The sequence below is a fragment of the Lolium perenne genome, chromosome 7 (assembly GCF_019359855.2).
Source record: "Lolium perenne isolate Kyuss_39 chromosome 7, Kyuss_2.0, whole genome shotgun sequence".
In the NCBI taxonomy this organism is placed as follows: Eukaryota; Viridiplantae; Streptophyta; class Magnoliopsida; order Poales; family Poaceae; genus Lolium; species Lolium perenne.
In genome coordinates, this window is record NC_067250.2 from 237801570 (window position 1) to 237873658 (window position 72089).

Genomic DNA, 72089 nt, shown 5'->3' on the forward strand with positions numbered 1-72089 from the left:
CCACCTGACCTATACCTGGTCAGGAAGGTGATGGAGATGCCTCGCTTAGTTTCCTGCATGGCATACACGTAAACATTAAATACGAGCCTCGATCGGCTCTCAGGTTATCCTGTGAATCGGCTCAAGGAGCCGATCCACCCATGATTCGCACGAGGTGTACGAATATATGGTGGTCCTGCTTGATCAAGATAAAGCTAAAACGATCTACGACGATTTAGGGTTTTCACCGCATAATCGGATCATCCTACTCACGATTGGGCCTCGCGGTCACGCACGGTGATCGTAAGCCGATCCTAGACAAGGCCTAAAAACCAACACGAGGTTGATCCCCGGAACATCCTGTCTAGGGCTAGCAAACTACACCCTACGCATCGCTGGATCCTCCAACCCTTTGTAAGGCCTAACTATTGCAGATATTAAACTAATCCTTGAAGAACAAGGAGCAACCGTAACGGATCGGATCTACTAAATAATGATCAAGCGGGGTGCCGCCCCTACACCTAAGATAGGTGTAAGGGCGGCTAGATGTATAAGGGTTGCACTACGACAGCATATGATACGAAGAACAATGCTAACCCTAACACATCTAAGATAACTACGTTGCTCGCCATCAAAAAGGCTTCAGTACGAGCAACGCATGAACAACGAAATAAGCTTGTACTGCCTAGATCGCAAGATGCGATCTAGGCAGCATGATGCTTACCAGGAGTTGGCGATGCGCCGAGATTGATTTGTGGTGAACGTTGGTTGTTGTTTATTTCATAAACCCTAGATACATATTTATAGTCCGTAGACTTTCTAACGTGGGAATAATCCCAACCGTGCATGAGGCAAACTCTAACTAACCGACACGTAATCTACTATGTTACAGATACACGGGCAAACTAGCCCAAACTTTGCATAACAGGCCGATTCACGTCTTTCTTTCATGTATATTCTTCAAGTCCATCTTGATCACGGCCCACCTCAGACTCGGTCAAACTCTGGTGATAACACATGCCCCCCTGGTTTTGGAATTGATAATTCCAAAATCACTCTGCTTCTCCTTCGTCGGGTCATGTCGTGGCAGAGCAGAACCGTTGCAGTATCCTTCATCATGATACCTTGTCTTCTCAACTTCTCTGCAAAATTTGACAGCTTTAGCATCACTTCCTCGGAAACTGCAATGGCATTAAATCTCCACTAGGCTCCTCATTATTTAACCACGCCGATTGATTAGCCCTCTTCATCCCCTTCCTCTGTTCTAGCTATCGGCACCAAAAAACCCTCTTTCCCTGTAGCAATGTCTTCCTCTTCCTCCGTCTCCTCCGGCCTCTCCCTCCAGTCTTTCTCCTCAAGCGAGCCGGAGTGGAACTTCGACCATGTGCCAGACGGTCCACCCGAAGCATTCGTCGGGTCAGATGGTGACCTGCCTCTGACAAATGGGGAAGACGACCTCAAGTTCCTCATCGAAGGGGAGCTGATAAGCGAAAGCGAAGACGACCTCCATCCCTGGGTGAAACCCACCTCCTCCGACGGGAAGGAGGAAGAAGAAGAAGTAGAGGAAGAAGAGGAAAAGGAGGAGGATGATTCCTCCTCTCCCGCTAAGCATCCGCCGGCAAAGCGATTCCGTGCTTGGGCGGACAGCGAAGACGATGATGATGACGAGGAGGAAGAGGAGGAGGATGAATCCTCCTCCTCCATCGGATACCCGCCGACAAAGCGCTTCCGCTCTTGGGCGGGCAGCAAGGATGATGATGATGACGAGGAAGAAGAAGCTCCGGCCGAGGGCTGGGGCAGCAGCGACGAGGAACTTCCTGGGAGCAGCGCCGACGGCATCGACAACGGCGATGATGAGGACAGCGACGACTAGTAGAGTAGGACTAGTAGTAGCAGTGCACTAGGCACCAGATCCCTCTTTTAAGAGCCATCGGCTCTTTCCTGTAAAGCCGCTCCTTTGAATTAATGAGAATTGTTCTTCCAATTTATCTTTCAATTAATCCAATTTCAATCCTTCCGCTCGCCACACCAAGACCGATAGCAACGTATCGGATTTTTTTCCTTTAGACGCCCATGAAGCCGGACTCAGATATCGATTAGACCGTCAGTCAAGCACTTCTCAAATTCAGACTGTGATTTGATACCTGACCATAATATTTCGCAATCCTATAGCCGATGACTGTTCACCGGCTATTTTGAGAATCCAGTCTCCTTCCTTTTCTTGCAGCAACAGGACGGTCCAAACCCTGTAAAAGATGACGGCTCCCCTTTCCGGCTCCTCTCCGTAGTTTTAGCAGTCTTCTTCTGCAACAACTCACCGCTTTCGGAGAAGGTTATGATGCAGGGTCAGCCGATGCAACTCCAATCGGCTCCTAAAAACAGAGCATCTACCAAGTTAGTTGCCCCCCGAGCCTTAATCAAGGCGAGAATACCGGCGAGGATGCACAGGTCAAACAAAAAGGCTTTGACCTCAGGTAATCTGATAATCCGAGACAGCCACCATGAAGAGTCAGCCAAACTTGCCCCCATTGACCAGCTTTCTTCCACTGAACGCCGATGTTGTAGATGGAACACCAACAACTTAATGAGAAAGAGGCTGCCTTGCATGCCAAATTGATGTTACCGCTGACCTGGCGCAAAGGGTTGTCGGCTCATTGTACATTCCCTTCAAGGAAACAGAAGCTCTTGAAGCCGAACTGAAAACCATCTTGGCGAAAACCTGAGCCTCGAGCACATAGCCGGTAGGTCTTGTGTAATTGTACTAGAGTCGATGGCTGTGCATCGGCTTTGTTCCTTAGTTCTAAAGTCGATGTCCTTGCATCGGCTGTATATCGTGATGCTGATTTTTTTTTTACTGGCCGATTTTTCTATCGGCCCCCTATCGGCCCCCAATATTTCACTGCGCACATGTTCACCTGCACATGTTCATCTGCACATGTTCATCTGATTAGATGCCCCCCGAGCCGAATCTGTCAGGTAACTGCAGATATCGGCTCTGTAGTTTAGCCAAGGCATCGTATTTGCACATCGGCTCCGGTAGGCCCAATGTTGATTTTTCCTAACTCATCAGCTGGCGTAAAACCGCTGCCCAGTAGATCGATGTTGAACGCAAGCAGAACATGTGGTGAGGATAATTTTGGCCGATTGCTGGAATCGGCCTCCATATTGATCGAAGCGCTCAATGAAGGTTTTGTAATGTTCCTTCATAGATCTTTGGGGCCGATCCAAGGATCGGCCTCGCCACGTTTGCTCATCGGTTTGTTCTTGCTACAGGGTCAGGCCGGTGGATACGACCAGCCTAACCCTGCCCTTCGTCACGTCGATGCGCTCGCAGTCGTCCAAATTGGGTGCCTCGTCTGATCCTGGAGCACTAAACTCCGTCGGAAGGATGAGCACCATGTTTGTGCCAGCCGATGTTTCATCATCGGCTTTCCTTTGCTTGGGGCGCCACTCCATTTTCTGTGGTCGACCCTCTTCATCCAGGGTTCGCTGGATCTTCGCGGCCAGATCAGGCCGCGCCTTCCTTAGTGTGTGCAGGTATAACCTTTCGGCTTCCTCCAAGCTGCGCAGTCGCTGAACCCTACGTTTTTGGGAACGGCTGAGTCCATCAGGGCACCACCTTGGCCGGTGGTACCTGTCTTCTTCTTCTTCATTGTCTTCCAAATCCTCGAGATCTTCCACCCGAGGGGACTCAGCGTGCTTGTTCCGAGGCGGGAGAGGCCCTAAGCGTTGGAACACGGACACGTTAGCTGCCTCCTTCTTCTTCTGTTTACATTCTGGGCAATTGCCGATTGTAGGTAATCGGCTCATTCCTGAATCCCAGCAGTGTCTGAAGAAGGGACAGTCCCAGTGCCTATCTTCGTCGTCTTGCTCCCTCGATTCTTCCTTGGCACGGCGCTCGTACTCCTCCTCATCGCGATCATGCCGACGATGTCTCCTGGCGTCCCTAGCCAGACGGTCTCTATCATCATCGTCGCTGGATCGTCGGCGTTGGCTATATTGACTCACATACTTATTGAGGAGGTGATCAGAGAGAGGTCGCTGATATCTTATGTTCTTTACTTCTCCCTCTGTGACGTAGCGCTTGCCATCGTGACGGAGCCGATCGCGTGGAGCGGCCTCCTCTGTGTCCTTGCTACGAGAGCAGCTGCCCTCGTCTCCATCCTTGCCAGAGTGGTGCCCAGGTCCTACCATGTTGATGCTGAACGAGGATCCTGGCTGGCAACCTTCAGGGTTAGTGCACTCCACCATGTTAACGGCGGGGAAGGGGTGGGTGTCGACCTTCATGGCGTACTGGTTAAAAATCAGACGTCCTTGTTCTATCGCCATTTGGATCTGCTGACGCCACACCCTGCAGTCGTTGGTGGCATGGGAGACCGAGTTATGCCATTTGCAGTATGGCTTTCCGTTCAGCTCCTGTACAGTGGGGATTTTGAGGCCTTCGGGTATCTTCAACTGCTTCTCCTTGAGTAAGAGGTCGAAGATTTGCTCAGTTTTAGTCACGTCAAAATCAAACCCCCTGGGTGGACCTGGTGGCTTAACCCATTTGCAGGACACGGGGGTTGCCCCCCGAGTCCATTCAGCCACTGCTACCTCTTGGTCTCCCGCAGAGCCTTCGTCTTCATCTGCCTCAACCAGGACTACCGCACGCTTGAATTTGTCCTGGTACAAGTCCGGATGGCGCTGTTCATATTCTGACAGTTTCTGAACCATGTGCGCCAACGAAGGGTAGTCTGCTTGGGAGGCCATATCCTTGATTTGTGATGCAAGGCCCACCACTGCCAACTCAACTGCTTCTTTTTCAGTCACACGAGCCGAATAACATCGGTTCCTTAGATTTCTGAAGCGCTGGACGTACTCTGCCACGGTTTCTCCACGCTTCTGACGTATTTGTGCTAGATCGGCAAGGCCAGACTCGGAAGCCTCTGAGTGATACTGCATGTGGAACTGTTCTTCCAACTGCTTCCAAGTCCGGATCGAGTCCGGTGGCAACGAAGTGTACCACCCGAAAGCCGATCCCGTGAGGGACTGTGCGAAGAACCTCACGCGTAGTGGATCCGACGCTGAGGCCGTTCCTAGCTGTGCCAAATATCGGCTCACATGCTCGATGGAGCTGGAACCATCTGATCCACTGAATTTGGAGAAATCAGGGAGCCGATATTTGGGTGGTAGCGGGACCAACTCGTACTCGTCGGGATACGGCTTGGAATAGCCGATTGTCCTCCTTTTCGGCACCATGCCGAACTGGTCTCTCAGTATGGTACTGATTTGATCCGCGGTGCTGGCTGCGGGAGTCGAACTCTGAAGATTCGCCGGGGTGGCGTACTTAGCCAGCCATGCTTGCTTTTCCAGCTCTGAGCCAACTGCAGGAGCTGAGCTCTGGAGGTTCGTCGGGGTGGCATACTTAGCTAGCCACGTCTGCTTCTCAAGATCTGTCGCTGACGTTCCTCCTGCTTTTCCAGAAATCCCTTCTGTCGCCGCCTGGTTTGTGAGCGCCCAGTTACCGCAGTCTGGCACGTATGTGCACATGTACCCGTGAGGGATCTCCTTAGGCGCCTCATGCAAGAACTGGCAGTCACTAGGGTCACCACCGATCTTGTAGACGACGAATGCCGGTGAATTCGGCACTTCTGGTGCTGCCAACGCAAATGGCAGCGGTGGACGGGACCGGAGTGGCATCTCTCCTTGATGTGTCCCGAGAGCTGGTCCTGACGGAGAGTACTGGTGCCTCATGATCTCCTGGATCACCCGAAGAGCGACACGCTCTAAAGTGTTCACCAGGTTCTCAGAGTGGCGGTGCAGCGAGTGAGCCACCATGTAGTTGATCTCCTGACGCAGGGACCTGGTGCGTTCTTCTGACGGGGCGGACAGGTCTATTCCATCGAGCGCACCGTCAGGCGAGAACCCTTTCCACCTGATGCCATGTGAACGGGTTCTGTGAAAAGAGCCGATGAGATCGGCCTCGAGGATAGCTTTGACCTCGTCATACTTCTTCTTGAGCTCGTCGGTCAGATCCTCGTACGTGACTGGGGTGCCGTCCGCCATCTCAGATGTAGATGGCGATGTGGTTGATGTAGAAGATTGTCCCACCGGGCGTGCCAGAATGTGTTGCGGTCAGAAACCCACCGGCGAGCAGCGACGGGCAACACAGTAGAGCCGGGAACAACTTAGGGCTGCGGCTGGCCCTGGTCCCTCCGAGCGACGGCCCGCAAAGCCTCCGGCACGCACGTCCGATGCTGGTGCAAGGGCGTGCCACCTGACCTATACCTGGTCAGGAAGGTGATGGAGATGCCTCGCTTAGTTTCCTGCATGGCATACACGTAAACATTAAATACGAGCCTCGATCGGCTCTCAGGTTATCCTGTGAATCGGCTCAAGGAGCCGATCCACCCATGATTCGCACGAGGTGTACGAATATATGGTGGTCCTGCTTGATCAAGATAAAGCTAAAACGATCTACGACGATTTAGGGTTTTCACCGCATAATCGGATCATCCTACTCACGATTGGGCCTCGCGGTCACGCACGGTGATCGTAAGCCGATCCTAGACAAGGCCTAAAAACCAACACGAGGTTGATCCCCGGAACATCCTGTCTAGGGCTAGCAAACTACACCCTACGCGTCGCTGGATCCTCCAACCCTTTGTAAGGCCTAACTATTGCAGATATTAAACTAATCCTTGAAGAACAAGGAGCAACCGTAACAGATCGGATCTACTAAATAATGATCAAGCGGGGTGCCGCCCCTACACCTAAGATAGGTGTAAGGGCGGCTAGATGTATAAGGGTTGCACTACGACAGCATATGATACGAAGAACAATGCTAACCCTAACACATCTAAGATAACTACGTTGCTCGCCATCAAAAAGGCTTCAGTACGAGCAACGCATGAACAACGAAATAAGCTTGTACTGCCTAGATCGCAAGATGCGATCTAGGCAGCATGATGCTTACCAGAAGAAACCCTCGAGACGAAGGAGTTGGCGATGCGCCGAGATTGATTTGTGGTGAACGTTGGTTGTTGTTTATTTCATAAACCCTAGATACATATTTATAGTCCGTAGACTTTCTAACGTGGGAATAATCCCAACCGTGCACGAGGCAAACTCTAACTAACCGACACGTAATCTACTATGTTACAGATACACGGGCAAACTAGCCCAAACTTTGCATAACAGGCCGATTCACGTCTTTCTTTCATGTATATTCTTCAAGTCCATCTTGATCACGGCCCACCTCTGACTCGGTCAAACTCTGGTGATAACAGAGCTTCATGTCCATTTGATCATCATCTTGATCCCTGCATAAATCACAACAAATACAAGTTATGCCAAGTGGCATAGCCACTTGGCAGGTTAGAAAGAAATGGAATTGGGAGGATATGACCAACAGCTGCCGAGCTGATCAGCTCACAGCCAAGTCCCAAGCCAGGTACAAGGCATCAGGTACACACACACACAGGCAGCTCACACTGCATGTGTGCATGCTAAACAACACACAACACAGAGAGGAGTCACCAAATGAAACTACCACTGCTGTCGACCAGAGAGAGCAAGGGAGAACCATATATAACCTTTTTTGAGCCAAACCCTAGCTGTTCACCGGCAGCATCTCCACAAGGGTAAGCACACCAAGAACAGCAAGAATAGGTGAACAGCCAGAGCTGTCTCACCTATTCCATAATCACCAGAAATAAACCTAGCATCAAGCTTGGAAGGAGGAGCAGGGCAAGCCAAGAAATCAACAAGCTAAACCTCTACACCAACACATTTCTAGGAGCTGGAGTGAGGTATACCAATAAATCATGAGCAAGCAAGGTTTTGCTCATATAAATCCATCATATGCACAAGTCACAGAAGCAAAAGAGGGTAGAACCCTGTTTGTGTCATCATCTGGCTGTCTAGCCATTTGGTGCAAGCAAACATAGCTAAAGCCAGGGGGAAACCAACCCAAGGGAACACTGGTTATACCAAACTAGTGGTTTAACCAAAGAAATCCAGCATAGATAGGAACCTAAGTAGCCAGCCCAACTCACCTAGCACAAAATGGTTCACTAACCATCAGACAGATAGACAAATGGTGTCTATTCTTGTTTGTCAACAGCAAAGGTCACTGGAAAACCAACAAGGATTTATCCAGTGAGGTATTCACCAAGCCACAGCAAGCCAACAAAGGGGTGGGAGCTTCCTGAACAACAAAGAGTTGCTGTTGAGGCCACCTCAACCACAAAACTGGCCAACCAAGCCACCCATCATCACCCAGAGGGTTCAGAGTGAGCTAGGGTCCCCAACAAGTGTTGGCATCCCTCTAGCTCAAGTCAATTGAATTAAAGAATCATAACTGCAGAAACAGTTCATCTCATTTATCAAAAAATCTTGCCAAGCTACACAGATAAATGATGTACACAATTAATTAATACACCAGAGCCTTGAAGTTGATCCAATGGATCACTGCAAGCAACAGCAACTGCTTGAGCCAACATCAGCACACACCAGTACTTGTTTGTGACCCACCCACATCTCAAATTGAGCACTAGTAAGGCACAAGATGGAGCACAACAGCTTTTACAAGCAACTGATGATCACAAGATCATCAGAAGCTTGCTAGAGCCTATTAAGGCATGCTAGAATCAATTCTGACATCAATTCATAAATCATATAAATGAAGTAGCCACAGTTAATCAATAGATGCTTCACAGATAATCACATAAATAATTTATGATTGTATCCAGAAGCACATCAAAGGCATGATGAGTCACTGGATCAAGATACACAAGAAAAGCACTTACACTCATCACTGAATAACACTGATAAGCCAAAAAACAATGCTCAATTGAGCATACTCATGAAATCAAGCACAAGCTATAGCATAGCATAGCACTGGCACTTGCAAATTTGCAAGAATTGCACACTGTAATCAAGCCAGAGAAGCATACATGAATACACTTGAGTTCTTGCAAGCATAGTAACCAGAATAGAGGCACAGAGCTAGATTTAAGCAAGAAAGGCATGGCATAGCTGCACACAGCAGTAACACAAACATTGGCCAAGGCCAGTAGAGCACAGCAGCATGAACAACATAGCAGCAGCACGAGCAGCACAGCAGCACGCGAGCTTGCACAGCTAGCTAGGCATGGCAGCAGGGCATGGGCACGGCAGGCCTCTCCCCAAGGAGGAGCAGCCATGGCCTGAGCTAGAGGAGGGGAAGAAGAACAGGTAACAGAGGAGAGAGGCGGAGGCGCACTTACAGGCGTGGCGAGCGAAGAACACGGCCATGGCGGCCACGGCGGCACACGCCAGGGCACGGCGGCGTCAGGCCAAGCCAGGCCAGACCACGGCATCGCCGCAGCGCCCAGCGCCACCACGGCAACGCCCACGGCGGCGTCACGGCGCCAGAATCGCCGGTGAGCGACGAAATCGCCGCAGCACATCACGGCAGGCGAGCAGAGGCGACGGGGACGAGTCGAGGAGGCGGCGAAAATCAGATCGACGTGGACCAGAAGGTGCACCATCGAACAGCGGTTCGATTGGCACCCATCTTGTCACCGGCGAGGACCGGAGCTCACCGGAATCGAGTGGCGACGGCGAGGGCGACGCAGGTCGCCAGAGAGAGAGAAAGGGGATTAGGGTTTCGTCGAAGCGGCGCGAGGAGGAGAGAGTGAGCGACCGCTCGGGTCGGTTGGACCCGAGCTGGTCTAACCCAACCCGCTGGGCCTCACTGACATGTGGGCCCAGGGTCAATTGTGTCATTTCACAATTCTTTAAAATACAGAAACTTTGAAATTGCACAAGAAATGTTTAATAGCTCTAAAAAAATAATTAAAAATATGAAAACCACTTAGTATAAAAAACTCTATCATAATAAAATATGAAATAGAATTTTTGAAGATAAACAAGAATAAGTTCAAATTTGAGGATTAAAATAATCATTTAAATCACATATATTATTTTCAATAATGAAAATAAGTCCATAAATTCTTTTGGACTTTAAAAACACCTTGACAACATTTCAAGGTTGTATTTTGCCCTAAATAGAGTATCCCCAAATTATTCTTAGTATTAAACCTCTCACATGAAATAATAACGACATCGGAAGGGGGGAACAAACCCTAAAACTGGAATCATGCATCAATGCTTCTTTAACCATTGCCCTTATCGGACAATGATGCTATTTTTCAGAAACAGAGGACAAGGGTCAGTCCACACCATCCAACTGCAACACTTTGCAGTGTTCAGGCAAGTTCATCGCTTGCTCATACCATTTGAGTATTTTTATCAAATTACTTGCAAAGTACTATGATTATCACTATTGCATAAAAACCAAAACCACTATTTTCATAACTATGAATATGACTATGTGGTGGGCAATGGAACCATGGATTGTGTTGAAATGGTGGAGGTTCCATTGCAAGGGTTTATATCCATCTAGGATTAAACAACAAATGTCGCCAGTGATTCTTGTGCCGTAATACCCGTGTTAACCATAAGATCTGGAGTGGGACGGAATAGTCAATCGTATTTCCACCTCTTGTACATCAACGGATGCGCTTACCGTAGAGGTTGTATCTTGCGGAGCAATTGGTGGGCGGGGAGCCCCTTCTAATTCCCCACGGTATAGCTGTTGCTTGCCGTAGCGGTTGCTGCTTGCGGAACAATTGGTGGGTGGGGATCCCCTTCTAATTCCCCACGGTAATGTGGTCTATGATGGGTTGCAGCTACCGGCGAAGGAGTTTGGTTAACGAGTCCCAGACTGTCATTGTGGTCGGGGTCCGTCCTTAAGTGGTGTAAGTGAACCGATGAGGACCCAGGGTCGGGGCATGCAACAAAGGGTGGGTGTGCGAGGTAGCGGAGGAATATGATTGGCTATGACCTTATATCAGGCCTCACACCGAAGGAAGTGTGGACGGGAAAGCTGCCTGGTTGGCACCAAGGTTAAGATCTCTTATGGGTAAAGCAACACACCTCTGCAGAGTGTAAAGAACCGTGACCTGTCACTCCCTGTTCCGGGATATGGAACTACGAATGCGGCCGGAAAGGAGCTCCATGAAGTTCTAGTAAACCGGTGAAGGCTGACGGACATAGCTCTTTGAAATAAAAGCAACTTCTTGAAGAAATGTTTATCAAAACCTGCATTGGTATTAGACTTTCTGGTCTAATATCGTAGCTAGTGCATTAAACACCTCTTATCTATAATGAACTTGTTGAGTACGCTCGTACTCATCCCACTCTTAAATCCCCTGCTTAGATTGTCTGAACCGTCTGGAGGAGGACAACGACAACCCTGAAGGAGCCGAGATCATCGGCTATGAAGAACCAGACCTCTCTGGAGGTGTTGAAGGCGTAGACTAACTTATAGTCTACGGAAACGGGGAGAATTCCGGAGGAGATCAAGTCTAGACTAACCGAGTAGTAGTAGTAGTATCCGAGTAGTACAAACTTTTAGTACTTAACTTCTCGAGGGAATAAATGTACCACTTAGCAAGACTCTTGTATTATAAGTTAAGTTGGGTTCGCCTCGAACGCAGGAGTATCCCTCTTAGGACCCAAGAGGAGCTCCGAGATGATATGTACATTATGCTTGTAATAATAAATGAATGAGTTATGGACCTGCTATGTTCTGTTTTACTACTCTGAGGGATGTAATATTTGCGGAATGGTACTTCGTGAATGTTATATCAACGACTGGCATACTACAACATGCAGTGGTATGCAGGGTCACCACAGGCCATGACCGGGACCCTTCTATGTCTTACAGAACATGGCCCCAGCTAGCACCAGTCCAGGGGCCGGTTGGAACCGGGCCATCCGGTGGGATGGCCGGTCACGCCGGGTGAGAAACCGGGCCAGCAGGAAACATGTTATACAAAAACTGTGATAGCTTTTGTGTCCGGACCCCGATTGACATGAAACCAATTTTGTTGGAAAGATAATAACGAATAGAACCGTCAAGAAACGGTGAAGACGTCCAAACTCGAAAACGCAATAGAAGATGCACACGGATTGCGTTTTCGATGAACTTGGGCTTGTTGTAAAGCTAGAAACAAGCTCAAGAACCTCTCACAGAGAAACACTAAGAAGCAATAGGGATATGCAAAGTTTGGAAATGATTTATCTCCCTAAGACGATGTGATCAAGTTACCCAACCAAAAGCCCGTCTTGATAGTGCGGGTATCTATTCTATAATCCGGTCTCCCATCAACCACCTTGATACAGGTAAAAGGAAAACCTATCAAGAACATACCTTTGCCTTGCGCATCCTACTTGATCTTGATGATAACTCTTCAAGATCCACTCAAGCCGGAATGCCTCACTTGATCATTGTTGCTTCATGAAGACTCACAAATGCTCCCCCATACACTATGATGGGAAAGCTCCATTGATGCACATCTTCACATGTCCATTATCACCAAATGGACGGCAAACTTCAAGCATATGTGAATCTCGAGATGCTCAACTTGAATTTGCCCAACTCAACCTTGATGACGGTCACCACTTGCCGTCATCCTCTCATGGGCTATATGAGATCTCACTTTTGATGCATGCCCATGGAAAGATACTTAACCCACATAGACAACACAAGAGCACATATATGATGGGTTAGTTCATGAAGCATAATTGACAAGGCTTGCCATACCACGTGACTTCACGTGACACATTCTTCATGCTTCATGTGTTGACCAAACTTGAATCTATTCTTCACTCTTTGTATTGGTCAACCTTGTATCTTCTCATGCTCTATCATACTATCTTGAGGTGTATAAAGAATTCTTCATTTTTTGCATGCTCTAAATCTTAGTCAACCATAGCTCAACTTATGAGACTATCATGACACCGACTTAGAGCCATAACTTGAATTCTTCACTTGGAATCAAGCTCTCAAGATCTTGATCATTCATTTCTTATCACATAAGCTAGAGCATGACTAATATTGAGTTTCACATAAAACTCTATCTTCATTTCTTCTTCTTGATCATATCACATATATATATCTTCAAATCAATGATCTTGATGCCAATACACAAGGTATATCTTTATCTTCATGGCATCCATACTTGAATTCAACACATGGAATACAAGTAGTACCTATGGAATATTCCTTCATATAAACTCAATGAAAACATTAGTCCATAGGGGTTGTCATTAATTACCAAAAACATACATAGGGGCAATATACCCTTACAGTATCGTGATGTATCGAGCAAAAAAAGTGTCGGGTCTATCGTTTTCCCGATGTAGTTATTCCTAACGTCTTTTTTTGTAATGTTAGCGCGAGCGCTGCGGTTACGAGCAAGGCTCGATGTTTAAAGCCACCGCGGTCCATGTGTTGTGTTGTAGTGTTTGACTTGTTGACATTAATTTGAAGCTTGGACTTGAGTTGACTCGCTTAGACAGCTTTAACCCTACCACGTAGGACCGAGTGGGGTCCCGAGTGGGCATTTCCCCATTACTACAACATCCAATATACAAATACCATAAGAATTTATGATAAGGTATGCTGAAATGATCTACCGGAAACTTATCAAAGCCAAGAATATACCATGATTAATAAAATAAAATAGACACATGAACAAAAACTCACTAGTGTTGTAATGTGACATAAAAAATAAGCTATGCATGTGTCATAACACATTATACCCATTACTTTATTTTTTTAATGAAGATCAATATCAATATTTTTGTTACACTGTTTTTAAGAAATAATATGTTTCACCTAGATAACATTTCATACAAAATCAGCATACATATCGTGCCAAAATATCATTCATAAAGGCCGATGTAGTGGTCTATTCCAACTGATATGTGTGAAAACGTATGTTAAATCGTCATCAGTACCTGATCAGTAATGATTTATCGACTGATCCCAACTAGCATTTGCCTATGCGCTGCTGGAATTTTGGGCATTTGGTCTTTGGCCCATGGCCCATTATCAAATTCTGAAACTCACATGACCCATTTCAAAAATCAGTGGCAGGACTAGTGGGGGCTGAAGTTTAGTCCCACATTGCTAGTTGGAATAGAGTTAGAGTGGTATATAAGGTGAGTTGTTCTAGTCCTAGTAAGTGAGTGAGAAGAGAGAGAGCCCTCGCGCACTCCTCCTCCTCCGCCGCCTGCCTCGCCACGCCTCGCCTTGTCACGACACATCACGACACGCCGCGGGCTGCGGGAATATCGCCGAGCCGAGCTTATCTTTTTGTTGTTTGAGAAATTAATTGTGTAATCACAACCCTAGCCGCATCGACCAGACGCATACGCGACTTCCTGTTTCCAGTTCATTGCGACACCGGCCTCATCCCGTCCGTCGGCGTGCACCGACTGCCGGGACAGTAGGCCTCCAGAACCCTGCCTCTCGTGAACCTATACGGGTGAGGGGCAATCAGGTTTTTGGGGAGCGCTCCGGCGCAACTACTGGCATCACGACGTCGTCATCGGATGACGAGTTCCTCCACACCGACAACTTGTTCCCGGACCTCAGCGACTTCTTCGACAACCTCAACATGGGCGACAACGACGCTGCTGCGAAGTATGTGATCTTGTCGTTTCTCTTTTAGTTTCTATTACAGTTTCTTCTTGTAGTTTTTGTGGTAGATGCGATCAGTCTGTCTAGTTTAGATGTGATCTGTTCATCTACCTTACTAGTCTGCACGATTGGTTTATTCGTCATTTTCATAGTCATGATTTATCAATTACTAGTTTGCACGATTGGTTTATTCGTCATTTTCATAGTCATGATTTATCAATTACCTATACGGGTGCGTGGAAGTTAGCTATCCACGTTCCGGAACCATGACTTTGCTTCGAGATCTTATGGGTTTCAACTCTAGCCTACCCCAACTTGTTTGGGACTGAAAGGCTTGGTTTTTGTTGGTTGTTGTTGTTGATTTATCAATTACTTGTACGGATTATTTCAGATGGATATTTGCTTATATATTAAACAATCCAAAAATCTGATTATAGGCAAATCAATTCAAGCAGCGTTGCTGTCGCTACTCGACCTCCCATCTTTGATGGTATGCATTACAAGAGGTGGCGCACAAAAGCAGTTCTATGGTTTACGAACCTAGGTTGTTTTAGCGCCACAGATGCTAGACCTGAGGGGCCTCTTTCTGCAGAGGAGCAGAAAAAGTTTGAGAAGGTCGACGTCATGTTTAAGGCGGCCTTATTCAGCATTCTTGGGGACAACATTGTTGACCCGTACATGACTTTCGACCATGGTAAAGATGCGTGGGATGCGCTCGAGGCCAAATTTGGGGTCTCGGACGCTGGCACTGAATTGATGGCATGGAGCAATACTATGACTACAGGATGACTAATGAACGCTCCGTGGTTGAGCAGGCTTATGAGATTCAGTCCCTTGCCAAAGAACTCGAGCAGTTTAAGTGTACCTTACCGAACAAATTTGTGGCCGGTGGCATTATTGCCAAGCTTCCTCCCTCGTGGAGGAACTTTGCTACTTCTCTGAAACATAAGAGACAAGAGTTTTCCATTTCGGATCTCATTGGCTCGCTTCATGTGGAAGAGAAGGCGAGGGCAAAGGACACATGCGCTCGTAGTTTTGAGGGAGGTTCTAGTGCCAATGTGGTACAGAAGAAGAACTTCCAATCTCACAAATCTAAGAATAAGACTAATGGAAAAGACAAGTTTGACGTGAAGAACAAAGCCTCCTACTCAACCAACTTCAAGAGGAAGACTCCTTATAATAAGAAAGGGAACTGCCATGTTTGTGGTGCTCCTGGACATTGGGCTCCTGATTTCCCAGAACGCCATGATCGGCGTGAGAACAGCGGGAAGTCCGCAAATGTTGTTATTGGCGTTGATACTAAGATGAAGGATGTTGGGTACAGTATTTCTCCTACTGTCCTTTCAGTATGTAATTCTCCTGATTGGTGGATAGACACCGGAGCCAATACACATGTATGTTCTGATGTCTCTATGTTTTCTTCTTATCAGGTCGCAAGGACTTCCTCCGTGCTGATGGGAAATGGCTCACGTGCTTCTGTTCGTGGTGTTGGTACGGTGGATCTAAAGTTTACTTTGGGAAATACCATCCAGTTGAAGAATGTGCAACACGTTCCCTCCATTAATAAGAATCTCGTTAGCGGATCGCTTTTATGTCGATATGGTTTTAAGTTGGTTTTTGAGTCCAATAAAGTTGTAATTTCCAAGTGTGGACAATTTGTTGGAAAGGGTTATGTGTGCGGAGGCTTGTTCCGCTTATCTTTGTCAGACTTATGTACTCAAATTATTAATCATGTTTGCAATTATAGTGAGTCCGATATTTGGCATTCACGACTTTGTCATATTAGATTTAGGTGCATGACGCGGCTAGCGAATATGAATATAATTCCGAAATTTGCTATTGTCAAGAAATCCAGGTGCCAAGTATGTGTGCAAGCTAAGCAACCACGTAAGTCTCACAAGACTGCGGAGGCAAGAGACTTGACACCGCTGGAGCTTATACATTCGGATCTTTGTGAAATGAATGGTGAATTGACAAAAGGAGGGAAAAGATACTTCATGACTTTAATTGATGACTCTACTCGATATTGTTATGTGTACCTCCTGAAATCTAAAGATGAAGCTCTTAATCACTTCAAAATCTTTAAAGCTGAAGCAAAAAACCAACTTGATTGAAAGATCAAGCGGCTAAGGTCCGATCGTGGCGGAGAGTATTTTTCCAACGAGTTTGATTCTTTTTGTGCGGAACATGGTATTATCCATGAGAGGACGCCTCCCTACTCACGCCAGTCAAATGGGGTGGCCGAAAGAAAGAACCATACTCTAACTGATTTGGTTAACGCCATGTTAGATACATCGGGTCTATCCAAGGCATGGTGGGGGGAGGCGATATTGATTGCATGTCATGTCCTAAACCGTGTCCCTAGAAAGAACAAAACCATTACCCCTTTTGAGGAATGGGAAAGGAAAAGGTTGAAACTCTCTTACCTACGAACTTGGGGCTGTATGGCGAAAATAAATGTGCCGATACCCAAGAAGCGCAAGCTTGGACCAAAAACCGTGGATTGTGTTCTTCTGGGATATGCATTTCATAGCATTGGCTATATATTTTTGATAGTAAAATATGAGGTATCCGACATGCATGTTGGTACAATTATGGAGTCGAATGATGCGACTTTCTTTGAGGACATCTTTCCTATGAAAGAAACGTCTAGCTCATCAATTCAGGAGATGCCCAATTCATCTACTCAGGAATTATTTCCTGAACCTACCATGACTATAGAACACTTTGATAATCCTGTGGAGGATGACAATGAAGCTCCCAAAAGGAGCAAGAGACAGAGGACTGCAAAGTCATTTGGACATGATTTCATTGTGTACCTCGTGGATGACACTCCCACTTCTATTTCAGAAGCCTATGCATCTCTGGATGCCGACTACTGGAAGGAAGCTGTCCGTAGCGAGATGGATTCCATCTTAGCCAATGGAACTTGGGAAATTACTGATCGTCCTTATGGGTGCAAGCCTGTAGGATGTAAGTGGGTGTTCAAGAAAAAGCTTAGGCCTGATGGTACTATTGAAAAGTAAAAGGCACGTCTTGTGGCCAGGGTTATACCCGGAAAGAAGGTGAAGATTTCTTTGATACATACTCACCTGTTGCCAGATTGACCACCATTCGAGTGCTACTATCCTTGGCTACCTCACATGGTCTTCTCGTTCATCAAATGGATGTTAAGACTGCTTTACTAAATGGAGAGCTTGAAGAGGAAATTTATATGGAGCGGCCTGATGGATTTGTAGTAGATGGTCAAGAAGGAAAGGTGTGTAAATTACTGAAGTCTTTGTATGGGCTTAAGCAAGCGCCTAAGCAGTGGCATGAGAAGTTTGAAAGAACTTTAACCGCTGAAGGCTTTGTTGTAAACGAAGCTGACAAGTGTGTATACCATCGCCATGGTGGGGGCGAGGGAGTTATTCTTTGTCTCTATGTCGATGAAATATTGATATTTGGGACCAACCTTACTGTGATTAAGGAAGTCAAGGAGTTCCTATCTCGTTGCTTTGAGATGAAGGACGTGGGAGTAGCTGATGTGATCTTAAACATCAAGCTGCTGAAGGATGACGATGGTGGGATTACATTGCTTCAGTCCCACTATGTGGAGAAGATCCTGAGTCGCTTCGGATATAGAGCCTGCGAATCTTCTCCAACGCCTTATGATCCTAGTGTGATAATTCATAAGAATAAAAGAATTGCTAGAGATCAATTGCGATATTCGCAAATCATTGGCTCAATTATGTATTTAGCCAGCGCCACGAGGCCTGACATCTCCTTTTCTGTAAGTAAACTCAGCCGTTTTGTGTCTAGACCTGAAGATGTTCATTGGCATGCTCTTGAGAGAGTTTTGCGCTATTTCAAAGTCACTGCGAGTTATGACATTCACTATACTGGGTATCCAAGGGTACTTGAGGGTTATAGTGATGCAAATTGGATATCTGATGCTGATGAGACTAAGACCACAAGTGGTTATTTGTTTACACTTGGAGGTGGCGCTGTTTCCTAGAAGTCTTGCAAGCAGACCATCATTACGAGGTCAACTATGGAAGCAGAACTCACAACATTAGACACGATCCTTTGTTGAAGGCAGTGGCTTCGTGAGCTCTTGATGGACTTACCTGTGGTTGAGAAACCAATACCCGCTATTCCTATGAACTGTGATAATCAAATTGTGATTGTCAAAGTAAACAGTTCTAAGGATAATATGAAGTCATCAAGGCATGTGAAGAGGAGACTGAAAATTGTTAGAAAAATGAGAAACTCCGGAGTTATAGCGTTGGATTATGTCCATACGTCTAGAAACCTGGCAGACCCCTTCACAAAAGGGACTATCACGAAATGTGATAGAAAATGCATCGAGGGTATGAAACCCACACTATGAGCTGCCCACGGTGGTAACCCACTCTATGTGATCGGAGATCCCGTGAATTAGAGCTGGGAGACAAGCTGTTGGTCAGCTGGGAGGAGAGTATATATCCCTATAGCAATTTTACCACTCCATAAGATGCAATACTCCCCTAATCTGCATGGCAGGTTGATAATTATCTTAATGTGTTCTAAGTGGTTTATTTTAGCAGAGATGTTGTCCTGCAGAACATCTTTTGAAGAACACACCTATATGAGTCTGATTGTTAAACACCGCGATCTATGAGAGTTGGGTGCTCTCTAGTAAACTCATGAAAGGCCCTGGAGTATGACGTATAAGTTCCAAACCGCGAGGAAGCCTCACGGCAGCCTAGTATCGGTCTAGGCTTTGTATGAAGCTAGTGCGCAGAAAACTTGTAGTTCAAGGCATAGTCCACTATCCAAGTTGCAATCTAGTGTAATACGAAGCTTTAAGTGGAAGTTCAACTTAACAGTCTCCACGACATACCGGTATATAAAACAATGTTCTGGAAACTTATTGATGAGATGTGCCAATGAGAGTTTGTGGGGGATTGCTGGAATTTTGGGCATTTGGCCTTTGGCCCATGACCCATTATCAAATTCTGAAACTCACATGGTCCATTTCAAAAATCAGTGGCAACACTAGTGGGGGCTGAAGTTTAGTCCCACATTGCTAGTTGGAAGAGAGTTGGAGTGGCATATAAGGTGGGCTGTTCTAGTCCTAGTAAGTGAGTGAGAAGAGAGAGAGCCCTCACGCACTCCTCCTCCTCCTCCGCCGCCTGCCTCGCCTCGTCACGACACGTCATGACGCGCCGCGGGTTGCGGGAATCTCGCCGAGCCGAGCTTATCTTTTTGCTATTTGGGAAATTAATTGTGTAATCAATTTTGAGTCATTAACGGACGCTTTACTCAGCCGTTTTGCCTTCTGGTTTTTCTGGATCGTGGCTGTGCCGACTCGGACGTGGGCTGCGCCCCACGACCTTCCCGAACCGCACTACATAAGATCCTACGCAACCCTAGCCGCATCGACCAAACGCATACGCGATTAACTGTTTCCAGTTCATTGCGCCGCCACCTTCGTCTTCCTCATCCCGTCCGTAGGCCTCTGGAACCCTGCCTCTCGTGAACCTGTAAGGGTGATGGGCAATCTGATTTTTGGGGAGCGCTCCGGGGCGACTACTGGCATCACGACGTCGTCATCGTACGACGAGTTCCTCCACACCGATAACTTCTTCCCGGACCTCAGCGACTTCTTCGACAACCTCAACATGGGCGACAACGACGCTGCTGCGAAGTATGTGATCTTGTCGTTTCTCTTTCAGTTTCTATTACAGTTTCTTCTTGTAGTTTTTGTGGTAGATGCGATCAGTCTGTCTAGTTTAGATGTGATCTGTTCATCTACCTTACTAATGTGCACGATTGGTTTATTCGTCATTTTCATAGTCATGATTTATCAATTACTTGCATGGATTATTTTATATGGATATTTGCTTATATATTCAACATGCGCATCGCCAAATGCCATCCCCATCATAAGGCCTAAAACGTGTAAGGGATGCAGGGAGCCAAAGACAATCAGAACCCACACAAAAATTTAACATAGCGTGTATGTTGCAGATCAGGGAAACATATTATTTTAGCACACAGTCCACTCTGTTCCCCCTTTATTCACTCAACCGCAACATATCATACACACTCAACGACATTCTACTCTCATTTCTGTCAAGCAACTATGTTACTCACCACAACAATCATGCCATTACTTTAATATGTAATTTACCACAGGACAGGCTTGGAACGTGAATGTGAATATATACAGCACGCTGGTGTTAATCGAGGACGATGGATAGCATATGAGCGGCGGATGGCGGTGCTTATCGATGACAGCGGACAGCATATGAGCGGTTGCCCATGGTCTAGGAAGCGGTAATTGCACTGCCCCGCATTATCTTCATCTTCACTGGTTTTGCGGTTGGCTTTTCTGGTTTCTTCTGTCATGGGGTGAAATAGCAAAAGGATCTATTAGTATTCCGCTGCACCAATCTGAATTTACTAGAGTCAATGTATTGATACAATTACATTTGCACATCTTGTTACATTTTAGTTTGTAATTAGTAATATCTGCCATTGTCAGTGGGAGACTAGACCCTCCCTGCTTGCGAGATATGAAAACACACAGAAAAACTCTCTCAACATTCGAAATGAAGACAATGCAGAGTGACTCAAAACAACTTACCTTTTCAGCAAAAGTGCAATGTGCCTCCAGCTCCCTCCTTACAAATGTTGGCAGAACAAAAGCAGCCCTATGAATCTGTTAAACAAAAAAGCGGTTAATGACTGACTACTGCACAGTGAAATCATGGTACTGGAAATCTCGCATCAGTGTGGCAACAAGAACACCTTTGAAGGAAAAATAACAACAACTGGACGCTGTCAAAGGCATAAGGCCAAACCTGCGAATTGTAAAATCTCATTTCTTTTCCAGCTGCCGTAGCTCCTTCGATTTTCTCGATTGGATTCACGGGAGTCAAGAAGTTCACCGGTGGACCTTCCTTCGCACATAGCAAAAATCCAATGACACCACTACAGATCCAAATATTTAGATGGTTAGCTTAGATACATATGAATAGGGCACGTAGATACCCTAAACAATGGGGAGATACAGCTGACTAAAAAATTACTTATGCTTTGAACAACCAGATGTTCACAAAGGGAAAAAATGAGCATTGAATATAATTTCTGACTGTAATCATTCATTTTGCACCCCTGGCATCAGAGTGCCACAGACACTGCGCAGAGACTACCGGCTGAAGGGTTAGTAACTTAGTATGCTAATTGGCCAACCTACAACCTATTTCTTCATTCAGTTGGCACTGGAAGACTAGCAGCTCAAAATAAGAATTTCGAACAACCGATATTTTTTTTCAGCACCTCCAGATTCCTTATGCAACCTCTAAAATATTAGCTCAAATTTTAAGACGCATTGTCTAAATATTTGAGATTTCAACATAAACTGAAAAATTGATAATAAACTCATCTAGGCATATGTAGAATATAACATTAGATAAATGGAAGTTAAAGAAAAAGGCTAGTACAGATGATGGAGAGAAGTAGAGAACCTAGGATATGTTGGAACGCTAGCCCAGGCATAGTGCACGCCACCCTTGAATGTCTCACGACAGATAGAGAGCATATCCTGGATTAGGTGTGTGTGCAACCACATACTCTCAGCTAGATTAGAAAGAACACCTCCAGGCTTTAAAGCTCTAGCAATTGTCTGGAAAAAAGGCTTCTCCACAAGTTCCTGAGCTGGCCCTGTAATATGTAATGTGAAAGAGAAGTTCAAGTACTTACTACTTAAACAAAGGAGCCATGTAAATCATACCTATAGGAAATAAATTTCCGTATCCTTAATCAAAGTAACAAAGGCTGCAGGTATGACGTAGTAATAGCAAGAACTCACCAATTGGATCTGATGAATCAACAATAATGGCATCATATTTCCCTTCTGGAGCATTCCTCAAGAAATCAACAGCTGCAAAATAAATACAAGTTTACTATGAAATTTACATATCAAGACCAGCAGTCAGCTTAACAACATACAGAATACCACCAGCTTAACAACTTCTTAACTCTTAACATACCATCCCCAACATGAAGTCGAACACGAGGATCTTCGTATCCAACATATAAATGTGGGAAAAAATCTTTACAAACCTGCATTAGTTTGAAGGCATACATCAGAACAGGACTATTTAGATGGTTATACTTTCAAGTAAATCAAGAGATAGTTCATACATCAATAACTAGCTGATCAATCTCACAAATGTCTATAGTCTCCACTGAGTCGTGCTTGGCTATTTCTCGTAGTACACCGCCATCACCACCCCCCACAACCAAAACCTGCATCGGAGTAAAGTGACTCATCCACCATAGTACCAGGAGAAAAATGCTCCAACTCAGTTTGAATGCTAAATTCAATAAGAAGTTGACAGCATATTTTCATATTATTCGACTGAAAAAAAAATACATACATTTTTAGGAGATGGAATTGAGCACAGTGCAAGGTGGGTAACCATTTCCTGGTATGCGCATTCATCCTTGTCAGTCAGCTGAACAATACCATCAAGGACAAGGACATTCCCATATGTTGAAGACTGCATACAAAATTTAACGTGTTACACATTACCAGGTTCAACAAATTCAGACCACGTGCAAACAATTAGAAGATGAAGAATAACCTCAAAAACTAAAACTTCTTGGTAAGGTGATCTCCCCTGGTACAAAATCTTTTCTACTTTCAACGAATGAGCCTCTCCTGTATAGAAGAAGTAACTTTGTTACAAACTGACCAGCTCAAGCAAGTAGATTGCTTCAGTATTATGCTAGTGTAGAGATCAAAGAATTTTCACATGATACAGCCCTGACAAGCTCAAGCAAATAGATTACTTCAGTATTATGCTTGGGTAGAGATCCAAGAATCTTCATAGACAATGCCTATACTAGAAACAAAAGTTAACTGGCGTAACCAGAAAAGCTGCAAAGCAAGTCAAACAGTAAAGCCTAAAATGCTGTTTCATAACTTCAAAGATGTAGTGTACTAATATTCTTATAGGGACACATGTTTTGATGTTTTAGTTACTGCTCGGATAACGGGAAACCCAAAATACAATTAAGGATTACTACAAAAGAGAAACAGATATCGAGCGTTCGGTTATCATATCATCCTAGGATGGTTTAGTCCATAATGGAATCATCGCATTATTCTGGTGAAGGTTACATTTGTCATTTTCTAACAGTCTTGAGCTTATGAGGGATAAGGTGTCAATGGACCAACGAATTCCATTCCAAGAAACCGAACAAGTAGGTTACATTAACAGTTAGGAACTTAGGATCAGTGGTAATTTCATCATCGGGTTCCTCAAAGCAACATGCTTACAGTTTCCGCCAGCTAAAAGGTTACGACAGATGTGAAAGTTTAGCAGTAGCCTACAAAAACTCATATTAGTGTTATACTTGTCACTTTCATAGTAAAAGAAACAGAAATCAAGGAAGTACCTGGCCACATTGGATTGTTGAAGTACCGCACTTTGCTTGTTTGACCTGAACATGCAGCAACTTGGTTTCAGATATCAAAACAACAGATGATTTTGTATGCCCTTGTAGTTCCCAGAAATGCAAAAATACAGGACCAATCTGAACGTACGTACCAGATCGTGAGTGGGATTCTGTGAACCACCCGGACACCACAGTTGCGTGACACTTGGCCTCAGATTCCGGCACACCAGCTTTCGCCTTGATGCAGCAAGGAGGCAATGAGCCATCATCCCCACTTCCCTTTGTCTGTGCTACTGCTGCAGAAACATTTCTTGCGCCTCCACCCTCCATGAGCCCTGTTCCGCTTTAAAGTTCCCAGTGTCTGGATCAACAGAACAATAGAAGACACACAACAACAAAAATTAGTATTCCACCTATGCAAAACCTCTGATGCGGCAATTTTAGATACAGTCCGCAGTGGACCATTGTGACTCCTGATGTCACGGCATACCCAGTAAGAAATTGTTAGGAAGTAGTGTGTCCAGCCAGCTGTCAAATTATCGTATACATGTACATGGAAGTCTACAAAAATCATGAATTGCCACTTTACTACTAACAAAGTAGGACGCATGCCTACTTGGAGCAATTTGCATCCAGCGGTGCTAGAGGGTAGGAGTCATGGCTCCATGGAGCTGAAGCTCCTCACTCAAAAAATGAGACAAGTTAAACGGAAGGCAGGCTTATTTAGTAAGCTCAACTTGTACGAGGCTTACCATTTTTTCCATTTCGTCAAACTATCTTTACAAGATTAGTAATGGGAAAGGAACAAAACAATAGCCAAATTGAAGGTAAGAAAAACAAAGAGAAGATTATTTCACAAATAAACAAGATAATTCGTGTCCCCTTTTAATTCATGAAGATAACACCAATTTTAAGTGGATAAAAACAAAAGGGAACACAAACAACCACCTAAAAAACACCAATTGCTGAAAGCATTCACAAATTATCCCCCAAAACAGAAGATTTTGTTTTTCAAATGAGATCCTCTATTTCATTGATGCAAGAGAAAAAGGGAAGTGAGTTGCTAACGGAAATCACTCCCTCAGAATCAGCAGCTGCTAAGAAACAATTCACAGATTAATCATCAACCGCTACAGAATTTAAGCAACGGACGCTGCCAACTAATACAATCGAAAATGCTGGAAACGCTTTGCACACATCAAAAGAGACTAAATCGCAGCGGACAATTAGCTAAAATGGAATGCTACAAGCAGATCGACCAACTAACACGGACTAATCCAAGTGGAAAACAACTGACACAAAGGAACAAGCACCTTGCGCGCACTGGGAAGAAGACGAAGGTGTTGTAGGTAGTAAACAAGGGAATAATATATCCTTTCCCTTAAAGAAGGATAGATATCTCGAGGAGTCGGCTGTAACCTCGTAGGGGTCACACTCGAACACGAGCAACCACGCGAGCTCACTGAGGCTTTTCACCGCGTCCCCTGCTCTGCCACTCGAACGCCGAGAAGAGAAAGAAGAGACAGGCAACAGGAAACATCGGCCCCTTGACGGATGAAGAAACGGTAAAAAGGACGGACCCTTGACAGCACCGACACCAACGCTATAATTTTGGAAAATCTGCAGGACCAACTTAAAACTGGCCTTCGGGTGTTGGAGTTGTGAACAAATTGCAAGATCGCCCCCCAGAAAAGTACTACCGAAAGGGGGCTCCTGCCTCCTACTACACACATCTTGGACGGGAAACAAACAAAGTGCATGCCCAGAACAGAACAAGCAGCAAATAATTCAGGTCTCTGGAAAACTAGAAGACTTAGGAAAAATAGCATCGAGGTCTCTACAAGGTTGTAGAAACACTAAGTGCTCGTTCTAGCTTTGCTCTTAGCTCTCACCTGGTTGCACACGCGAACGGCGAGGAGAAGAGGATGAGCTGCCTGCCTTCCTGCTGCTGGTGGTGGTGGGAAAGAATGGGATGTGGTGGGCGAGAAGAAGAAGAGGGCCCGGCATAAATAGGCGATGGCTATGTGCAGGTTGTTGATGTTGCGCTGGCTGGTCGTTCATGGGGAGGGAGCCCCTCAGAAATGAAGAACTCGTGCTGATTTTGACGGCAATAAAAGGACGGAATGCGATGCCGTTCTTCAGATAACCAAACAGGGACCTGAAACGTGTTAGGCGATCGGCTCCATTGGATTAGATGTAGCTTTCATGTGATGTGGCTCCGCATCCAATTCTTCTTTAATCTTGCAAAGAAAACGAGAACTTTGGTTTGGGCAACAGAAAAGATGCGTGGTTTCCCCCCGGTACCATCTCACTGAACCCGTGAGCAAACCGATAGCCAGAGTCCACCAAGTATAGAACTACGCAAGTACTTTTCATGATCTATCGGCTATTACCTAACGCGGCAAACAAATATGTGTACGCAAGATTCCTCAAAAAAAAAAAGTGTAGGCAAGAAGAAAGTCTAGCTCACTTGATTCGGGACTGGATGGTTACCTAGACTCGAAAAATATCAATTACCTAGACTCAGATTTAGCTCTTAATTGTAGAAAAAATCACTTAGAGGTCTGTTTTAGTTTTTTCATACAAAAATTCTTGTAGAAATTGTTATTGTCTATTAAAATTGTTAGGTATACATTAAGATCACAAGTTAAAAGTTTATGTGGTTTACACCATTACTTTGCCGGGTCGGTAGCTCGTAAATTCGGTTGATATGAGTTGTGAGGAGATAATATCTCGTGCACCGTGCCAGGTACATTTCACTTATTTATTTTGATAATAAGAAAATTCGATCAAGACACACAACTTGCATATAACATGTCATAAGATTTCAAATCCTAGTTCGTAACACATATGGATAAATAAAATATACAATTTTATCACCAATAGTAACTACTGCAAGTTGGAATTTGATTGACCCGTAATCAACATTGACTATAAATTCATCCTAAAAATGGGCTTGAGTTTTTGTGACTTACACATTCATATTGGGAGGAGTTGAACTTGGTGACACATCGAATATCACATGCGAAAATCATACGTGACTGGCGATCTAATGTTCTGCAAATCGTATACTAATACACGTCCTTCCAGAAAGAGTACGGCATTTCTTCGGCTAGTACATGTCCTTCCAGAAAGAGTATGATATTTCTTCGATTAGCTTGAAGGCTGAAGATCAATATTTCTTCCATGGATATTTAGTTGATCGTTCCACCTTAGCTTGGGTGGCGGTGGCATAATGTTGGGTTTAGAGCATCTCCAGTCGCGTCCCCCAAACGATGTCCGGGTAAAGCGCCGGATTAGTCGTTTGGGGGACGTCCGGACAAAATTTTCGTTTGGAGAAGGTCCCTTTTCTAGCCACGTCCCCCAAACGCGACCTCCAAACAAAAAGTAAGTGTAAAAGTCGTGTCCGGCGTCCCCGGTAGAGACTCTATACACAGGGGATGGGCTAGGGACGCCGGACAACATTTGGAGCACGTCCGGACCGAAGCGGCCTTTGGGGCACGCGACTGGGACGTTTTTTTGGCCGGCGTCCCCCAAATCTCTTTGGGGGACGCGACTGGAGATGCTCTTAGTCACACATCAGGTGTGGGAGAAGGCTTGGACCGATTTACAAGGCTTAGGGTTCTCCCTAACATGTTGTGCGTGTGTGTGGGGGTGGTGGGGGGGGGGGGGGGGGGGGGGGGGGGGGGAAGGGGGCGTCATTGGGGGAGCAATATGGCCCAAAGTCCGTGTTGGTCTCATGTTGTGCCACTTTGTGGGCCGAGAGTCTCGTGTAGCGGGCACAACAATTGTAACAATTGGTATGCGTAGGTGCCCAGAAGAAAATCGTATATGAATGTCACAACGGTGGGCTGAAAATGTTGTGTTAAGCCGGCCCATGGTGAGCGATGTGTGAGGGCGAGATTTGTTCAATTTAGTCCTACATTGGTTGTGGGGGGAGGCCGTGAGCGACTTATTAGGCTGATTGCGCAAAGTCTGATGTAAGTTTGTGTTAGTCTCCGGTTGGACTGGTTGGTGGGCCGAGATGCTCGTGTAGCCGGCACAACTATAGCACACAACATAGTGGATTATTAATACTCTTTGTCACCACTAGAGAGGCCGAAATTTGCGACCCATGATGGGGATACACAATTATGTTTGAGATGATGCTTTCTTAGATCCCTTTGCGTATCTCTTGACTATGGAAATAATCACTCTCCTTATTATCCACCTTTTCCAGAACCACCATCAAGTATAACTATTTTTTTCAGAGTTAGGCACCTAGTTTGATTGGGTGCATGAGCAACGTGGTGGGACCAAATTATTATTTGAGTGTGTTACGATATCCTCCTCGTGTGGGCTGTAAGAAGCTGACATTTTTAGATACTTTAGGTAACAAGAATATGAGTAAGAACCCACCACATATTAGGATCATGACAAATGGCATTTGTACTTTTCACACGAGGGAATAGGGATGTTAATCCACCCACCAGGTCACCACTAGGTGTAGTGACAAAATTCACAAGAAAATGAAAAAAAGAAGAGAACAAAAGTGGAGCAAATTGAAGAAAAAATGGTTGAAATGAACCAGCTTGCGTTCCCTCACAAGGCTGTGAAGTCCAAATCCACTATTGTGTCTCCTCCAAACTGTGATTTCACCATTTGTAGTGAGATTGTTCCATCCCTAGCTTATGTGCCCCATGTCTTGTTGTTGTCATCTAAGATTTGTAATATCTTTATGTATGAGAGCCTCTATTGCTCACGAGAGAATAACTTGTTGTATCCCCGTCTTCCGGACGGCTCCATCTCTCCCAACAGACCTGCTCCCGCACCCCACCCTCCTAACCCTAACCTCTCACGCACCCCACCCTCTGCCGCCGCCGCCGGTAGCGCCACCGGGGCAAAGTCCCTAGGGGCGTGGCGGTGGCGGGGGCCCTTCCTCGTCGACGTGTGGAGATCGGCGGCCGGATCCCCACCTCCTTGATACACGGCGGAGCAGACGCGCATAGGATGGGCGACAGTGGCGGCGGCCCTCCTCCCGTCGGCTGTCCCCTGGCGGACCGGTCGGCGCGGGTGGGTTGGGCGGCGCTGCGGTCTCCCTCCTCTCGTCGGCTTCCCGCAGCACTCCGGCAGGGGTTGGTGGTGGGCGGCGGCCAGACCCTCGGTCTGCGCCATGCCATCCACCTCCGCCTCTCGTTGGTGAGTGGAGGCGATCTCGGGCATCTTCCGCGACACAAGGGCGCCCGGGGCAACAGCGTTGGGTTTGACGGAGGAGGTGGCCTCTTCTTCGTCGGAGAGGGTTGGCCTGCGGTTGGTGGTGGTGGATTTTTGATCTATCATCGCCATCCGGCGGTGAGATGGAGGTGCATGGAAGCCGGCGATGGTGTCACCGGTGGAGGGTTGGGTTGGCCAGCCCGGGATGGTCGCCGACGTGGGGGTCCGGCCTGAATAAAGGCGGCGGTCCTAGGGCCTCTCTTGCGTGAAGAGGAGGACCTACCGGAGGCCTGGACTCGTGATCTGGCCGGAGGGTTGAGTTCCGGAATGCTCCGCCAGCGAATGTAACAATGCTTTGCCTGGAGTTTGCTGGATCGGAGGTATTCGGTCATGCGCACCCATGCATTTATTCCGACCGTTTGGTTCTGGAGGGAGCGGCGCAAAGCTCTTTTTCTGTGTTGACATCAAGTGACTATGGATCCATGATGAAAGTCGGAAGAAGAGAATTTCATGAAGGTCGGAGGGGAGGACTATCTAAGGGAGGTTCAAGTCTCCGCGCTGTTGAGGGGCTTGCTTGGTGTCCGGGCTTCATAGCAGCGGTATGAAAGTAGGGGCGACAACACATGTGAAGCGCAGAGTCCTACCTTTCAGGGTGAAAACCCAAGGTCTAGCCTTAACTGGTTGTGCCTGGCAGTGACCTTGGTGGAGGCATTGTTTTGAGAGTGGGGACTATCTTCAGGGTGAAAACCTAAGATCTTTGATCGAGCGACGACGGTGTTGGAACACTGTTCCCTTCTTGGGTCGTTTTTTGGAGAGTCTGCAATTCAGGTGTTGTCATGGTGGTGGATGTATTGCTGTTGTTAGGCCCGTGATACTGTAGCGGGATTTTTTGTTTCTTAGTTTTGTTTTCCTTTTTTTGGTTGTGTGCATTCGTAGTGCCATTAGGATGGTGCGTTGTTGTAGAGGCTGGGTGTAACTGGTATCTCTCGATATTAATATATTCCCTTTATCGAAAAAATCCCACTTTTGATACAGTGGAAGATGATTTGATTGGCTTTTGCCTGGGATTTTCCCTCAAGCTGAGAGTTTTTCAATGTCAAAGGATTGATTTCCCTTTGTTTTGATTTACTACCAAAGTTATGAGAATCTCTCCTTAACAGAGACACTATCTCTATCTCAGCCTAGGTGTGAACTTCTCTCTCAATGAGAGGCATTGTCTCAGCCTGCAAGGTTGAGAAGCGTGGTGTTTCTTAATATATGTTTGATACATATGTTTTCTTCTGTGATGAGCATTGAGACATAAGTTAGTACATAAGTGGTGCTAAAGTCATACATTATTTCGAGAAAAGAGAGTGTACTGGGTTTTTCAACAAAATAAAATGGTTATACCAATATATATCATCTGCCATTCTTATTTTGCAACAAACAATTCACTTGTTAGTTGTTACTCACATGGAACTAATGTTGGAATTTTGGCCCATATTGGATCAACACAATAAATATTCCAGAAATTCCTAATAAATCCTAGAGGCCCACATGGCCCATTCATGCATGGCAAGGGTGGGACAAAAGTTTAGTCCCACATTGCTAGTTGAAGAAGAGTTGGAGCAGCTTATAAGGGGAGCTCTTCATACCTTTTGTAAGAGAGAAATAATAGGAGGAAATAGGAGCTGGCCACACGCGCGCTCCTCCTCCGACGACGCCGCCGCTCGCTCGCTCGCTCGCCTCGTCACGACGCGCGCGCCGCGGTTTGCGGGAATGCCTCGAGCCGAGAGCCTCTCTTCGGCTGCTGCCTGTTCGGTTCACCTCCCTGGCCCTTCGTTTCATCTCCTCGCGTGGCCTGTTCAACTCCTCTCTCTGTGCCTATAAAAGAGGTCGCTCCTCTCCAAAGATACACTACGAGACACAGCACCATATGCGCCTACCACTCGGTTCCAGAGCTTTGCGCCGCCGCTCAAGACTTCTCCATCCCGTCTATCGGCGTGCACCGCTGGACGGGACAGCAGGCCTCCGGAACCCCGTCTCTTGTGATCCTGTACGGGAGAGAGGCGATAAGGTTTTTGGGGAGCGTTCTACCGCGACTGCTGGCTTCAACATCGACACGGAGGCCGACGACTACTTCCCCAACGACGACTTCTTCCTCGACATCAGCAACCTCTTCAGCGACATGGCTCTCAACAGCGACAACGACAATGCTGGTTCCTCTTCTGGACCGTATGTGTTCTTGCTTTCCTTTTATGAGATCATTATCCTCTTTCTTCTCCTAGCAACAAGTTCAGGTTCATTGTCAGCAAACATATTGCTCTTCTCAATCAGTTTAGACATGTTTCTCCTTTACTCTATGGTGATTTTCATGACTAGTTTAATATCAAACTTTTTAGTCATGTTTTATCCAATGTTTTATTTGATTAAATCATGGGGAAAATTGCTAATATATTCAACAATCCAAAAACCTTATAGGCACTATTCCCCGGTTAGCTTTGCTTCATCTCTTAAGCCTCCTCCTTTCGAGGGCGTGAATTACAAGAGGTGGCGTGCGAGAGCTATTCTCTGGCTTACAACCATGAGATGCTTTGACGCCACTAAGGGCAAGCCTGAAGGAGAGCTTACTCCCCTCGAGGAGAAAGCTTTTGAGGATGCCGACACCCTTCTGAGGGGTGCTATCATCAGCGTTCTTGGCGAGAACATTGTTGACTCGTATTTGTCCATCTCTACGGGCAAGGATATGTGGGACGCAATCGAGGCCAAGTTTGGGGTCTCGGATGCGGGCAGTGAACTGTATGTCATGGAACAATTTTATGACTTCAAGATGACTAATGAGCGCTCCATCGTTGAGCAAGCTCATGAGATACAGTCCATTGCTAAGGAACTTGAGCAGTTCACTTGTGTGTTGCCGGACAAATTTATTGCAGGAGGTATCATTGCCAAGCTTCCTCCTTCATGGAGGAATTTTGCTACTTCTCTGAAGCACAAAAGACAAGAGTTCTCCACTACGGATCTCATTGGGTCTCTTGACGTGGAAGAAAAGGCAAGGGCAAAAGACACACGTGCTCGAGGTGTTGAGGGAGGTTCTAGTGCCAACTTGGTACAGAAGAAGAACTTCCAATCCTACAAGTCCAAGAACAAGAACAAGTATGATGGCAAAGGAAAATTTGATGGGAAGAACAAGGCCTCACAGTCTACCAATTTCAAAAGGAAGACCGATAAGAAGAAAGGAGTATGCCACGTCTGTGGTGATCCTGATCATTGGGCTCCCAATTGCCCAAACCGCTTTGACAAGCGTCGACGAGGAAAGGGCGGCAAGACGGCCAATGTTGTCATTGGAGACACTGAGATGAAGGATGCTGGGTATGGTATATTTCCTACTGTCCTTTCAATATGTCATTCTCCTGAATGGTGGATTGACATAGGTGCCAATGTACACGTCTGTGCTGATATCTCCATGTTTTCTTCTTATCAGGTCGCAGGGACTTCCTCTGTGTTGATGGGCAACGGCTCGCATGCTACTGTTCGTGGTGTTGGTACGGTCGATCTGAAGTTCACTTCGGGGAAGATCGTGCGCCTGAAGAACGTGCATCATGTCCCTTCTATCAATAAAAATCTTGTTAGCGGATCGCTTCTGTGTCGTGATGGCTACAAGATTGAGTTTGAGTCCAATAAATTTGTTGTGTCAAAATTTGGAACCTTTGTTGGTAAAGGCTATGAGTGCGGAGGTTTGTTCCGCCTATCCCTGTCAGACGTTTGTAATAAAGTTGTTAATCATATTTGCACCAACATTGAGACAAATGTTTGGCATTCACGTCTTTGTCATGTTAATTTTGGTTGTATGACGCGGCTAGCTAAACTGAATTTAATCCCAAGTTTCACTAATGTAAAGGGTTCTAAGTGTCAAGTGTGTGTTCAAGCTAAGCAACCTCGCAAGTCTCATACGACTGCGGAGGTAAGAAATTTGGCACCTCTAGAACTCATACATTCAGATATTTGCGAGATGAATGGTGTGTTGACAAAAGGTGGAAAGAAATACTTCATGACGTTCATTGATGACTCAACTAGATATTGTTATGTGTATCTTCTGAAATCGAAGGATGAAGCGTTAAGTTTCTTCAAAATCTATAAAGCTGAAACAGAAAATCAACTTGAACGAAAGATCAAGCGACTTAGGTCTGATCATGGTGGAGAGTATTTCTCCAATGAGTTTGACTCATTTTGTGCGGATCATGGTATAATCCATGAGAGGACGCCTCCCTACTCACCTCAGTCAAATGGGGTGGCCGAAAGAAAGAACCGCACTCTAACTGATTTGGTTAACGCCATGTTAGACACATCGGGTCTCTCCAAGGCATGGTGGGGGGAGGCGATATTGACTGCATGTCATGTTCTAAACCGAGTTCCCACAAAGAATAAGGAGATAACTCCATTCGAGGAATGGGAGAAGAAAAGATTGAAACTCACTTACCTACGGACTTGGGGATGTTTGGCCAAAGTCAATGTGCCAATTCCCAAGAAGCGCAAGCTTGGACCAAAAACTGTTGATTGTGTTTTTCTGGGCTATGCTTTTCATAGCATTGGCTATAGATTCTTGATAGTAAAGTCTGAGGTATCCGACATGCATGTTGGTACAATCATGGAGTCGAATGATGCGACTTTCTTTGAGGATATATTTCCCATGAAGGATATGCCTAGCTCATCGAATCAGGGGATGCCTAGTACATCTATCCAGGAATTCGCTACAATTCCTGAATCCACCATTCCGATAGAACCCCTTGAGAATCTGGAGGAGGATAACAATGAAGCTCCTAAAAGGAGTAAGAGACAGAGGACTGCGAAGTCCTTTGGTAATGATTTCATTGTGTATCTCGTGGATGACACTCCCACTTCTATTTCAGAAGCCTATGCATCTCCAGATGCTGGCTACTGGAAGGAAGCTGTCCGAAGTGAGATGGATTCCATTTTGGCTAATGGAACTTGGGAGATTACTGATCGTCCTTATGGGTGCAAACCCGTAGGATGTAAATGGGTGTTTAAGAAGAAGCTTAGGCCTGATGGTACAATTGAAAAGTACAAGGCACGGCTTGTGGCCAAGGGTTATACCCAAAAGGAAGGTGAAGACTTCTTTGATACGTACTCACCTGTAGCTAGATTGACTACCATTAGAGTACTACTATCACTGGCTCCCTCATACGGTCTTCTCATTCATTAAATGGATGTTAAGACAGCTTTCCTAAATGGAGAGTTGGATGAGGAAATTTACATGGACCAGCCAGATGGATTTGTAGTAAATGGTCAAGAAGAAAAGGTGTGCAAATTATTGAAGTCTTTATATGGTCTCAAGCAAGCACCTAAGCAGTGGCATGAGAAGTTCGAAAGAACTTTAACTGCTGAAGGCTTTGTTGTAAATGAAGCTGATAAATGTGTGTACTATCGCCATGGTGGGGGCGAAGGAGTCATTCTTTGCTTATACGTCGATGACATACTGATTTTCGGAACCAACCTGAATATCATCAAGAAGACCAAGGATTTCTTATCTCGCTGTTTTGAGATGAAGGATCTTGGGGTAGCTGATGTAATCTTAAACATCAAGCTGTTGATATGGTGGGATTACACTGCTTCAATCTCACTATGTGGAAAAGATCTTGAGTCGTTTTGGGTATAGCGATTGCAAGTCTTGTCCAACGCCTTATGATCCTAGTGTGCTGCTTAGAAAGAATAAAACGACAGCTAGAGATCAACTGAGATATTCTCAGATTATTGGCTCGCTGATGTATTTGGCTAGCGCTACGAGGCCTGACATCGCCTTTGCTGTGAGCAAACTTAGCCGATTTGTCTCAAATCCTGGTGATGATCACTGGCATGCTCTTGAAAGAGTGATGCACTATCTAAAAGGCACTGCGAGTTATGGCATTCACTATACCGGGTATCCGAGGGTACTAGAGGGTTATAGTGATTCAAACTGGATTTCTGATGCTGATGAGATTAAGGCCACTAGTGGATATGTATTTACACTTGGTGGTGGCGCTGTTTCTTGGAAGTCTTGCAAGCAGACCATCTTAACGAGGTCAACAATGGAAGCAGAACTCACAGCACTAGACACAGCCACTGTTGAAGCAGAGTGGCTTCGTGAACTCTTGATGAACTTACCTGTGGTTGATAAACCAATACCCGCTATCCCAATGAACTGTGATAATCAAACTGTGATCATCAAGGTTAACAGTTCTAAGGATAATATGAAGTCATCAAGGCATGTGAAGAGGAGATTAAAATCTGTCAGAAAAATGAGAAACTCCGGAGTTATTGCATTGGATTATATCCATACATCTAGAAATTTGGCAGACCCCTTCACGAAGGGTCTATCACGTAACGTGATAGATAATGCATCAAAGGAGATGGGTATGAGACCCACCGTTTAAGTTGTCCACAGTGGTAACCCATTCTATGTGATCGGAGATCCCGTGAATTAGAACTGGGAGACAAGCTGTATGTCAACTGAGAGGAAAGTATCCTCACTCCTTGTATGATACCACTCCGTAAAAGATGCAATACTTTCCTAATCTGCACGGTAGGCTGATTTATCTTAATGTGTTCTAAGTTGCTTATTTAAGCACAGATGTTGTCCTGCAGAACATCCGTTGAAGAACACACCTATATGAGTTTGGTTGTTAAAACGTCGCAACCTATGAGAGTTGGGTGCTTTCTAATAAACTCATGAAAGGCCATGGAGTATGACGCATAAGCTCCACCCGCGGGGAAGCCCTGCGACGGCCTAGTACCGGTCAAGGCTCGTTGTGAAGCTAGATTAGCAGAAAACTTGCAGTTCAAGGCTTAGTCCACTGTTCAAGTAGCAGTCTAGTGTAGCATAGAGTTCTGGCGAAAGTTCAACTTAACAGTCTTCGCTATAGTACCGGTATATAAAACAATGTTTTGGAACCAAAGGCAAATTCTATGTGCCTCTGGGATCTGGTGGGGGATTGTTGGAATTTCGGTTCCAGAGCTTTGCGCCGCCGCTCAAGACTTCTCCATCCCGTCTATCGGCGTGCACCGCTGGACGGGACAGCAGGCCTCCGGAACCCCGTCTCTTGTGATCCTGTACGGGAGAGAGGCGATAAGGTTTTTGGGGAGCGTTCTACCGCGACTGCTGGCTTCAACATCGACACGGAGGCCGACGACTACTTCCCCAACGACGACTTCTTCCCCGACATCAGCAACCTCTTCAGCGACATGGCTCTCAACAGCGACAACGGCAACGCTGGTTCCTCTTCTGGACTGTATGTGTTCTTGCTTTCCTTTTATGAGATCATTATCTTCTTTCTTCTCCTAGCAACAAGTTCAGGTTCATTGTCAGCAAACATATTGCTCTTCTCAATCAGTTTAGACATGTTTCTCCTTTACTCTATGGTGATTTTCATGACTAGTTTAATATCAAACTTTTTAGTCATGTTTTATCCAATGTTTTATTTGATTAAATCATGGGGAAAATTGCTAATATATTCAACAACTAAAACTCCATATTTTTGGACACGATGTTGCGTCGGTTCTTTGAAATCACATGGTCATTAGTTTGCCTCACCCTCACGGATGCGTGCAACATTGCGTTTTTAGGCGGTGTGGCCGTGTGGGATAAGGATCTCTTCATCATATAATGTACACTACTTCCGCTCGAGAAACAATGCATAATTTAGCTAGATTCAACCCTTCCAGTATTTCACAAAAAATATACAAGGGATACCAATCTATACAATATCAAATCACTACATTATGAAAATACATTTCTTCATAGCGGATCTATCAGTAGTGATTTTGTATCATACGCATGTTCAAATTTTATCTATAAAATTGACCAACTTAGGAAACATTGACTCATATTGAAATCCATGTGGCTTATCTTTTCTTTTTTTTGAACCGATGGAGTGTTGGTATTTTCTAGTAATTGACATGTGAAATTAGTTGGAACTGAGCTATACACGAAATCACGAATACGGTTCTAGTGGGTCTACGTGCCATTTTCAGTCACGTTCAAACAGTAGGTGCATTTATGCATACCCGCAGTTATCTATATCTCTTTCGAGACGACTTACGCGACTATGCTATATGTGGTCTCGGACTCTCGGTGCATAAAAAACCTGTGTATTGCACTATAATGTCCACGCATACTTGATGCTACGGGAGCCTCATATTTGGCACAGCTCATTTTCCGGCAGCACAAGCGTGAACCGTCATGATCATGCCGACGGATGATGAGAAGGGATCCTCAGCCATCACGATCGTGGTCGACCATCGGTAGGGACACTTCCATGTGACACTGCCGTGTTGCGGGTTTTATTTTTCCTTACTAGGAGAGTGCCACGTAGGGGAGTTCGTTGCACAGATGGTGGTGTACTTGGATTGGAAATGGACATGATCAATGGATAGGATGAGGATGTGGTACTGGATTGGCAGATGTTGATGTGAAGGAGCAGGAAACCAAGTTTTAAGCAGAAATTGTGTTGTGAGATTTTTTTTTTAAACGGAAGCAAAAACTTTGTTCATCTATTAATTAAGAAAAGAGTGTTTAATTTTTAAGAGAAAAACCAAACCTAACAGAGACCCGGACAACAGGATCACACTCACTCTAGCCAACATTAGAGAGCAAACACCCGACGCTAAAAGACACTCCAGCACGGACATAACAAGCAACTCAAACCCACTCGGCAACCCCAGAAGAGGATATTCATCAAGCAGCCGCATACGCCATCCTTAAGGTATCACTCTTGTTGGCTTTCCTCTTCAATGATACGGAACACGCCTTCTTACTTTTGTTCCTGATTGGTCTCTCCTTTAAGAGGCACCTAATAGTCTTGCCAGATGCAGGATCATCGGCCTCCAAGCTGGTGAGCAAGTAACAAAACTTTCTTTTTTTGGCAAAGAGAGCTACTGGAATAGGTGCCGATGCACCTAATACGTCGGCATCTAATGCCACAACCTCGACACCAACAGGAAGCGAGTGGAGAACCTCAACACCCAAACCTCCACAACCGAAGGTCTCAAGCAACTTGCTAGGCTCAACTGATGTTGGTGTGGACCGCAAAGCCACAAACGAGGTACCAATCGAGCCCACCTTCAGTGAAGCTGGCTTCCCATATAGCTCAATCACCTTGGTTATGATCTGCATCACCGGAATCGTGACCCCAAAAGTGACCTCGCTTTTAGATGCCACCAACACAATAGGCTGCAACGACGAGCAACGACTAACACCAGGAGAGAAGCAACCATAGAGGCCTGCTTATTTATCATCCACAAAGCCGACATACGACTCAGGTGGAGGAGTGACATTAGGCGCAACAGCCTGCCAAAAGTAGCCTCCACCCTCATCAGAAAACTCTCAACACGCTCAAGACAACCTTGAAGCTCAGAACAAAGTAGTTGTGCCTACTTAGCTAGAACATGCTGCAGTTGCACATTTGCTGGTTGGCAAGGTGGGTGCGACTGGTGCTACGAATGGGGAGGTGGTTGCTGCCAAGTAAGAGAACAGATAATGGCAGGCACCTGCTCAACGCGGTGATCCTGGACTGGAGGAGGACGGGGAGCAGTTCTTCCATACCAGACTTCACTTTATGGCCAAATTGGCGACAATTGTTGCACCATAGTGGCCCATGGAAGATCGCTACCCAATGCCCAGCGGGAGGGGGGGGGGGGGGGTTCTTCAATGCCTGGAAAGCGGAAGTCGTGCGACACATACCACGCCTAGACTGGACGAGCTCCAAGGTGCCTCTTCCCACCCATCTCCACCCGTTGTGTCGACAACAGTTGGAAGAGATGTTGGTGGCAAGGGCGTCAAGGTCGTCGTGATCGCGGATGAGCATGACAGGCAGCTGCCCATCCCATCTGGGAGCGTTGAAGAGGACACACCAATTGCGGTCGGAGTGGCATGGCCTGACGGACTAAAGGCTTGGTCAAGCACAACTTGAACCCGTCGCACCAAGATGGAGACCTCATGGATGAGCTAGTCGGCGAGGGGAGCCGCAACAACGGGTGGCAGTGCCGGACTGGCCGCAATGGCAGCCTCAGAGTGGAGCAGGCGCTTCACCATCAGCTCACCACGAATGGCACGGTTCGACTTGCGGATGGCGAGGGAAGATGCAGCGAGCGTGGCGGCAGGGAAGCGGCAGCCGGCACAGCCGCCATCACGAGAATGTGAACGTTGGCCAGAGGATCCGAGAGCGGCAGCACCACGGCGACAACAGAGCAAGGCACTACATGCCACGAAGGGGTTGGGGAGATGCCGGTGAGAGGGTGTCGAGTCTGGCCGCGTCAGTCGGAGAGGACGCTGGTGGGAGGAGATCAAGTGGGCGGCAACGCCGGTTCTCCCTTGGAAGCCATGGACGCAACTCGCGAGAGCCCTTACCGTCTTCCGTCCTCAAGTATTAGCAGGCACATATGATATTACTCAATTGTGTATTTGTGTCCGTGAGATTGATGGCTTTGGAAACAATCATGCATCTTCCTTGTAAGCACAAATAATTTTAACTTCAGAATACTAAACCAATAGCTAGCAAGAAAGAAAGATAATGAAATAATATATCTACATGTATTTCCCTCTTTTCTACTTAAATCTCAAAGTATTGTTGCTGTTGACCAATGCTAAGTTTGCCAAAACCAAATAGATTTACTTAATGCTCCCAAAGTGATATCAATACTAATAACAAGATCAATCATATAACAGAAATTGCAAACTAAAATAAGGTGTGCAAAAAGTAAATGATAAAACTTCTCATTAATATTCCATAACGATAACTCACACCAAGGGATACATAGATAACCAACTAAAAGAGAGATACTTCCACACTGCAAACCATCTTATATGATAACTTCCCTACTCATGATATGACACTACTTGATAGTAAAAAGGTAAAAGATAGTGATGATGTGATACCGCGGCACTCCCCCCAAGCTTGGAACAAACCAAGGGGGTGCCAATACCAATGATGAATTACTCCTTCAGCGGTGGTGATGATGAATTCTTGATGAGCTTCTTAACAAGCTCCTTTAGCTCATCAATCTCGTAAGTGAGGTTGCGGATCATCTCCGAGTTGTGCTCGACGCGGTTAAGAAGTATATCAGACGGTGAGTCCCAACTCTTAGAGTTGTTTCCCCACTCCTCAGCTTCAGGTTTCACCCTTCCTGCAGTGTTAGAACGATCCATATCCCAACTGCTAGGCAATACTGCCTTGGGAATCCTTTCAATTTGACTATTATGAATTAGAATGTGGAAGGGGTTGTCGATGCCTAGAGGAGATGTCCTTGGAGCTAGGAAGCGACGTGGAACTTTTCCTCCGGTGCTAATTCGTGCGCTCTTCTTGGGATTGAAAGGATTTGCCACCACCCCGATGACATAGGCATCCCCAATGGGCCTGCGGAAGAAGGTACCCGGGGTTTACTGAAGGCCCATGACTCAAAGGATAAGAAGAATCGGAAACCCAAGTTATTATTAAGGAAAGCTAGAGTTGTATTAGGAAATACTACTTGTAATCTTGCGGGACGGGTTGGAAACCCTCCCGGACTCTGTAACTTGTGTATTGTGAAATCCCTCGACTCCACCTCCTATATAAGGGGGAGTCGAGGGACAAAGAAAGCATCGATTCATTGTCTCACAAAACCCTAGTTTTCACATCGTCGAGTACTTTTCGGCTGAAACCTTTAAGATCTACTTGCCCTCTACTTCCGACTAAAACCCTAGTCTACAACTTGTAGGCATTGATAAGTTAATCCCTTGTCAATTGGCGCCATCTGTGGGAATTAGAGGTGTCAAGGATCTGATCTCGATGGCACGTTCAAGATTGTCGACTTCATCAACTGCAAGCAACGCAATGAACAGAGGTAAATAGATCGAAACTGGTCTAGTTGATTTTGTTCCTCACCTGCCCTCCCGTTTGGATGCATATGCGTATCTGGAGGATCCCATGGAGATGACGTTCGGAAAGTTCCACTTCCGCGTCGAGAAAGAAGGAGCGTATCGTCTCGAAATTCCGATCTCGTCGGGATTATCGGCGGTCGATCCCGATTTTTCGAGTTCAACATCGTCAATCGAGTCAGGCGACGAGGAGATTTCGTCGCCACGCTTCATCAGCACTATGGCAAGTGAAAAACTCGCCAAGATCTTCAGCGATATGTCTTTCGAGTCATCTGCGGACTCCGATATAAGCGATGACTTGAGCAACACCGACAGCTTCAACTTCATCGACAGATCCACTATTGTTGGAGAGGTCTTCACCAATCTCTATGATGGTGTCACCAAACCCAACAAGGTTCAGTATCCAAAATATCATCAGATTTATGCCATTGGAGAACCAAGACGCGATCAGGAGGAGACATCAGAGGCTTTCGACGATTTGGGAAATCCATATGTCAATCCCGCTGACCTTATGCGAGGTTTAGGCACTAAATATGTCGGACCTACACCATGTTTAAGGGTTCAACTTTCACAAGAAGCATGGGATAGAGCCGCAAGAGCTATGGATGGTACAGAACCAATGACTACAACTGCTACGTCGGAAGAATTGCAAGCGTACCAATATAGACTCGCTCGCGTCGGAAGAGAATTGGAAAAACAGACAACTGCTCTGAATAGAAGAAGGGAGGTAGCTTCCGCGTCAAGCAGGCGAAGGGCGGAGTTAAGCCGACATTCAGGAACTTCGGGAGATAGTCACAGAGAAGCTCGAAATAGAGCAAGATCTCGGTTGCAAAACATACCTGAGGCTGATAGAGTGAATCTGGTTCAAAACCTCGATATGTCCTTTATGTCGATAGATACGAGGGGGAATATTATCCCTAAAACACCGGAAGCTAGGTATATGGCGACGCAAGCCTTTATCCTCGCATCCAAGCCACCTCACGAAGATCCAAGAGAAGCATTGTACAATATGGCCATGGCAGGAGTTGGGGCCATGGGAACGGCGTTTGCAACTTCGCCTCCTGAAGGATCAACAAGGAAAAATAGTCCACGACCTACTGCAACAGCACCAGGTCCCGAGAGAACAAGTGGAGCAAGAGACACAGCAGCACATGCGCGAGTGGACAGAGCACGACAAAATAGAAGGGAACATCGGCATTCCCCTGAGATAGATGACGAGGATATGTGTGGGCTGCCGTGCTTTACAAGAAGGGTCCGGAAAACTCGAGTTCCTTCAGGGTTTAAATTACCCGATAATTTCAAAAAATTCGACGGCCTGCAAGATCCAGAGGATTGGCTAGTCAATTATCTCGAGACGGTGAAGCTAATAGGAGGAACCAGAGCAACATCCATGCAGAGCATCCAAGTACATCTAAGTGGAGCCGCGCGATCTTGGATAAAGAAGATCCCTCCAGGTTCCATCGACAGCTGGGACAGTTTCGAGGATGTGTTCGTGAAGAATTTCCGATCCACCTGCAAAAAACCCGCATCACTAGAAGAGTTGAGAGCGTGTCGACAAAAGCATGATGAATCAATGAGAAAGTACATCCAAAGGTGGAACATCATTAAAAACTCGGCAGAGAACATATCTGACGAGAGAGCGATAGATGCATTCGTAGCAGGAATCCGACGAGGAGATTTTGTCGAAGACTTGGGGAGAACCAACCCAAAGACAGTATCAGCATTAATGGAGATAGCAAATAGGTGGGCAGATGGAGAAGATGCTTGATACGCGTACAACACGTGACCGTTGGGAACCCCAAGAGGAAGGTGTGATGCGTACAGCGGCAAGTTTTCCCTCAGTATGAAACCAAGGTTTATCGAACCAGTAGGAGCCAAGAAGCACGTTGAAGGTTGATGGCGGCGAGATGTAGTGCGGCGCAACACCAGGGATTCCGGCGCCAACGTGGAACCTGCACAACACAACCAAAGTACTTTGCCCCAACGAAACAGTGAGGTTGTCAATCTCACCGGCTTGCTGTAACAAAGGATTAGATGTATAGTGTGGATGATGATTGTTTGCAGAGAACAGTAGAACAATTGCAGTAGATTGTATTTCAGATGTAAAGAATAGGACCGGGGTCCACAGTTCACTAGAGGTGTCTCTCCCATAAGATAAATAGCATGTTGGGTGAACAAATTACAGTTGGGCAATTGACAAATAGAGAGGGCATGACCATGAACATACATGATATGATGAGTATTGTGAGATTTAATTGGGCATTACGACAAAGTACATAGACCGCTATCCAGCATGCATCTATGCCTAAAAAGTCCACCTTCAGGTTATCATCTGAACCCCTTCCAGTATTAAGTTGCTAACAACAGACAATTGCATTAAGTATGGTGCGTAATGTAATCAATAACTACATCCTCGGACTACAATATGGCCTGAATCCCCCGAGATGGGATTGGCGGCGGCGGCGTCTCTGGAAGGTTTTCCGTATCGTGGCTCTCGGTACTGGGGGTTTCGCGACGAAGGCTATTTGTAGGCGGAAGGGCAGGTCAAGGGGCGTCACGAGGGGCCCACACCATAGGGTGGCATGGCCAGGGCTTGGGCCGCGCCGCCCTATCGTCTGGCCGCCTCGTGGCCCACTTCGTTAGCTCTCCGGTCTTTTGGAAGCTTCGTGTGAAAATAGGCCCCTGGGCGTTGATTTCGTCCAATTCCGAGAATATTTCCTTACTAGGATTTCTGAAACCAAAAACAGCAGAAAACAACAACTGGCTCTTCGGCATCTCGTTAATAGGTTAGTGCCGAAAAATGCATAAATATGACATAAAGTATGCATAAAACATGTAGATATCATCAATAATGTGGCATGGAACATAAGAAATTGTCGATACGTCGGAGACGTATCAGCATCCCCAAGCTTAGTTTCTGCTCGTCCCGAGCAGGTAAACGATAACAAAAATAATTTCTGGAGTGACATGCCATCATAACCTTGATCATACTATTGTAAGCATATGTAATGAATGCAGCGATCCAAACAATATAAATGACATGAGTAAACAACTGAATCATATAGCAAAGACTTTTCATGAATAGTACTTCAAGACAAGCATCAATAAGTCTTGCATAAGAGTTAACTCATAAAGCAATAATTCATAGTAGAGGCATTGAAGCAACACAAAGGAAGATTAAGTTTCAGCGGTTGCTTTCAACTTATAACATGTATATCTCATGGATATTGTCAACATAGAGTAATATAACAAGTGCAATATGCAAGTATGTAGGAATCAATGCACAGTTCACACAAGTGTTTGCTTCTTGAGGTGGAGAGAGATAGGTGAACTGACTCAACAATAAAAGTAAAAGAAAGGTCCTTCAACGAGGAAAGCATCGATTGCTATATTTTTGCTAGATCTTTGATTTTGAAAACAAGAAACAATTTTGTCAACGGTAGTAATAAAGCATATGTGTCATGTAAATTATATCTTAAAAGTTGCAAGCCTGATGCATAGTATACTAATAGTGCCCGCACCTTGTCCTAATTAGCTTGGATTACCTGGATTATCATCGCAATGCACATGTTTTAACCAAGTGTCACAAAGGGGTACCTCTATGCCGCCTGTACAAAGGTCTAAGGAGAAAGCTCGCATCGGATTTCTCGCTATTGATTATTCTCAACTTAGACATCCATACCGGGACAACATAGACAACAGATAATGGACTCCTCTTTTATGCATAAGCATGTAGCAACAATTAATTTTCTCATATGAGACTGAGGATATTTGTCCAAAACTGAAACTTCCACCATGGATCATGGCTTTAGTTAGCGGCCCAATGTTCTTCTCTAACAATATGCAATGCTCTAACCATTTTAGCGGTAAATCTCCCTTACTTCAGACAAGACGAACATGCATAGCAACTCACATGATATTCAACAAAGAGTAGTTGATGGCGTCCCCAGGAACATGGTTATCGCACAACAAGCAACTTAATGAGAGAGAAAGTGCATGAGTACATATTCAATACCACAATAGTTTTTAGGCTATTTGTCCCATGAGCTATATATTGCAAAGGTAAAGGATAGAAATTTAAAGGTAGCACTCAAGCAATTTACTTTGGAATGGCGGAGAAATACCATGTAGTAGGTAGGTTTGGTGGACACAAATGGCATAGTGGTTGGCTCAAGGATTTGGATGCATGAGAAGTATTCCCTCTCGATACAAGGTTTAGGCTAGCAAGGCTATTTGAAACAAACACAAGGATGAAGCGGTGCAACAAAACTCACATAAAAGACATATTGTAAACATTATAAGACTCTACACCGTCTTCCTTGTTGTTCAAACTCAATACTAGAAATTATCTAGACCTTAGAGAGACCAATTATGCAAACCAAATTTTAGCAAGCTCTATGTATTTCTTCATTAATGGGTGCAAAGTATATGATGCAAGAGCTTAAACATGAGCACAACAATTGCCAAGTATCACATTATCCAAGACATTATAGCAATTACTACATGTATCATTTTCCAACTCCGACCATATAACAATTTAACGAAGAAGAAACTTCGCCATGAATACTATGAGTAAAGTCTAAGGACATATTTGTCCATATGCAACAGCGGAGCGTGTCTCTCTCCCACACAATGAATGCTAGGATCCATTTTATCCAAACAAAACAAAAACAAAAACAAACCGACGCTCCAAGCAAAGCACATAAGATGTGATGGAATAAAAATATAGTTTCAGGGGAGGAACCTGATAATGTTGTCGATGAAGAAGGGGATGCCTTGGGCATCCCCAAGCTTAGACGCTTGAGTCTTCTTGATATATGCAGGGGTGAACCACCGGGGCATCCCCAAGCTTAGAGCTTTCACTCTCCTTGATCATGTTGTATCATCTCCCTCTCTTGATCCTTGAAAACTTCCTCCACACCAAACTCAAAACAACTCATTAGAGGGTTAGTGCACAATCAAAATATACATGTTCAGAGGTGACATAATCATTCTTAACACTTCTGGACATTGCACAAAGCTACTGAAAGTTAATGGAATCGAAATATCCATCGAACATATCAAAACAGGCAATGCGAAATAAAAGGCAGAATCTGTCAAAACAGAACAGTTCGTAAAGACGAATTTTATTGAGGCACCAGACTTGCTCAAATGAAAATTCTCAAATTGAATGAAAGTTGCGTACATATCTGTGGATCACTTACGTAAATTGGCATAATTTTCTGAGTTACCTACAGAGAATTTTGCCCAGATTCGTGACAGCAAAAAAATCTGTTTCTGCGCAGTAATCCAAATCTAGTATGAACCTTACTATCAACGACTTTACTTGGCACAACAAAGCACAAAACTAAGATAAGGAGAGGTTGCTACAGTAGTAAACAACTTCCAAGACTCAAATATAAAATAAAATTACTGTATTAAAAACATGGGTTGTCTCCCATAAGCGCTTTTCTTTAACGCCTTTCAGCTAGGCGCAGAAAGTGTATATCAAGTATTATCAAGAGATGAAGCATCGACATCATTTTCAAAATTTATCCCATTAGGTGTCTTAGATGCTCCCTTATCTATAGTGGTTTTAAGAGCTTTATCAATTTTAGGCCTATAATAGCTTTTTGGTTTAGGCCCCTTAGAGACATACATGAACTTTTGCTCCTTACCCACATAAGCTTTCTCTCTAAATTTTATAGATGAAAATGTTGAACCCAATGTTCACATAGCCTCTTCAAGTTCACTAATCCTTTGGGTTTGATTATCATGAATAGCACAAGATTCCAAAATGGCAATTTTCTCATTAATTCCACCTAGAGATTTATCAAGTATATCAGTGCTATCAAGTAATGCTCCCAAAGTAGTATCAATACTTGGAAGGTTTTGTTCTATGGTTTCCAACTTTTTCATGACATCTTCAAGAGAGGTTTCAATTTTAACTTCATTAATAGGTGGTATTCCAAATAAACTCTCAATAATGCAACTAGCTTCTAAGGCAGGAGTACTTAGGAAGTTACCTCCCGCGAGACAATCAAGAACATACCTATTCCAGCTAGAGATACCAACATAAAAATTCCTGATTAAAATAGTGGTGGAGTGTTTCTTAGTGCACCTATTATGGGCATTACTAATTCTATACCAAGCATCTCTTAAACATTCTCCCCCTTGTTGCTTAAACGAACGAACTTCAACTTCAGGATTACTCATTTTAGCAATAGTAAATAAAGCAAACTAGATAAAGTAAATGCAAGTAACTAATTTTTTTGTGTTTTTAATATAGCAAACAAGATAGCAAGTAAAGTAAAACTAGCAACTAATTTTTTTGTATTTTTGATTTAGTGCAGCAAACAAAGTAGTAAATAAAGTAAAGTAAGACAAAAACAAAGTAAAAAGATTGCGATGTGGAGACTCCCCTTGCAGCGTGTCTTGATCTCCCCGGCAACGGCGCCAGAAAACAGTTGCTGGCGCAAAGTTGACGTGGGAGTTAGAGATCCCTCTGATGTAACTTTTCTTCAGGTCCCCGGCAACGGTGCCAGAAAACAGTCTTGATACGCGTACAGCACGCGACCGTTGGGAACCCCAAGAGGAAGGTGTGATGCGTACAGCGGCAAGTTTTCCCTCAGTATGAAACCAAGGTTTATCGAACCAGTAGGAGCCAAGAAGCACGTTGAAGGTTGATGGCGGCGAGATGTAGTGCGGCGCAACACCAGGGATTCCGGCGCCAACGTGGAACCTGCACAACACAACCAAAGTACTTTGCCCCAACGAAACAGTGAGGTTGTCAATCTCACCGGCTTGCTGTAACAAAGGATTAGATGTATAGTGTGGATGATGATTGTTTGCAGAGAACAGTAGAACAATTGCAGTAGATTGTATTTCAGATGTAAAGAATAGGACCGGGGTCCACAGTTCACTAGAGGTGTCTCTCCCATAAGATAAATAGCATGTTGGGTGAACAAATTACAGTTGGGCAATTGACAAATAAAGAGGGCATGTCCATGCACATACATGATATGATGAGTATTGTGAGATTTAATTGGGCATTACGACAAAGTACATAGACCGCTATCCAGCATGCATCTATGCCTAAAAAGTCCACCTTCAGGTTATCATCCGAACCCCTTCCAGTATTAAGTTGCTAACAACAGACAATTGTATTAAGTATGGTGCGTAATGTAATCAATAACTACATCCTCGGACTACAATATGGCATGAATCCCCCGAGATGGGATTGGCGGCGGCGGCGTCTCTGGAAGGTTTTCCGTATCGTGGCTCTCGGTACTGGGGGTTTCGCGACGAAGGCTATTTGTAGGCGGAAGGGCAGGTCAAGGGGCGTCACGAGGGGCCCACACCATAGGGTGGCGCGGCCAGGGCTTGGGCCGCGCCGCCCTATCGTCTGGCCGCCTCGTGGCCCACTTCGTTAGCTCTCCGGTCTTCTGGAAGCTTCGTGTGAAAATAGGCCCCTGGGCGTTGATTTCGTCCAATTCCGAGAATATTTCCTTACTAGGATTTCTGAAACCAAAAACAGCAGAAACAAAGAATCGGCTCTTCGGCATCTCGTTAATAGGTTAGTGCCGGAAAATGCATAAATATGACATAAAGTATGCATAAAACATGTAGATATCATCAATAATGTGGCATGGAACATAAGAAATTATCGATACGTCGGAGACGTATCAATGCTGTTCACAATAAGCGGCACAGGTCGCCTGAAGAGGACCGCAGTCGAAATTTCCAAAATAGACGACGATTTTCTTGGCAATTCTCGAGTTATGACGCTCCTGGCCGAATATCGGTTGGTTTCCGAGGAAATAATGGAGGAGGCAATAGAGATGAATATCAAAGGAGCTGCGAGCAGCGAGGCGATAATAGAGATGACTCCCGAAATAACAGGCAAAATAGTGGGCCAAGGTTCCAGAGACCTTTCGTGTCTCCCGAGGATATGATGAACGGGCCATGTCAGATGCATTTTTATCTCGATAGCAATGGGAAGAGACAGTCAGGACATCTGCAGAAGGACTGTCGAAATTTTCAAGCAATATTGAGGTTTGCAGGGCAAGCCAATGCTCAAGCAACAAATAGAAATCCCCAAGGGCCAAGGAGTGAGATTCACCTGCCACCTCGCCCGCAATTACGGACGAAAATTGGCACCAGCTCAGAATAGCGGCAGCACCACACCCACCTCCATATGTTGATCCCAATTCCAACGGTGCGGTCTCGATGATTCAGAAGGCTAGGCCGTCCAATAGAGCTCAGAAAGTAATCTCGCGACAGGTGTTTATGGTAGAGAAGATGCCTCCACCAACGATTGAGTACCTCAATTGGTCGGGACAGGACATTGGCTTCATAATAGCGGACCACCCGCATCAAGTTCCTCGACCAGGGCAGTCAGCACTTATCTTACCCGCAGTAATTGCAGGATTCGACGTATCTCGAGTATTCATAGATGGCGGCAGCAGTCTTAACCTTATGTACGCAGATACACTAAAGAAGATGAACATATCCCTAGCAAATCTAAAACCAACTGATACACGTTTCCACGGTATCACACCAGAGAAGCCAAGTTATCTGTCGGGGAAGATCAATCTCGACGTTCAGTTTGGGACCCGAGAAAATTACAGAATAGAAAGGCTGGAGTTTGAAGTCGTGGATTTCCCGTCGCAGTATCACGCTTTGTTGGGACGACCAGCGTACGCTAGGTTTATGGCGGTACCACACTACACGTACCTGTTGTGGAGGTTACCTGGACCTAAGGGACAGATTACAGTCAAAGGAAGTTTTGCGTTAGCCGATAAATGCGACACAGATTTTCATCGACTGTCAGAAACTTTCGGGATGCAAGCAGAATACATGGCGTCAAGGCTCACGACTGATTATGATGTGCTGCCAGATGTAGGAAGGCCTAACAAGGAACCAACCTTTAACACTACGAAAGATTCCAAGGAGGTGCAGATTCACCCGACAGATCCAAAGAAAACGACGTCCATTGCTACAGACAGGGACCTCGCATAGGAAAGCGCGCTCGTCGAGTTCCTCCGTGAGCACTGGAAAATCTTCACACGGTGTCCAGCTGACATGCCAGGAGTACCCAGGGAACTTGCCGAGCACCACCTAAACTTGGATCCAATAGCGAGACCAATTAAACAACCTTTGCGGCGTTTTTCGGAACCAAACTGCAAAGCTATGCTGTCAGAGATTGATCGACTTAGAGAAGCTGGTTTTATTAAAGAGCTGCATACAGAGGCCACTTGGGTAGCTAACCCAGTGCTGGTCCCGAAGAAAAACACGAAAGTCCTTCGCATGTGTGTCGACTTTACGTGTCTCAATAAACACTGTCCAAATGATCACTTTCCCCTCCCAAGGATCGATCAAATCATCGACTCCACGGCAGGATGTGAACGTCTTTCCTTCCTGGACACATATTCTGGTTATAACCAGATCAGGCTAAAAGAAGAAGATGAGGTCAAGACAGCGTTCATTACACCTTACGGCGTGTTTTGCTACAAAACAATGCCTTTTGGTTTGAAAAACGCGGGAGCAACATATCAGCGGATGATGCAGAAGTGTCTGGCAACACAAATTGGAAAAAACGTACAGGTGTACATTGACGATGTCTTCATAACATCAAAAAAGGGGACAACGTTGATCGAGGACTTAAAGGGAACTTTCGACAACCTTGACAAGTTCTGCCTCAAGCTGAACCAGACAAAATGTTCCTTCGGCGTCCCTGCGGGAAAACTTCTTGGGTTCCTAGTCTCAGCAAGAGGAATTGAGGCTAACCAGGAAAAATTCAAGCTATCGTAACAATGAGGAAGCCAACGAAGTTGAAAGAAATACAGCAGTTAACTGGCGAGTCGCAGATTTAAGCAGATTCGTCGCCAGGCTGGGAGAAAAAGCATTACCGTTCTACGCTTTGATCAAGCAAGGAGAGAAGTTCCAGTGGAATGAAGAGGCATATAGAGCTTTCGAGGATCTCAACACAATTTCGACACCACGAATCTTGGTGGCGCCTAACGAGAAGGAACCCCTCTTGTTATACATTGCAGCCACACCTCAGGTGGTCAGCACAGTGCTTGTAGTCGAAAGAGAGGAAGAAGGAAAACTCCATGGAGTACAGAGGCCGGTATATTTCATCAGTGAAGTTTTATCGCCTTCAAAACAGCGGTATCCGCAGTACCAGAAGCTAGCATATGGAGTGTTTACGACCGCAAGAAAATTGCGGCACTATTTTTCGGCACATCCGATGATAGTGGTTAACGAGGCGCCTTTATCCAACATATTAAACAATCCAGAGGCCACGGGTCGTGTCTCCCTTTGGGGAATAGAACTTTCTCCTCGGGACATCACGTACGAAAAAAGAAAAGCGATAAAGTCGCAAATTCTGCCAGATTTCATCGCAGAGTGGATGGAGTTACAAAATACAGGACCTCCGGATTTATCGAGAACCTGGACTATGAACTTCAACGGGTCCAAGAGATTAGAGGGAGCAGGCGTGATACTAATATCACCTGAGGGCGATAAATTAAAGTATGTCTTGCGGATGACGTTTCCAAACGCGTCTAACAATGAGGCAGAATATGAAGCTCTTATACACGGGATGAAGATGGCGAAGGATTGTGGTGCAACTCCACTAAAGATATTTGGCGACTCACAATTGGTGGCTCAGCAAGTCATGAACCAATGTGATGCAGTCAATGATAGTATGGTAGCATACAAAGAAGCGTACAACGAGTTAGAGAAGCTGTTTGATGGATGCGAAGTAAATCACATCAGCAGGCTGAGCAATGATGAAGCCGATGTTCTTGCAAACATTGGGTCACAGTGTCTCGCAATTCCACCAGGCGTGTTCTGGGAAGAGATAGCCGAGAGGTCTACAAAGCCGAAGAAAGTACAGAAGAAGCAGAAGGATGAGAAACCCTCGGGGGCTCCAAAAGAAGCGCCAGAAGAAGAAGAGGAACATGACCTAGTAATGATGGTGCAGATTCCATGGATGCAAGCATACATATCATACATCCTAAGGAAAGAAATACCCGACGACCCAGTTGAAGCAAGGCGAGTTATTAGACGATCTAAAGCTTTTACTGTGGTCAAAGGAGAGTTGTACAAGCAGAGTATCTCGGGAGTATTACAAAGGTGCGTCACACCCGAAGAAGGGAGGATAATTTTGAAGGATGTACACGAAGGAATATGTGGTCAGCATGCAAGCAGTCGAGCTATCGCGGCCAAGGTTTTCAGAGCAGGATTTTATTGGTTGACAGCAATCGAAGATGCGAAGGAGATAGTTCGAACCTGTGACACGTGCCAGAGATTTGCCGCAAAAACTCATTCTCCGGCAGCGGAGTTGATGCCAATACCGTTGTCTTGGCCTTTTGCTCAATGGGGTCTCGATATGGTGGGAAAGTTACATAAAGCCTCGCCAGGAGGATACGAGTATATGCTCGTCACCGTCGACAAATTTACCAAGTGGATAGAAGCTAAGCCAATAAATTCACCAGACGGAGCGTCGGCAATCAAGTTCGTCAAAAGCATCGTCTTTCGGTTTGGAGTACCTCATAGCATCGTCACGGACAATGGCAGTAATTTCACATCTAAGGAATTCAAGGCATAATGTGCAGAGGTGGGCATCAAACTACACTTCACGTCAGTTGCGCACCCGCAGACCAATGGTCAAGTCGAGAAAGCCAATGGTATTATCTGCAACGGTATCAAAAAGCGCTTGTTGGGTCCATTGGAAAAAGCTCGACGTACTTGGCCAGAGGAGTTGCCGAGTGTGTTATGGAGTATTCGAACAACACCAAATACAGCGACACAGGAAACTCCGTTCTTTCTAGTCCATGGAGCTGAGGCAGTATTGCCGATAGAAATAGAGCATGATTCTCCAAGAGTTACGGAATACAATGAAGAAACTTCCAAAAAAGCATTAGAAGACGATGTCGATGCACTTGAGGAAGCTCGAGATGAAGTACTGTCACGGGTCACCAAGTACCAACAAGACCTGAAAAACTACCACAGTCGACGTTTGAGACAAGATCCTTTCAAGTCGGCGACTTAGTTCTACGGCTCAATCAAAAAAGCCATGAAAAGCTCGAGTCGCCATGGCTTGGCCCTTACATCATCACAGAAGTAATCGAAGGAGGAGCATACAGGATAAAGGACAAGAAGTGAGGAGTTCCCGAGCAAAATCCGTGGAACGTGGCGCAGCTGAGGCGTTTTTACGCTTGAATTCGAAATATAGTCCTCCTTGTAAAAATACAATGTACTGAAACGCCCGCGAGTTTTCAGACGCACTCTTTTCCTTTCAGGGCACCGAGTGGGGCTGAAAGGTTTTTAATGAGGCGGGCTCGCGGTGCTGCAATATAGTAAAAGATATTGGTGACATACATCTTTTTCATCGACAGGCTCGGGGGCTCATAACCCATGGCGACAAAAATATATACTCTCGCAAAATAGTAAATTCATCGGGGCATAAACATAGCTCAAGCTCCGGCCAAAGGCTCGGGGGCTTTACAATATAGATTACATCATACAATATAGACAACCTCATCATCAAGAAAAATTCGACACAAAAAAATGAATTCCCGCAATATAGTACAACTCAGTTGCTACCTAGTATATCATCTATGGTTACACCTTCGGTGTTTGCAGCACCAGTCTTATATTCAGCACAGCTACCTTTTACAAAGAATTCCGAGTCCATCCGAAGAAGTTCATCCATCATTTCTTTGGCTACAGGAGTTACAATATCATTGATTTTGTCGATGTTCCTATTCCGCTTCGTTTGCTTGGCCAGACACTTGGTGACAATTTTCGTCAGATCTAATTTCGGGTAGCAGATTTGTATCATAATCATGGCGAATCTTGCCCCAGCAGATAGCTGAGCCCGCACAAAATTATGGATACGAGGGGCATTCCGGAATTTCTCCATCAGAGCAGGAAGAGTGTCCGGTATTTTGTTACGAGGAAACATGGTGCTATAAACTAGATACAAGGTTCTTGTACAGAAATCGAGGAACTCACGAACTTGACAAGAGCGGTCCTGGAATCTGACAATTTGTCGGGTGTGTTCCGGAGTAGCCCAGAAAAGAGAGCCATGATCAAGTGACAGATTAACAAGGAAATTTGTCCTTGTGTCCACCCGTTGGTCTTCGGCAGCAGCGTCTAGAAAAAGACCTACTTGGTGACAGCACAAGAATTACAAAGGAGAAAACAAGGAAAAAACAGAAGAAGTTTTGGTTTAAGAAGTATACCTGCTAGTTCCAAACTTGCTTCAGTCATCAAATCGAGCATAAAATTCTCCCGGGAGGTATCCTGCGCAGCTTCAGCAATGGCGGTTTCTTTGGCAGCTATGGCCTCCTGAGTCTGCTGTAGCGCAACTTTCTCCTTTTCGGATGATTTTCGAGACTGATCCATTATTATAAGAATCTGCTTCTTCATATACTGAAGCTGTTGACGAAGTTCTTCCAAGTCTTGTGCTGAACCCTTACTCAAAGAATCTTCAACAAACTCATCATCAACAGGCGTTTTCTTCGCGTAGGAGGAAGCAGGAAAAGCATCGGAAGGACGAGGAGTTGAAGTATAGTTATTAAATATCAACTGGAAATAAAAAAATTCGACATCAATCATCAAGCAAAATAGATTTCCATTGATTTTCAAGGTATTTACATAGCTCTTACAAAAGGAGAGTTCCCTACTAAACTAGTAGAATAGTTGTCGCCAAAGCTACCTTGGCAACAGCATCAAAAGAGAAGAGAAAACAAAAAGAGAAGGCAAGGTGGTCTACTTGACCTCCGGCTTTGATGAACTAGGAGCTGGAGTTGGCTTGCATCCGAGGTAGGCGAGGATCTTCTTTGAGTGTGGATTGGCAGCCTTAATCAACGACTGCCACCTCTTCGTTTCCATCTCCTTCGTGTCACCAACTCTTGCCCAGTCGACATCTTGTTGGCTGTCAGCAAACAAGGCGATGGTGCCTTCAACACCAACTTTCAAACCTTCTTGGCGAAGTTTGAGCCCAAGATCTTCTTGAGAGTTGAAGCACTTGGCGAGAGCAGTAAAAATCTCGGGCTCTTCTTTCTTCGGGAATAAGTAGGGAAAAAGACGCGACAGACCAGTTCTGGCTTCGGCAAGGCCTTCGCGTGCCTCATCTCCATGGATGTCAAGGAGGGAAAGGGCATCAAGAAGGCGATCACCTTCAGGATTTTCCAGATCATAATCTTGCTGCGTTTTCCCTACATGAGTAAGAAGAAGCTTGTCAAGAAAAAGCGAGCAAGGATAAATTTGACAACCCAAAGAAATAGCAAGGATTTGAATACTTACTAACAAAATGTCGACTCTGCGACTGCAAGCGACTGAGGATTTCTTTTTCACGAGCAGCTTGTTCAGCTATGTTATCGCTCAAAGAAGTTTCCGCGTCATGAAGTCTTTTTCGAAGATCTTCGACAGTGGCAGCATCTGCTTCAGCTTTCTTGCGAGTCTTTTCGCTTTGCTCCAGTTTAAGAGCAAGAGAATAGCGCGCTTGTTGGCTTCCGCAAGATTTTCTGGCAAAATAGTCGACACTAATAAATGTCATGACAAAAAATGATGGGGAGGCCATTTAACAGAGGAAGCAGCAAAATAGTACCTTCGACTTTTTTAGCATGGTCACGGTACCCGACGAATTGGGTACCGAGATGGATAAACTCCTTCATCAAAGGCTGCAAAGAAAAAAAAGAAAGGAACATCAATAAAGGAAGTAAAAAGTTCGACAGCAAAAAGCAAAAGAGAAGTGAAAAACAAAGAAGAGTCGACATCATTGAAATATTCGGCACATAAAAGAGGAGGTGAACAACTTACATCATCCAAAGAAGGAGTCGTGGAGCTACCAAGTAACAAGGTAGGCTCCTGGGCAGGCTCGACCCTAGCCCTTTTTGGCGAAGGGGCACGGGGGCTTGCAGCTGGAGTTGGATGCTCGATGTTTTGCTGAGGAGGCGAGGTTTCATCTCCATCAGGCTGAGCTTCAGAGACAACTAAAGTACGCGACGTACTCGTTCGAGCAGTTGCGTCAATAGGTGGATCTTCATCCTCGTCACGACTACGATAAATATGCGACAATATATATAAGAAACAACATAGACAAAAATATCGAAAGCAAACAACAAAGAGCAGTAGGAACTTACGAGCTGACAAGGGCATCCTCGTAAGGGTTGAAAGTTGTCCTTTTCTCAGAAGGACCAACTTCTTCGGCAGGAGATGTGCCGGCTTTGGAGGCGCCGGAATCGGCGACTTCGTCCCTTCTCCTCTTGTTCCTTGGAGAAAAAGCGGAAGGAAGGGAGTGTGTTGAGGCGGTAGCCTCAGACTCGACTTCTTTTTCAGAGGAAGCCGCGGATTTCTGAGAACCCGCGACTTCACTCTCAGGGCGAGAAGTACCCTGGTTGTCGTCGGTGACAACAGTCCGTTCTTCGACTTCTCCACCTTCAGGAAGAGGAGGAAGAGAAGCTAGAACAGGGTGGTTCTGCAAAAATAAGAAGTGTCGACAAAAAGTTATGCAAAGGACGCTAGCAAGAAAGTAGTCGACAAATACTAAAAAAAATCGAGAAGACAAGATAGTAGTCGAGGGAAAATTACCTCGGGAAGAGCGTTGGTGCCACTATATGGCTCAACGTGGCAAGAGTATGGAATAGTATCCTTCTTGCTGAGCGACAAAATTCTTCGGATCAGTTTCTCCAAGTCCTTTACAGGAAGGTCTTTGGAGAGCCTGTCGACGTCCTCTTCACCAACATACATCCAAAGGGGATTTTTGCGAGCCTGTAAAGGCTGCACTCTAATCCTAAGGAAGTAGGCTGTGATCTGGATACCCGACAATTCCTTGCCACGGGTATTCTGAAGCTCATGGATGCGAGTCATCAGCGCCTCTGTCGCCGACTTCTCTTCTTCGGTAGCTTCAGCGTCCCAGGATCAGCGGCGAAGAATCTTGGCCCCTCCATCGAAAGGAGCAATGTTGTACTCCACCGAGTCGGAGCTTTCTTCGTGCACGTAGAGCCACCTTTTGCGCCACCCCTGGACGGAGTCGGGGAATTTGACGTCGAAATAATCGACATCAGAGCGAACGCAAATGACAACGCCGCCCATGTTGTAGGCGACGTTGTGGGAGCCATTGCAGCGGAGGCAGAAGATGCGCTTCCACAGAACCCAATTAGGATGGACTCCGAGGAAGCATTGACAGAAGGTGATGAAAATCGAAACGTGGAGGATGGAGTTGGGCGTCAGCTGATGCAGCTGTAGCCCGTAGACAAAGAGGAGACCGCGGAGGAACTCATGGATAGGGGGAGAAAGGCCGCGAATAAGGTGGTCAACGAAACTGATCCGATATTCGATTGGAGGCGATGGATAGCTTTCCTCCTTGGGGAAGCGCATCGCGTTCTCCTTCTTCGTGAACCCGAGCTTCCTCAGCAGGTTCATGTCTTGATTGGAGATTTTGGATCTCTCCCACTCCAGATCTTCAGCTGCCATCTTCGACTACGGAGTGCTGTGCCTAGTGAGCCGCGCGCGCGGTGGCATCAACAATGGCGTAGGAGAAAAGCGCGAGCGTGGTTGAGCTCAAGAACTGTGGGGCGCAATGGAGGATTTTGCCAGAGGAAAGCAGAGGAGCGGCGCGAGCGAATGTGCGAACGGAGGAAGACGATGACCTTAAATAGAGGTGCAGTGAATCGACGCACCGTTGGATGGAGTAATTGTGAGATAGATGATGTACACGTGGATAAGGGGTAACAACGTAATTTCACGGTGAAGGGAAAGAACAGGCGCTACAGTGCGTGCGCCAGGAAAAGTGGAGGACGTGTGTCCCCCACTTGCACGACGTGTCAACCTGATGGAGATTTTGGGCCCGCAAGACAGAGAGAGAGCAGCACACGTGTCTTCCCGATACAGTGATCGTGGCTATCGTCAGCAATGATGTCACCTTGGCAAGAGAAAATCTCGGCTGTGAAGATTCGTATAAATGGCGGCAGCAGAAGATTATTGATTATTCCGAGAGCCTTTGGTCAAATACAAGTTTTTGATCAAATGCTCGGGGGCTACTTTGGAAAAATGAAAAACTCGAGTATGACAAAATAGAAGTGGCGAGAGCCTATGATCAAATACAAGCATTTGCTCATAGCCTCGGGGGCTACTCCCATCGGGAGCGCTGGTCGCGCACCCGATAGATATGAAAACCTCGAGAAAGAAGGAAAATATAGCAACATAAGGCGTTGAGCCTACAACCAAGCACAAGTCCTTGGCTGTAGCCTCGGGGGCTACTCCCATCGGGAACACTGTTCGCGTGCCCGATGAAATTAAAAAAAAGAGAGAGAAGAAGAAAAAGTGAGCATATTTCGAGTTATGTAAATAACTCTACATATACTCCCATCGGGAGGGCAATATAAGTCATCCGTTGACTCAATAAAATGTGCTATTCCAACAGCCGAAAAAGCACTCGACAAAATATTCTCAGAGCGCCAAAGTTGCTAACAATCTCTGAATGCCGCAAAACTTTGCGAAGGTAAGACCCCAGATCCATTCTGAGTGGCGTGGCGCCGTCTCTGACGTCGATTTGCTACTTTTTTCCGTATCAACAGATACGAAGAAAAATCCTAACGGACGCGTTAGGTACCCGATAAAATATGACTGGGACTCGACAGAATGGTAAGACCTTAAGCGACACCTGTCGAAGTTTACACCAGTATCCCGAGATCATGTCCAGGGACGTGATCTTGAAGTAGGTTTTTGCGGATTGCCACTAGAGCAGTTAACTAGTACCTGATCTGTCAGATGAACTAGCCCCAACTACCATTATCCCTGTACAATATATAATTGCATATCCAAAGATATGTGATAAATTCGACAGAGATATTGAATGATTATAAAGTTGGAGATTTTCCCTAATTCTTCGATTCAAGCAAAATCTCGGGGGCTACTGACATAGGCATCCCCAATGGGCCTGCCGAAGATGGTACCCGGGGTTTACTGAAGGCCCACGACTCGAAGGATAAGAAGAATCGGAAACCCAAGTTATTATTAAGGAAAGCTAGAGTTGTATTAGGAAATACTACTTGTAATCTTGCGGGACGGGTTGGAAACCCTCCCGGACTCTGTAACTTGTGTATTGTGAAATCCCTCGACTCCACCTCCTATATAAGGGGGAGTCGAGGGACAAAGAAAGCATCGATTCATTGTCTCACGAAACCCTAGTTTTCACATCGTCGAGTACTTTTCGGCTGAAACCTTCGAGATCTACTTGCCCTCTACTTCCGACTAAAACCCTAGTCTACAACTTGTAGGCATTGATAAGTTAATCCCTTGTCACCCGATGTTTGCGACGGTGGCACGCGGGTATGCACACGGGTCTTCCTCCACTTCTCCTTCATCTTCGCTCTCGACTTCTTCTTTGAACTCGGGGTCTTGAATATCTTCCTCAAAAGGCCCCTTGTCCTTGTTGTTGGAGACCATGGTGCTTCTAGATCAAAACAGATCCTGGCAGAAAATAGCTCGAAACAAAACACGACGAGAAAACGATATACGGATCTCGGGGGATTATATAGCAAAAAAATTCACGACAAAAGGAAAGTACCAGGTTGAACCGAAGTGGGAGAGGGACTCCGAGGAGCTGTCCCCGTATGGCGGCGTGGCCAGGATGGGGCCCGCGCCGTCCTATGGGGGCACGCCCTCGTGCGTCTCCTCCACTCCGATTCGATCTCGTAATTTTTCATATTTTCTAAAAATAGCAAAAACATTGTTCGGAAAGTTAAACGCAGACTTTTTATTACCAGTACTGTTACCTATTCGAAGTCGAACTCTGCAGAACTATCAATTTGATTTTTGATGAAAGCTTCCAGAGTCACCACTCGAATAACATCAACATCTTCATTATAAGAATCTCCAGAAATATAATGCTTGAGTCTTTGCCCATTCACCACTTGTGTGGCATCACCTTTCAGAGAACCAATTTTTATTGCCCCTGAACGATACACCTCCACAATGACATATGGTCCTTCCCATTTTGAGAGTAATTTCCCTGCAAAAAATCTGAGACGAGACCGATACAATAGGACTTTATCTCCATCATTAAATTCTCTTTTGATAATTCTTATATCATGCCATTTCTTGACTTTCTCCTTAAAAAGTTTAGCATTTTCGTAATCTTCACTTCTCCACTCATCTAACGAACTCAATTGTAGCAATCTTTTATTACCGGCAAGTTTAGGATCTTTATTAAGTTCTCTTACAGCCCAATAAGCTTTGTGCTCTAGTTCTAAAGGTAAATGACAAGCTTTTCCATAAACCATTTTATAAGGAGACATACCCATAGGATTTTTATAAGCAGTTCTATAAGCCCATAGTGCTTCCTTCAACTTACTAGCCCAATTTTTCCTAGATTTATTAACAGTCTTTTGCAAGATAGATTCAATTTCTCTATTTTATAATTCTACTTGTCCACTAGTTTGTGGATGATAAGCGGAAGCAATCCTATGATTAATACCATATTTAGCAAGAGTTTTTCTAAAACCACCATGAATAAAATGAGAACCTCCATCAGTCATAAGATATCTAGGTACTCCAAATCTAGGAAAAATAACATCTAAAAGCATTTTTAAAGAGGTCTCACCATCATCACTTTTTGTGGGTATGGCTTCCACCCATTTAGTAACATAATCAACAGGAACAAGTATATGAGTGTTACCTTCTGAAGAAGGGAAAGGACCCATGAAGTCAAATCCCCAACAATCAAATGGTTCAATAACAAGAGTATAATTCATAGGCATTTCATTGCGTCTAGAGATATTACCAACCTTTGACATTCATCACAAGATAAAATAAACTTTCTTGCATCTTTAAAGAGAGTTGGCCAATAAAAACCTGATTGTAGAACCTTTTGCGCGGTTCTATCTCCGGCATGATGTCCTCCATAAACACTACCATGGCACTTACTCAATATCTCTTGTTGTTCATATTCGGGAACACATCTTCGTATAATACCATCCACTCCTTCTTTATATAAGTGTGGGTCATCCCAAAAATAATGCCTCAAGTCATAAAAGAATTTCCTCCTTTGTTGAGCTGAAAAGGTTGGAGGCAAGTACTTCGAAACAATAAAGTTAGCATAATCAGCATACCAAGGACTATCTCGCGAGCTCACCTATATTACAGCCAATTGTTCATTTGGAAAACTATCATTAACAGGAACAAGATCATAAGCAATATTTTCCAATCTAGACAAATTATCAGCAACAGGATTATCAACACATTTCCTATCTATTATATGTAAATCAAATTCTTGCAAAAGAAGTACCCATCGAATAAGCCTTGGCTTAGCATCTTTCTTTTCCATAAGGTACCTAATTGCAGCATGATCAGTATGAATTGTGACTTTTGAATCAACAATATAAGGTCTAAACTTGTCGCAAGCAAAAACCACAGCTAATAATTCTTTTTCAGTTGTAGCATAATTTCTTTGAGCAGCATCAAGAGTTTTACTAGCATAATGAATAATATTCAATTTTTTATCTACTCGCTGTCCAAGAACAGCACCTACATCAAAATCACTAGCATCACACATAATTTCAATAGGTAAATTCCAATCAGGAGGTTCAACTACAGGAGCAGTTGTTAAGGCTTTCTTTAGAGTTCAAAAGCTTCCTTACAATCATCATCAAAAACAAAAGGTACATCTTTTTGAAGAAGATTAGTAAGAGGCTTTGAAATTTTAGATAAATCTTTAATAAATCTCCTATAAAACCCAGCATGACCAAGAACACTACGAATACCTTTAACATCCCTAGGATAGGGCATCTTCTCAATTGCTTCAACTTTAGCTCTATCAACTTCAATACCTCTCTCAGAAATTTTATGTCCCAATACAATTCCTTCATTAACCATAAAGTGGAATTTCTCCCAATTAAGAACAAGGTTAGTTTCTTCACATCTCTGCAAAACTTTATCAAGGTTACACAAGCAATTATCAAAAGAATTCCCATAGACAGAAAAATCATCCATGAATACCTCTACAATCTTTTCACAAAAGCCATGAAAAATAGCAGACATGCATCTTTGAAAAGTAGCAGGAGCATTACATAAACCAAAAGGCATACGCCTATAAGCATAAGTTCCATAGGGACAAGTGAAAGTGGTTTTCTCTTGATCTTTAGTTTTAACAGCAATTTGTGAAAACCCAGAATAACCATCAAGAAAGCAAAAATGAGTATTTTTAGACAACCTTTCTAACATTTGATCAATAAAAGGTAAATGGTAATGATCTTTCTTAGTAAATTTATTAACTTTTCAATAATCAATGCACATTCTATACCCTACAACTACTCTTTGAGGGATGAGCTCATCATTATCATTAGGTACAACAGTTATTCCTCCTTTCTTAGGAACACAATGCATAGGACTAACCCATCTACTATCAGCAATAGGATATATAATACTAGCTTCAAGAAGTTTTAATACCTCATTCCTTACCACATCCTTCATCTTAGGAATTAGTCGACGCTGATGTTCAACAACAGGCTTTGCATCATCTTCCATGTTGATAGCATGTTGGCAAATAGAGGGAGAAATCCCCTTCAAGTCATCAAGAGTGTAGCCAATAGCTCCTCGGTGTTTCTTCAATATTTCCAATAACCTTTCTTCCAATCTGAAAGCTTAGCACCAATAATAACAGGATATATTTTATTATCATCAATATAAGCATACTTAAGATTATCAGGCAACGGTTTTAACCTTTGGTGGTGGTGTTGTACCTAGATCTTCAACCGGTAAGTCATGTTTAAGAATAGGTTGATGAAGGAAAATTTCATTAAGCTCATTCCTTTCTTCCCTAAATACTTCACTCTCACTATCCTCCAAATGTTGCTGCAAAGGATCATTAGGAGCAAGAGCAATAGATGCACACTGTTCCACTCTAAAATCATTATTAGGAAATTCAGTTTTATAAGGAACTTTGGCAAATTTAGAGAAATTAAATTCATAAGATTCACCAGCAAATTTAGTTACAATTTTCTCCTTCTTGCAATCTATAACAGCTCCACAAGTATTTAGAAAAGGTCTACCAAAAATGATAGGACAAGACTTACTAGCAGCAGAACCAAGTACCAAAAAGTCAGCAGGATATTTAATCTTACCACATAGAACTTGCACATCTCGAATAATACCAATAGGAGAGATAGTTTCTCTATTAGCTAGCCGAATAACCACATCAATATCTTCAAGTTCACAAGAACCAATTTCATGCATGATTTCCGTGTAAAGCTCATAAGGAATGGCACTAATACTTGCACCAATATCGCATAAACCATAATAACAATGATCACCAATTCGAACAGAGAGCATAGGAACACTGGCTTTCCTATACTTATTAGGATGTGAAACAATATTAGAAGCATCTTCACAGAAAATGATATGACCATCTTCTACATTTTCAGTCACAAGATCTTTAACTATTGCAATAGCAGGTTCAACCTTTATTTGCTCTTCAGGTTCTATAGGTTTCTTTGCACTTTTATTAACCACACTAGTTATAACAGAATACTCCTTCATTTTACCAGGAAAAGGAGTTTTTTCAATATAAGCTTCAGGAAGAATATGATCAACAGTTTTAATTTCAACACATTTACCTATAGGTGAATCAGTTTTATCTTTGTAAGGTTCATGATACTTATTAAAATTCTTCCTAGGCAATTCAAAATGAGAGGCAAAAGATTTATAAAAGTTTGCAACAACTTGAGAATCAAGACCATAAGTAGCACTCATATTACGAAATTTATCAGTATCCATAAAAGTTTCAATGCATTCATAATCATAATTTATACCTGACTCTCTATCTTTGTCGTTCTCCCATCCTTCAGTATTCTCCTGAATCCGATCAAGAAGGTCTCATTTAAACTCTTCTTTGTTGCGTGTGAATGATCCAGAACAAGTAGTATCCAGCAAGATTTTATCTTGAAAAGAAAGTCTTGCATAGAAATTATCAATGATGATTACCAGGAAGCTCATGAATGGGGCATTTAAGCATTAAAGACTTCAATCTCCCCCATGCTTGGGCAATACTCTCTCCATCATGAGGCCAGAAATTATATATGCGGTTTCGGTCTTTGTGAATTTCACTTGGAGGATAGAATTTAGAATAAAATAGAGGCACAATATCCTTCCAATCAAGAGAATGCCCATTCTTCAGCAGTTTATACCAATGCGCCGCTTTACCAGACATCGATATAGAGAATAGTTTCTTCCTAACTTCATCCATAGAAATACCTGCACACTTGAATAACCCGTATAATTCATGTAAAAACAGTAAATGATCTCCAGGATGGACAGTTCCATCCCCTTCATAGCGGTTATCCACAACACGTTCAATAATTTTCATAGGTATTTTATATGGAACCTCTTTCTCACCTGGCGCCTCATCCACTACCTTTGCAGTAGTAGTAGTTTTTCCAAATAGGAATTCAAGAGAAGATCTCTCCATAATGAATTATAGCAGCAGGCAGAAATAAAAACAACACGTACAGTAAAAGTTTTCCTTACCAATTCCACTTACCAATAGCGCTTCACTCCCCGGCAACGGCGCCAGAAAATAGTCTTGATGACCCACAAGTATAGGGGGTGTATCGTAGTACTTTCAACAAATAAGAGTGTCGAACCCAACGAGGAGCAGAAAGTGTTGACAAGCAGTTTCGATGAAGGATTCACTGTAAATGCTCATAGACAAGTATTCAGGGGGTTTTGATATAGCAGATAAATAAAATACAAGTAAGTAGAATGCGAGAGTAATAATTGCAGCGAGTGGCCCAATCCTTTTTAGCACAAAGGACAAGCCGGTTTGTTTACTTATGATGACCAAACGTTCTTGAGGACACACGGGAATTTAGTCTAGTGCTTTCGCTTCATATAGTTGATTAATCTTCATTGTTTTGATAAGTGTTGTGTGGGTGAACCTATGCTAATGCACCTCCCTTCCTAGGATTAATACATACTTGTGATTAAACCCCTTGCAAGCATCCGCAAATACAAGAAAGTAATTAAGATAAATCTAACCACAACCTTAAACTCTGAGATCCTGCTATCCCTCCTGCATCGATGTACCAACGGGGGTTCAGGTTGCTATCACTCCGGTAACCCCACAATTAGCAAACGAATACAAGATGCATTCCCCTAGGCCCATAAAGGTGAAGTATCATGTAGTCGACGTTCACATGACACCACTAGAAGAATAACACCACAACTTAAATATCAAACCATTAAATATTACTCAACATAGTTCAGTACTAACATTTAGACTTCAACCATGTCCTCAAGAACTAAACGAACTACTCACAAGACATCATATGGAACATGATCAGAGGTGATATGATGATGAATAACAATCTGAAAATAAACCTTGGTTCAATGGTTTCACTCAATAGCATCAATAACAAGGAGTAATCAACACCGGGAGAGTTTCCCCGATAAAATAATCAAGATTCAACCCTAGATGTTACAGCGGAGACGAGGTGCAGCGGTGGAGATGATGGTGACGGTGGTGGAGATGATGATAATCCCAATGAAGTCCAGCTCAACGGCGGTGATGATGGCGACGATTTCCCCCTCCGGGAGGGAATTTCCCCGGTGGATTTCAGCCAGCCGGAGAGCTCTTTTCTCTCTGGTGTTTTCCGCCCCGCAGAGGCGGCTGTGTCTATTCGCGATGATCCCCTGCACCTTAGGGTTTTCGGAAGATGAAGTAAGTGAAAGAGAGACGGCCGAGGGGGGTTGTGGGCCCCCTCCCCACTAGGCGGCGCGGCCAGGGTGGAGCCCGCGCCGGCCTATGGGGGGGGGCCATGGCGGCCCTCCTCGGCCCCTCCTTTTGGCTGGCTCCTTCTTCTGGAGAAATAAGATTTTCGGTGTATTTGCCGTCAATTGTTGATCTTCAGAAATATTGTATCCTGACGGTGCTTTTTCCAGCAGAATCCTGACTCCGGTGAGTAATTCTCCAATAATCATGAAACATGCAAAATAGGTGAAATAACATAAGTATCATCTCTAAATATGAAATATATCAATGAATAACAGTAAATTATGATATAAAATAGTGATGCAAAATGGACGTATCAGTGATCCACAAGGCACTACAAGAGAAACTTGACCGAAGCGGGGCCACCAAGAGGAGCCGATTGAGGCGGAGGGACGGAATCCATCAGTTCGAACCGGGGAATCATCATCGGGATGCCTTCAACAAGGGAACGACACCTGAAAGGTGGCGCCATCACCGACAATGGCGGGGCCATGGATAGCTTTTGCTAAGATCCCACCGGGTCAAAATTTTGGTCACTTTCGTGAGGACGCAGAGCAGACAAAACAGAGCTTGCTACCGCACCTCCAATCCAAGCCACACTAAGACGTAGCCCCAACTAGAGTCGACCGCAGAACACAAATACAATCTGCACCAGTGCGACCGTGAAGGTCGGAGCAAAAGACCACAACCGCGAAAGCAGCCATAGCGCAGGACGTGCTGCCGGCTCGGCGAGCACGCGCTGGCCTAGGGACCCTACCCTAAAAAGCCAGCCATCATCGGAAGCGCCCCAACGAAAGACCGAGGTCCACCGACGCGAACGGATGAAGAAGCCGCCGAATATATACCTAACAGATCAAGCACGAACGCGAAGGAACAATGGAGACACGTTGGAGGGTGTCCAAACACGGGCGCAAAACACACCGACGTACCACCCATGTACCTCGCAGATCCCGGTCGGGCCTCAAGCCCAAATCTGGCCACCAAACCCCCGATCCCAACACCATTGGCCACACCACCGCCACGTCCGAGGCCCGCATCACCCGCCCAGCGGGATGGTTAACTGGCGAAGCCCTGGAAGGCCCATATCTGGGCCCACAAGCCTAGATCCGGCCAAGCGTTAGCCGCCAGCAGCAGCCACCGGCGACCGGCCGACGCACCACACCACCAGAAGCAGCCCGGCGGTCGGAGAGCCGCTCCACGCCACCGTGTGGGTGCGACCTGCCCCGGCGAGCCTGCCCCGGCGAGCCTGCCCGATGAGCGGGAGGGAGCATCCAGAGACGCGCGTCGATGTGTCGCCGCCGCGACTGGAAGACCGGCCAGAGCACTACCCGAAGTTGAGCGGCCGAAGAAGCACCGCCGGACTTCGCCACCACCAGGTCGGGAACTGCCCCGTCGGGCCTCGCCCGCGGGGAAGAGAAGATCCGCCGCCACCGGCTCCGCGCGGGCTTTTCCTGGCGGCTCTCTTAGGCAGCAGGGGGAGGGTGTGGCGACGGGGAGCTAGCGTCTTTTTCTCTGCTACCAGTCCTTGTGGTGACTTCTTGGCTGCAAGAATGGATATGCCGATTCCCAAGATCAAAGAAATGCAACTCCCACACTGTGAGTATTGGTTTGGAATTCATTGCGTCCCTTGATAAGTATCTCAACAAATTGTAAGGATTTGTTCATGCGTGCATTTGAATTTTGATGGGAACTTATAGATGCATCTAACTTACTTGTTCTAAGTAGGAGGGTGAACAGATTATTATCTTATGTAAACATGAAACTAATGATTCAAAATATTTCGTAAAGGGAAGGAGAGGCCGAGGAGGAAAGCTAATCCCTCGCTGACGATCTGCCGAGGTGAAGGCAGCTGTGGTAACGTGACCGAATTGGAGCTCGAGACGGGACGAACACAGATTCCTTCCATCTCAAAAGGGCGCTGATACCCCCAATCCCGGGCAGCGCTCAGCGTCGGGCGACGGATGGGAGCTCAATAATCGGTCGTCCACCGCGCCGTACGTTCGCGATCGGACGCTTAGAATCAACCGCGGTGTATGTTTTGCATTTTACCCCTCAATTATCTGAGACTCAACCCGCAGTCCCAATCTCTCCATATAAAACCAAATGGTATCTTGCAATTTAACCCCCTCAGTTCTTGCAAAATCAACCCGCAGTCCTACGTTTCTCCTCTTAAACCAAAATGATGTATAACTTTGACTCCGTCATCTCAATATTTACAACAAATATGTTACCTTATTACAACAAAAAAATTCACCCATGTATACAAAAAAATTCTATCACAATAAAATGTCCCGGCATTTCTACAAAAAATAATGTTACAATAAAGTGATTAAAACAACAATTTTTTCTGCATATCGATTTACAACAAAACTTGCAAACACTATTCGCAAAAGCCGTAGACAATTACAATAAAAATCTATATGCCACCGTGCTGATTTGTCCCTAGGGTAGAGGGTGTTACAATAAAAATAGTCACACGTATACAAAAAAATATTCTTTTACAACAAAAAGTCACAACATTTTAAAAAAATAATGTCACAATAAAGTGGTTAAACCAACAAATTGTTTGCTGGAGATCGATTTACAACAAAAGTAGCAAATATTATTAACAAAAACTGAAGTCTATTACAACAAAAATTCATATGTTTACAAAAATAGAAAAGAAAATATTAATTTGCTACATATTGAATTACAACAAAAGTCACCAACTTCTTTTACAAAAATTCACATACGATTACAATAAAAAAATCAATATGTTTGCAAAATGATGGAAAGTGGTCAAGCGACATTTAATTTGCTACAGATTGAATTACAACAAAAGTCACAAACCCTTTTTATAAAGGTGTCGAACGATTACAACAAAAGTCTATATATTTGCAAACACTGCAAAGTGGTGAATTAACAATTAATTTGCTACATACTGAATTACAACAAAATCCACCAACTATTAATACAAAAGTAAAAAATGATTAAAACAAAAAATATATGTTTGCAAAACACTGCAAAGTGGTCAAGCAAAATTTATTTGGTACATATTAAATTACAACAAAAAACATCAACTATCTTTACGAAAAGTCACACATGAATACAACAAAAATTAGATGCAAAAGAAGCGAAGCAGTGCACCAGTAAATTGGTCTCTATGTATGGGCCAAACGGACGAACACGAGATGGGCTATGCGGGCGAACTGCTAATGGCCCAAATTCCAGGCAAGCCAACGAGCCGCGGGCCCAGCAGCGACGCGGAACCGAGCGACCGGCCCGGTATGAATGCAACATGAGCGCGCGGAGCGAGAGCAACCGATCGGGCGACGGGATCGGTCGCCCGATTAGAAGTGTTTTCTATCCCAATAAACCAAAAACTGCCTGGCCCTTTGTTAAAAAAAAACTGCCTAATTAGGGTGCAAAATTCGGTCCTCGAGCTGGTGATGGCCATGGCTAATGTCCTCAAGCGGTTCATCTGCAAAACTCTGGCGGGGGAGCTTTCCACTTCCACGGGTTGTTCCAAGGACCCTGCTCGCGCGGACCATGGAGAGACTGTTGATGGTGACTATGGCATGGTGCTCGCTGAAGAGCGGGATCTCGCCGGCATCTTACCTGACGACGTGCTAGCCGATGTCTTCCGCCGCCTTGCACCGCGCTGGCTTGCCACGTCCCGCTGCGTCCGCAGTAACTGGCGTGCCGCCATCGACGCCCACCGACACCTGCGTGCGGATCTGCTCCCACTCTTGTTCCACGGTATCTTTCTCCACTTCATGGACCATAAGTTCCCGGAGTTCTTTTCCCGCCCTTCCTCCTCCATGGGAACCCTTGCGATCAGCGGCAAGCTCGACTTCCTGCCCAACACCAACACCTCCAGCAAGGTCTTTGACCAGGATTACTATCTAGATTGGCAGAACTATGATATCCTTCATCACTGCAATGGGCTCCTTTTGCTCAACAAATACGTGGTCAACCCTGCTACACAACGTTGGGATCCTTTGCCTCCACAACCGCCGCATTTGAAGCCTGTGGTGCAGATAGATGGTTACAGACATACAACTTTCATGATGTATCTAGCTTTTGATCCTATGCTGTCACAACATTATGAGGTGTTCATAATCCCTCAACTACACACCAGGAATTTTAAGGACTACTTTGATCCATTAATGGAGAAACCAGCGTCTCCATGGATCTTGCGGGTCTTCTCATCAAGGTCAAGTCAATGGGAGTTGAGGTCCTTTGTTGAAGAAGGGGATGTTGTAGGGACCGCCACCAATATCATGGTGCCGAGTTTGCCACAGTTTGCTGTCTATTGGAGGGGAGCACTTTACGTGCAACGTGCAGCTAATTTTCTTGTGAGGTAACACGACTGCCTTATCATATTTTGTCATTTATCTTCCTTTAGTGATTTTATTTATTTTTGTGACAATTTTGTTGAGCCGTCACTTGATTTTGCAGAATATCTCTCTCAAACAACAAGTACCGTATAATTAGACCACCAGTGGGTGTGCGTTTGAGCACACATTCACCTCGTTATCTAGACAGATCAGAAAATGGGGTATACTTTGCGGCTCTTGATAACTATCACCTTCGTGTTTGGATCCTTGAAGAATCATTTGGTCAAATGGAGTGGATGTTGAAGTATGATAAAGATCTTGAGCATATGCTCTCTCCTCACCCACAAGTTCATGGACGTAACGGACGTTGGATGCTAAAGGATGTTAACTACAACTTATATTGTTCCCACCTTCCAAAACACAAGAAGAACGATATAGTCGAAGAGAAGCCTGCATGGAACTCTGATACTGATGATCTTGATGATGTTGAAATTGAAGGACATCTTTCAGGAGAGAACGAGAAAGCAATAAATAAGCAGAAGCTTACCAGCAGAGACATGGGTGAGTGTGACTTCCATGTAGAGCCATTCTTTTATGTGCCCAAAATTAAGATACTCGGATTTCACCCATACAGAGAGGTTGTCTTCCTAAGTGAATCAATGGAGAAAGGACTGGCCTTTCACTTGAAAACATCAAAGATTGAAAGCTTGGGAAATATGTACCCAACAAACTATAATCATTTCAAGAACTCCCCTAGCGACCGGTCTAGTATCAAATATTCCTTTACCTACACACCTTGTTGGCTTGAAGAGTACCCTAGAAACCAGTAGTCTCGTACATTTGAGCAACTGAATAAATTTCTAGCAGATGAAGTTTTAGACATTTTCAATTTAAATAAAGATCTACAATTATTGGTTCTTACATACATATACTTGGTCATTATGTTTGTTTGGTAAATTTTCTGCCGTGAGTGGTATTGTGTTATGCAAGTTCACTAGAGATGAAGGCGAGGTTTGCCGCGCCCGTCCATCTTGATGGAAATTTGAAAACAATCTTGATAGAATGTATTATAGGAAGACATAGACGACACATACTTTTAAAATAGTTGTTCAGGGCTTTAAGCTTTTATACAAACAAAACAGTCATATGCCTAATTGTCTAATTACTAACAATGCATTTCAACCGTGTGGTAAGACTGACAAACCACAAACTCAACCATAACAGGGATGTACGGTCAAGCTAAATTAAGGCCATAGACTTTTGGATCTAACTTAATTGGGTCCTAAGTAGATCAAGGTATATGTAGTTAAGTGCTGTTTCGTGTCCTAAATGATAACTTTCCTCATGGCACACTAGGTAAAGCAAAATCCAGATCCAAACGTCTTGCTATGTATTATATTTCTTGTGGGTGACCATACTAGTGAGATGATCTCAAAAGTGGTGAGCTATTTTTTTGAAATAGAGGTTATATCTCTAGCCTCTACATCAAACATAACTTTTCTTTATTTAGATTATTCAACAAAACCTTCCAAAAAAAAGTTGAAAGTAACTGGTGGGCTATTTGTGGAATGGATAGATGAATAAATACCATTACCAATTTATAATAATCTGGAGAAGTTGAAAGTAATATCAGGTCCAGATGTGGAATCATGGACAATTCGTTCAGCTAAAAATTACAGATACTCACAGAATGACAAAACATTCTTATCTGACATAGCATAACCCCATAACGTGAAGTGTTGTCCCAACTAAAACCAGCAAGCACACCATGATCGCTACCATCAAGAGTTATTTATCATGGCTACCATTTGTTTCCTCTACCTCTTCATCCCCATGCCAGACTCAATACTCCCCCCATCTATAATACTCCGTATCTATAAAGTTCATCCCCACTAAAAGTCATTTAATGTTTGCAAGCTCAAAGCAGGTACATCCACATCACCTCAATTTTTCCTGTCCGTTGGATCCAAATCGGTAAAATACTACTCGGGTGGC

At 44.8% G+C, this 72089-nt stretch overlaps 1 protein-coding gene across 3 annotated transcripts; it reads right to left on the reverse strand.

Moving 5' to 3' along the window:
- Positions 1 to 20505: 20505 nt before the first annotated feature.
- Positions 20506 to 25975, reverse strand: LOC127314029 (spermine synthase). 3 transcript variants are annotated; one of them, XM_051344493.2, is made up of 12 exons: positions 25825 to 25975; positions 24085 to 24293; positions 23933 to 23977; positions 23116 to 23192; positions 22909 to 23031; positions 22673 to 22777; positions 22519 to 22591; positions 22338 to 22409; positions 21994 to 22189; positions 21328 to 21457; positions 21111 to 21185; positions 20506 to 20865 (listed from the first exon to the last, which is right to left on the reverse strand). In XM_051344493.2, exons 2-12 carry the CDS (start codon positions 24260 to 24262, stop codon positions 20791 to 20793), a joined length of 1149 nt encoding a protein of 382 aa, XP_051200453.1. In that variant the 5' UTR covers positions 24263 to 24293; positions 25825 to 25975; the 3' UTR covers positions 20506 to 20790. The 3 variants fall into 3 exon arrangements, with proteins under 3 accessions (XP_051200453.1, XP_051200455.1, XP_051200454.1); XM_051344495.2 differs by lacking the exon at positions 25825 to 25975 and adding an exon at positions 25352 to 25495; XM_051344494.2 differs by lacking the exon at positions 25825 to 25975 and adding an exon at positions 25246 to 25402.
- Between the last annotated feature and the right edge of the window lie 46114 nt (positions 25976 to 72089).

What these genes read in the sequence shown, in the direction of transcription:
- LOC127314029 (XM_051344493.2), bottom strand. Translation starts at nt 24,262, where the DNA reads ATGGAGGGTGGAGGCGCAAGAAATGTTTCTGCAGCAGTAGCACAGACA. An exon ending in AAGAAGTTTTAGTTTTTGAG is followed by an intron (nt 23,032 to 23,115) that starts GTTATTCTTCAT and finishes TTTTGTATGCAG; the next exon opens with TCTTCAACATATGGGAATGT. An exon ending in TGATTCATCAGATCCAATTG is followed by an intron (nt 22,190 to 22,337) that starts GTGAGTTCTTGC and finishes TACATATTACAG; the next exon opens with GGCCAGCTCAGGAACTTGTG.